Consider the following 72,089-nt stretch of genomic DNA (forward strand, 5'->3'; position numbering starts at 1 on the left):
GTTAGCCATATGAGTGCTTTCATATTGACCGTATTCATCTTTATCATAACTAGTTCAAATGACTCATAAGAACTAGTTCAAGAGTTGTTCGATTGCTTAGGTATTTATACATAGACACAATTGAAACAAAATCGGTTTGATTCATTTGAATCAATTCATGAACAATAAACCCACGATTTGCAAAGATTGCATTCCTTATAATTTATTATTTTAAGTCCATGAACTACCGATTTGAGAAATAACTAGCTTGGGTATGCGTACGGGTATGCGTACCTTAGCTACCGGATTTTGAGTTGGTTTTAGTTTCCAAACTCAGCAGACTTTTTCGGGTGAACTTCAAACTCAACAGAATTTCACGGACGTGAATTTCCGCCAGTACACGTACGAGTACACGTACCCAACCTGTCTCCTTCACCAATACCGCATGCACACGTATGCACGCACTTGGTTTCCGTCATATGGATTTATACACTAATGTTCGGACACACTATATGCTTACATCCATAGGTGGTTACATATTCTCAACACTACATTTCAATCGTTGAAACATTCTTCTATAATGTTATAAAAGTCGTTAGACATAAAGAATCGACTATCGTCATCAAAGCTATTTTCAAGATTGAAACGTCATCATGACTTTCGTCACGGGTAAAGATGAAGATGGTTAAAGAAAAAGCTTACCAACACGTATTTCGAGAAAAAGATAGAAGAGTAAAATCGACTCGAAATAGCAAATGTGTATGTATGAAAACTATCATACTTATACGACTTTTGTCTCAAGAGTAGGAGATAGAGTAGATAGACTTTTGAGTGACAAGATGAGTTCACGTCTCCACATACCTTTTGGTCGGATGAAGTTCCACTGGTTCCTTGAGTAGTTCTTCGTCTTTGCAAGATAATCTCCATGGAGCTAGTCTGGAGCTCAATTATTCCTAACTATCCTAGACCGAGACTTAGTCATAAGTATACTAGAAATCAAGACATATAGTTTTGATCACTAATATTGACAAACATGCTTGAGATAACAACGCATGCGAGTTCGACCGAGCAATGCTCTAACACATTCGCAAGCAATAAATCCAACTGGTACTCTTCTTTAAGAACAAGCTCATAAAGAGTAATAGTATCAACTTAGAATTCATAAGCAGCGTCGAAATAAAAATACCTTACCATCAGTTCGATATCTCTCCCACGATCAAATACTCCATCATTAAAGTTGAAACAAGGGTAAAAATATTTCCCACTAGCCAATTGGTGACTTCTAACACCCTTGTTTTTTAAATACCTAATATCCCATTGAAGAATTTTAACAAACATATTGCCTACATCGGAAGTATCCCCTTTCTTAAGTAATACCGATGCAATTGAATCCATAAAAAACCAATTGAATCAATACCCGACCTTTAAACCTAACTCATAAACAAACTTCCTTTTGTAATCATCAATGAAAACTGACCAATTAAACAACTTCCCACGATCAAATATGGAACGGGGAAAATCAAGATAGAGATAAAGATAGTTCTTACAATTCAGCTCGAGGTGGGTAATCAAATCCTTCGAGTGCTCGTAATGCCTCTCATACGATGTATCGGGATTCAAGTTTTCAAAGCTCCTTACCTTCTTGCTGGGAACAATTTCAATTTGGGAATCCATATTACCAATTAATTGACTGAAATAAGGGATGGGTTTTCCTTCTTCTACTGACTCCTCATTTTCATCAAAGAAAAACAACGGAATCAACTCTAAGTCAAAAGAATCATCCCCTTCTTCTTTTAATGGTAGCGATAGAATACAGCTGAAATCAATGACCAACTCTGAGTTAGTTGAGTCTTCTTCCACCAATTCTTCGTTGTTCATTTCCTCCTCCATCTCCGTTGTTTCTATAACCTCAGCAACTCTGAAATTGGAGTAATAAGCAGACTCCAACTTCTTTTCTGCTTCATTGATGAGAACCAACCACTTCAGGAGATTTTGGTCCCGATATGGATAATTACCAAGTTCTTCAATACTGTACTTCAATCGAGTATTACTTAAATCCTCATATGAATAAAATAGTTCCCAATCCACCACCACGGATCGTGACTGCTCTGATACCAATTGTTATGTACTGGGATATACAATAACAAGATTTGATCGAGACTTACGCTGATAAACAAATTGTTGATATAAGAACCCTAACAATAAATCAAAAACTATCTCATTCCCGAGAGAACAATCACTGCCTCATTCCTGAGAGAGCAGGTCTTTTCTTAACTTTCTTTTTCATGCCTTCTTAATATAGAACACTCGGCTTATAAAGCCATCATTTCCTAATCTAGCATCTAACGGCTAATAAGGCTCCAGGTGGTTACATCCCAGCCCACCATTAAAATTGTAATTAACAGACTAATTACATAATTAAGCTATAATTAACTAAATCTTCTACTAATAATAATACCCAATACTAAATACCGACAGAAGACACGATAAGGGACACCCTCATTTTAGCTAGGTACATGACATTAAGTTTATCATATACTCGCGGAAAATGAGGCAAGGGGTTTTCCAGGTAGTCTTGATAGCATGCATTTTCAATGGACATGATACCATGGTCTTCATTGTCATATCTGGTTCAACATTCTTATCAACTCTGCGCATCGTTTTAAAGTACACCCCATATAACAGGATTAGATTTCATGAACCGCCTGTGCAATCACTCATGCACGGCTCAGAAAATGGTACACTCTGGAGAGTAGTAGGTAATGGCCTATCTTCTTGAGGTACGAAAATTTAAGCAACATGATGGAAACTCTCAAAGAAAACTCTATTGGGAGTATTAACAAATAATAAAGAAATGGATCTTCACAACTGCTAATGATAAAATGGCAAGAAGAAATCGCCAATACCAAAAAGTGGAGTTTTTACTAGGGTGTCAACGGGTCCGGGTCCTCCCAGGTATCACTAGATCCTATTTATAAAGGTCGGATCCAGGTCCTAACGGTACCGGGTCCGGTTCCTACACTTGTGGACCGAGAACCGGACCCGTTTAAATACCCGGGTACCCGCCGGTCCCGGGTATCCATTGGGTCTTAAGAAAACTATTAAAAAAACCTCAAAAACTTAATATTTGTCTCTTTTTGGCTTGGATTTAAATAACTTTTATAAAATTTATTATTATTTCTTATTAATGTACTGAATAAAGATTAAATGTAAGAAAAAAATTTAAAACGAGTAAAATATCAAAGCTAAAACTAGCAAAAACATGAATAAAAGTATGAATAAACGGGTACCCAATGGGTATTACCCGTTTGGACCCGTTTAGATTCAGGTCCAATCGGGTAATTACCCGTCGGGTGCTAAGTTGCTAATGGGTCCAACTTTAGGACCCGGAACCGGACCCAAGTCTACCGGATCCGGTTCCGGGTAATGGGTACACATTGACATCCCTAGTTTTTACCCCCTAAAGTCTAAAAGAATAAGTTTTACACTATCTAAGTTTGATGAATAATACAAACACTGTGACTTATAAAGTAACAGATTCAGATTCCCAGGTTTTAATCCAAACCGTAAAAACACAATTGCAAAATTTCTAAAAGTTAAAATTAAGAAATACAGATAGATCATCATGAAAAAAAGAAAATGCGAGTACCTCTAAGAATCTCCAAGCACCAATTCTCACTTCCTCGGTTGCAACAGACTGATGCAGTTTGATTAACAAATTAAAGAGTGTAATTTTGAAGGAACTTCACCGATTGTTAACAACTTGTAATAATTGGACCTAAACAGAATGATGATGCTTCATTAACTTCACAACAAGAGTATGCTCATGACCAAAGATCTTTAACTTCCCAACAAGAGTATTTCTGGAAAGCGTGTTAAGGTTATTTCCTTCAACAATGACATGTTTCTTAGAATTGTATTTGGCTGACAACGATCTGAGAATTTTCATCACAATGTCCTTTTCAGGAATAGTCTTACCCAGTGCAAAAGATGCATTAAAAATTTCAGACACCTTGTGATTAAACTCATCAAATGAATGTTCACCATCCATACGAAGGTTTTCCCAGCCAGAATTTAGGTTTTGAAGCCTAACTTCTTCTCATAGGAGTTTCATCTGAATACCATTTCTAAGATATCACATGCTTCTTTAGAATTAGCGCACATAGTCACATGGTACTGAAGATCTGGGTAATGGCATGAATGATAGCATTTAATATGCCAGAATTTTATTTTGCAGCGAGAGTCTCGGTAGGATCATATGTACCAATATCCATTGGAACAGTTACATCGCCTTTTGTAACAACCGGAGAATCATAGACATTAACTACACGAACACATGATTGAAAATCACGCGCTTGAAGAAAGGCACACATAATAATTTTCCACCATAAGTAATTCGAGCCATCGAAGACTAGTGGTACGTTTATAGAGATAACACTTCTGTCCATAAAGTCAGATTGCTACAAACACAGACTTATAAGGTCTTAAACGTGTTTGCGTGCTCTGATACCAATTGAAAAGGCGGGGGTCTCACAACCACACCCAATATTTCATTTCGGCAATCTGTATGGACAAACTCCAACATAATCCCGAGAGAATCAACTAGACAGTCAGACTCAATTAATGGAAATATATCCAAGAGTTATATTTTTGTTTCTCAATGTAATCAGCAAATCAAACAAATAGAAATCCACGAGCCTGATTATTATGAGAAACAACTTGAATGGTACCAAAGACCAATATTCAAGTGTTAATCAATTTATATGGACAACCAAAGGTTGGATTATCTAATTGATTGAACTACGCACAACATGTGATATTTCAATTATATAGAAAATATAATGCGAAAAAGAAATAACACAGACACCAGAAATTTTGTTAACGAGGAATCCGCAAATTCCAAAAAACCCCGGGACCTATTCCAGATATGAACACCACACTGTATTAAGACGCTACAGACTCTAGACTACGACAAGTTAACTTCAGACTGGAATGTAGTTGAGCCCTAACCAATCTCATGCTGATTAAGGTACATTCGCGTTTCTTACGCCTCTAAATCCCAAAAGGACTCTACGCACTTTATTCCCTTAGCTTATCTCACCCACAACTAAGAGTTGCTACGACCCAAAGTCGATGACTTGATAAACAAATTTTTTTCACACAGAAAAGTCTACTGAATAGATAAATCTATCTCCCACAGAAATACCTACGAGTTTTTATTCCGTCTTTTGATAAATCAAGGTGAACAAGAACTAATTGATACGCCAGACTTATATTCTCAAAGAACAGCCTAGTAATATCAATCACCTCACAATGATCTTAACTGTATGGTAGCGAAACAAAATATTGTGGAATCACAAACGATGAGACGAAGATGTTTGAGACTTTTTTTTATCTTATCTATCGGAGATTAAATCTCGAACAAATCTTAGAGAAGATAGTACCCAATACGCTTGAACAAAGTAAGATCAGAACACACAACTACAGAGAAAATAGTTAGGTCTGGCTTCAGAATCTCAATAAAGTCTTAAATTCTTTAACCTATAATGGTTTTAGAAAAACCTAGGTCAAAGGAGAATTGACTCTAGTCGCAAATAGTATCACACAGGAGGTGTGGGGATTAGGTTTCCCAGTTGCTAGAGTTATCCCTTATATAGTCTTCAAATCAGAGTTTGCAATCAATGTTACCGTGGTAACAAAGCATTCAATATTCACCGTTAGATGAAAACCTGATTAGATTCAAGCTAATATCTTTCAACCGTTTTACTTAGCTTGTTACACACAAATGAAATGTGTCTTCATTTAGTTATGGGTAACCGAACCTAAACGTGTGCACTTAATTGGCTCAACAATAGTTAACCGAAGTTGGCCATATGAACACTTTCATGTCAACCTTGTTCATCTTAATAACAACTATTCAAGTGACTCAAATGAAACTAGTTATAGAGTTGTTCAATTGATATTCTCATAGAAGTATACAAGACACAATTGAAGCAATATCGGATTTGATTCACTCGAATCAATTCATGAACATTATAGCCACGGTTTGCAAAATATTGCATTCCTTATTATATAAATGTATTTGTTCATGAAAAACGATTTTAGAACTTATCCCACTCAAGTACGCAAACGGGTACGCATACCTAAGTATTTAGACTTGGACAGTGTTCGCAAGTATGCAAACGAGTACGTATGTTGTCGTTCACGACCGAACTCAGTACGCATACGGGTATGCATACTAAGTTCTCGGACTTCAACTATTTAACCAGCACGCATACGAGTATGCATACTAAGTTTCCGGACTTGGAATATATTAGCAACAATTGCCGTACAAGTACTCATACTTCGCAATATCCAATCATGGTTAATTGTTTAAACTCTCGTTTCAGTCACTGAAACATCCTTAGAAGAAGCGAATAGTTGTCTCACACAAACTATTAGCTTCAAAGAAATTTTCAAGTGATCAAATAATCAATACGAAACATTCTGAATCTACATCAAATGACTGTCTCACACAAATCATATAAGATGTTACCAGATGATTTTCACATGATCATCTTTTGACTTTCGTCAAGAATATAAGATGAACTTGGTTAAAGCGAAAGCTTACCAACACATATTTCTCGAAATATGTAAGCAAAAGCTTACCAACACATATTTCGAGAAATATGTAAGCGAGTTAAACTCAACTCGAAATATCAAATGTGTATAAATTAAAGTCTATATAGCTATACGACTTTTGTCTCAATAAGAGATAAAATAGAAATAGAATTTTGAGTGATATATGAGTCCAAGTCTCCACATACCTTTTGTTGATGAAGTTCCACAAGCTCCCCTTAGTAGTTCTTCGTCTTCAATCAATGAACGTCGTGAAGTCTAAAGCCCAACTACACATTCTATCCTAATACGAGACATAACTATAAGTAGACTAGAAATCAAGACTTATAGTTTTGACAACTAAACTTGACAAACAAGCTTGAGATAGCAACCCTTGCGAGTTCGATTGAGCAGTGCTCTAAAAATTTATGCCCACCAATTACCAATCTTGGTACCCTTCCCCATGTTAATCACATTAATTGCTCCTTCAATACCCATAACCTAGTCAACCCCTATGGTAAGTTCACTAGACTATCTGGCAGTTCTTCGACTAAAAGTGATGTTTGCAATAAGTCTTCTCATGAGGCTGCCAACCTTTATCTCAATTGAGAGGAGATAAAGTCAATTCTCACCAGTCTGGTGGATCTAGCTCCTCTATTCGGGTAAATCAGTCCTTTCATTGTCCTCTAATAATATTTAATATTAATATTTCGTTTTTTACTTCCATTCATCCTGTCAATAATGTCAATATGTTGTGGTGGAATGTGCGTGGTCTGGGAAAGAAAATCGCTAATAAAGAATTGTTCATCCTCTTTAAAAATAACAATCATGACATTGTCTTCCTTTCTGAGACTAAGATGAAGAATGACCTTGTTGTTGAGAAATATGGGGTATTCAAACACTTCCAATGTGCCATGTATTGGTAGGAATGGTGGCTTAGTCTTGGCTTGGAAACAACTAATTGCTCTTAATATTTCATCCACTGATCTTTGAGGCATCTACGTCACTTCTTCTGATATTATCCATGCTAAAATATATCACATCTACTTCATCTATGGTGAACCTAACAGTATTCTTAGGCAAGCCTTTTGGGAAATTTAGTGTAACCTTCTCCCAGTACCTATAGATGAACCTGTTTTCTATGTAGGCGATTTTAATGCTCTCTTAGGTATTGAGGACAAAAATGGTGGTCTAGAAGTAGATGATTGTGATTTTAAAATATATGTAACTCGTTTAACTTGCATGATCCTGGATTCTCTGGTCCTAGATTCACTTGATCTAATATGCAACAGGGTACTGACCAATTTTTGGAAATTCCATTGATTGAGTCCGAAGTCTAGTTGATCCTCCTGGAATTATATTGGAGTTTGTCCATACAGATTGTCGAAACGAAATATTGGGTGTGGTTGTTACACCCCCGCTTTTTCATAAATGATTGTAGCCAGGTTCATGGAGTTGGTTGCTTTCAGGTGGAACAACAATAATACTAGCCAGAAACGGCGTAGTAAGTCTGCTTTTCTTCTTTAGATCATCTACATGATTGATCTTTCTTTTGAGATTCGAAACATGTTTGAGAATAACTAGAAGGCCATTCACCACTAGCGTAAGAGGATTATCAGACATAGGGATAAATCTTGGATCTTGGGAGCTTTTAATCGTTTGATGACCCATATTAAGCATCATTCTTAAGATTTCTTCTTCACCTTTCTTGGAGGAATTAGCCTTAACCACATCTTCCTTTACCATTGGAAACCGTATTAACACAAAAAATGATGGCATTTTCTTAAACTGGAAATTGGATGTGTGGAATTTTAATAAAATCCCCTTTTAATTTGTGCTTTTTGGTAGCTGTGACTCACGGTAAAGGTTTGAATTTGAATTTTCTGCAAATGTTTTATGTGGGGTTTTATATAGGTATGAAAAATGGTGCAATTAGTATCAAGGGGTTACTGGTATGATTACAAAAACTGTTTTCTATGAATGCAATTTTTTTTTAGTATTAAGAGCAGTTCCTATGGAATGAACAAACTCAGAGTTTGTTCATTTTGCTCCCACTATGGAATGAACAAACATGAAAAATGGATGTTCAAATCAACAAATCTGTTGATTTGAACATCGATATGGAACAACCAGCGCGCGAGATTTCTACCAACGTTAGCATCTGAAGAAATAATGCCAGTGTATGTACTTCAAACGCGCGTTTTAACTTATAACGCCTGCGTCCGTATCAAAAACGCCAGAGTCTGACCCAATGGCGCTAACGGTTCAATCTAAACGGCTGAAAAATCTTGTGATACAACGGCTACATTTTTTGAAATCTATAAATACTCTTCATTTCAACTCTAAATTCACACATTCTACACATTCTTCCCTCTCAAATCATCTACAAAAATGCCTCCCAGAGTTCGTTTTGTTAGATTCACTCAACAAGAGGATTTAGCTATTTGCAGAGCCTACGTTTTTCAAACACAAGATGTTGCCGCTGATGTTGCTACCGGTAGGAATGCATCACAATCGACGTTCTGGCAGAAAGTGTTTGAAATGTTCGCTGCTGAAACGACGAACATTAATAGGCGTGATTGTCACGGATTGGCGCTTCGTTTTAGTGTGATTAGTTGTAATGTCTCGGAGTTCATCTCTCAACTAATGGAGAATCACAAAAATAAGCTCAACGGTGAAGTCGAACACGAAGTGGAACCCAGAACTCTAGCGATGTGGACATCATCTCACCGCGGTCGTCCTTTCAACTTCCATGCTTGTTTCAACATTCTTAGGGTGCTCATCAAATACGATCCCTACATCCGCCTAGGAATTCCACCACCCACACCACCCCCCGAGAATTGACACCTATGTATTAGTTGTTTTAATTTAATGTATTTTTTTTATTCTCATGTATGATGTGGTTGTTCAATGCAGTATGTTTTTATTTATGAAATTGATGGTGCAATGTTTAATCGAGGAAAATTTTAAATTACTTGATACTGATGGTTTTAGATAATCGTAAATAACACAAAATAAACAACAAATTAAATAACATAATATCATAGTGAATCGATTTGTCCTACAACTTCAATCAGCCCACTCCACCAAAAAACACCTGGGACATTCCCAGAAATGCCTTCCATATGTGTCTTCTTCAGAAGAAGTCCGCAAATGCATAAAAGTCCTGCAACCGGGTTTGAGCATAAACTGATTCTCTGTGGACAATGTTTGTATTCGTGATCTTCATATCCATAATGCTTGGAGTGTAATAACTCCTTCGTCAATTTGGCTTTAAGTTTGAAGTTTTTTGCAGAGTGTTGCAATCTTTTCTTCTTCTTCTTTTTTAATCTTCATAGCATTATATAGCATATGTGGTTCCTCAGGACAATTGGGATCTTGACATTGCAAATACCTGAGCTTTTTCGGTTGTGATTCAATCACCATTCCGATGGGTGAACAACCTTCCCGCGGACACTTTGAATACATCCAAGGACATTGCATAAGACTGTGGTTATCCATGAAACATAATGGAAAAACCTCTTTTGCTTCGACACATAATATTTGCTTCGCTTTGCCTTTAGAAAAAATGGTGGATGATGAGAAATAAATCGGTTGGTTTGATTTCGAATAAAACCTAGTGATGTATTATGATAGAGAATAGGCGTTGGTAATTCAAACAGGCGCTCAAAGGAAAGTCGCGGGCGGTTTTACTACAAACGCCAACGGCTAAATTTCCATTTCCAACGGCAAACTTTTCTTTCTCGACCTATAAATTTCATTCCTCCCATCTCCAAAATCACATCTTCTTATTCTTCTTTTTTCTTAAATCTCTCCCCCTTTGCAGAAATGTCTGTTAGAAATCGTGGTCCCAAGTTTACTCAAGAAGAGGATATAACTCTATGCAAAACATATTTCTTTCATAGGGTAATTACTGGTGTTGTTATTTCTCATGACGGTTCTTTTTGGGAGAATGTTTTTTCAATGTTCGTCTCACTTACGAAAAATCCAGGAAACCGAGATGCTCGTCGATTGCGTGTTCGTTTTCAATTTATTAGGCTTGTTGTCCAGCCATTTGTTGTTCTGGTAATGGAAATTGATCGAGAAAAATTCAGCGATGTAACTGAAGATGAAGTGATCCAAACAGCTCTTGATAATTGGGAGGAAGCTCACGGTAAACCTTTTCGTTACGAAGCGTGTTTCAGAATTCTAAAAGATGGTCCATCTCAAGCACATCGTTACTGCACTCGAATGCCGCTGTCGGAATTTACAATGGAAGAAGATGTTGCTCTTGTTTGATATTGGTTACATCGTATGGTGAGACCAATGAACAATGACAATTTCTGGGAAAGAGTATTGGGACATTTTGTAGCATCGCGGAACGAAGCCATAAGAAACAGTAAGAGCCTAGAACTAAGAATTGCATTCATCACTAATGAAGTCAAACATTATACGGAAGTATTGTGGATAGTTCATCGTAGCAGTTCTGGATTATCCAACGAAGAACTGGAAACCATCGCTCAGACCAAGTTTACCGAAGAAAGCGGGAGAGAGTTTAGGCATTTTGAATGCTATGAACTTTACAGAGAGAATGTCGCTGGATTTGATGTAGTTTGATGTTTTTGTTGTGGTTTATTAAAATGTAGTTTCATGTTATTTGCAAATTTAAATTGTAATAAATTTCACTTAATCTGAAGTGGAAATCTATTTTAAAATATAAACATTTTCATTCATTGATATTACTGCCAATTCTTTTACAAGATATAAACTTAGACAATTATAAAAACTTCAATAAAAATCAAGTATAAGTTTTGGCCTCTTGATTATCTTTATTTGACGTATTTTTCATTCAACGCGCTCTTTGACAGTTTCACCTTTGTCTTTGAATTTTTTGTTGTTAACTTTCAAAACTGGAGCTCTTCTTTGCCTTTTAGCGGAACATTTTCTTGGTTACAACTTCTAAAACTTGCACTTCCCCTTTAAAATTTTCAATCTTTTTAAAACTCCCACATATATTAGAAACAACAGCTTCAAATTTTGCATCGCAAAAAAGTGTGATCGCCTTTTCAACCATTTTAGAAGAGAAAATTCAAGTGAATTTTGGTGTGAGTGAATTGTTTGAAGATGGTGGTAATTTATAGAGGTAAAAAGTGAAATTCGAATTTTAAAAAACTACCCGTTGGCGTTAGAAGCAAAAACGCCGGCGTTATATCTTAAGACGCGTTGGTTCTTCTGATGCAAGCGTTTTTCCTTCCAACGCCAGCGTTCAATCTACGAACACTAGCGTTTTTACCTGAATCGCACGTCTATTGATATAACGCTCAATGCTTTACCATAGTGGAAAATCTAATTTGGCCATCCACCTGACTCAACAAACGAACGGGTTAGTTCATTTCCATAGGAATTGCTCTAAGAGTAGTTTCTTCGAGAGGAGCGTTGAGTAAGCCCAAAATGATCTTTAAAATGATGGTTAGATAATTGATAATAGATATGAAATGTTGCTTAAACTGAGACAAATTGGAGATGCAAGGAGGAGGAACACTGAATTGCATCAAGAAAACGGAAGGAACAAAGCCGACGTCACGATGACGGTTACAGAGATTCTCTTTCCTACTTCGACACTGTACTCGGTTCCAGCAGTACCCCCGACCATTGTTTCTTTGTTCTTTGTCTTGACTCTTGAGGTAATTTTAACTGTTTTCCCATGACGAATTGTATAGATTTGAGAATAAACAGACAAATTACTGAAATAGGAATAGTGTATTGGTTCCAGAAAAAGACAAAGAAGAGCGAAAATTCATAGGAATAATTTTACAAGTTGAGAATTACCGATAAAATGCAAACCGAGTTCCAGTTTTACAGTTCAAATACTTGCTTAAATAAAAATAATCTACCACACACTCGTACACATTCATTCATTAGTTGTCATTCTAGAGACTAGTGTTCTGCACGTGCATACGCACGTGCAAGCTGGGTCCAAGTCTATCACTTTTGTCTGCAAAGTTAATTTTCAAATAAATTAGATTACTAATGTACCCTTATACTATTTATTTCCCATCACTTGTATGAGCATGGATTAAAGGCAAAATGGTCCAACAAAATTTGCAGCTTCATTGCTACAGTGTCTAAAGGGTCTTCCCTTTATATAATATATAAAATAAGTTTGAGCTGGCCGTTAAAGATTGTTGAAGGGGTATGAAGATACGAACTAAGAGCAACTTTAGTGTTGTTCTAAATTCCCAAATTGCTATCCCAAATATAGCTTTTTATTTGGAAATTTTATTGTGTGACGTAATGGGAGATCCATTTTTATCCAACAACGTAGTTTAAAACTATTTTTGTGTGTAAAAGTAATCTTTAACTACTTCTAACCGAAACTCATTTTATAACTACTTCTAACTGAAACGTAATTATTGATACCGTGTGAGGTTAGACGGTTTTTATAAATACGTTTTATTAAATGCTTTTTAAAATTATATTTGGAAATTTAAACTAGTTGCATCTTCAGGCATTTATAAAATGAGTCCAGTAGGAGAAGTAGTTTTTACAACCGTTTCCTTAAACGTAGTTTTATAAACCGTCCACACCAGACAGGTTTATAGATACCTTCTAATTTAGAAACGGAACTAAAAATAAGGTTTACTGATGGACGTTAATTAAAAATGCGTTTGAGGTGAGACGGTTTTTATTAGGGCCGCACATGGGTCGGTTTGGGTCGGTTTTGGCCTCACCCACCACCCAACCCACTGATGGCGGGTAACAGAAGTTGTCACCCGCAACCGACCCAACATCACAATGGGTCGGTTTTCACCCGACCCACATTACGACGGGTTTGGTCGGGTGGGTGGTGGGTTACCCACCATAAAATAAAATGACATTACATAATAAAGTTGATGCAAAGTTGCAAACTCCAAAATTGATAAAGCTAACAATAAAAAGGAACAGAGTTCAATTGTTCAAAGCTCAAAAGATAAAAGAGTGCATTACTATTGAGTATTATTGCCTACTATACTAAAGCCTAATATCATATAAAGCGACCAACAGCGACTCGCTGCAAGTTTGTGGATGTTTTACCTCCGAATGCGCTGAAAGCCTGAAATAAAACGAAGTCTGTAAATTAGTTACAGTAACAAAGATGAACTCAGAAAGATCAAGCTACTGACAATGACCCTTGGCGTCATTACCTTGTCTAAGCCAATAGGAATCAATCATCTATGACGATGGAAGAAGCAGCAAGGTCACCGAATAGCTCTGCAAGCGAAATGAACAATTAGAATGAATGAAAGGGTAGATGAATTTCTTGAAACAAGTAAAATAGCTCTGCAAGCGAAATGAACATTTTAGTTTATCCATCCACAACAGCAACAAGTACCAACACAAACTGCCCATCAGTACACCGAAAGGACAATCACTTTAATTAGATGAAATAGTACACGGTAGCTACGCGTGCTTTACAGTTTTATTTTACTTCTCTTACAGCAACGTTCTTAACCAATATTATTTCAAAACCTCAAAAAAACTGAGGGTGATTAAAATGATCATGTAACATAGCTTAAGAAGCAGATCCAGCATATATGATGACACTTAGATAATGTGAGAATAGGAATGCAAATATTACCAGATTCAGCGCTCTAAAACAAATTTACAGTAGCACTGTAATCAATCATCCCTGATTTACAAAGTTGGTAACTGTGCTCAGTTTCAAAGGTATTTTTAATATTTTTATTGGTCTTTTGGGATTTAATTGATTTGCTATTACAATTGTTCAATTTTTTTTTTGGCTTTTAATAACCTCTGGCTAAAACAAACTCCCACTGCAACGCACCGATAAACAAGGTTCCAATGGGTGCTTAGTTATTTCTTAATCAAATTCAGCAAGTCATTGGTTGCTTAGTTACCACATCTTTCAACAAGGGCATCCATAAACAACAGTTGAGCAGCAATTCCAAATAAAAATGTACAAGTACTACACCAATTTCGAAATGGATATATGATATTTAGTTAAGCAAGGGTTTATACATCTACAACAACAACATGTATTATCATGCAGGATCAAAACCTTTACAAATTCAACCACACATAAACCTCCACATCCATGGCAGTTTATACATCATCTGATATTTAGAATAATAAGATTCACATAACAAGGCAGTTTATACATCATTAAGTATGGATTATTCACATAACAGGGCAGCTAATCTATTCACATAGCATGCATTATGTTTAGTAAACAACCATGTACTTTTATGTAATAAACATGCTGCAGTAAAACTCACAGTGTCATGAACAACAATAGAGCCAAGGAAAATTTAGACATACCAGACTCAGCAATATCAATCTCCTCCTCCTCGACTCCAAGGGTAGATGAATCCATGTTTATTGGTGTTCGTAACCAATTTTGTAACAAAATTAAGGCCTCAAGTGTCTTGGGCTTTAAGGAGCTTCGAAAAGGATCCAAAATTCTTTTTCCAGTACTAAATGCTGATTCTGAAGCAACGGAAGAAACGGGAATAACAAATATATCTTTAGCCATAAGTGGCAAAATGTCAAACCTCGCAGCATTTACCTTCCACCATTGTAATATATCAAAAGTAGCATTTTCATTTGTGGGTGTGTAGATCGGTTCAGCCAAGTACCTTTCTACCTCAGATCTCCCATTGTCCTCCACATTACTCAATTGATGCTTTCATTTATTCCTTCCCGCCATATACTTGGCCTTGCTAGAAATAGTACTTTCAAAACTCGAAGAACTTTGAGTAGAAGTAGAATTAGTCTCGCCCACAGATTCTGATGAAGATACTGCACATCTAACATTTTCTTCTTTATAAGCTGCAAACAGCTCCACAAAATTTTTCAGAACTTCTTCAACCCATTTTTCTACAAGTTTTTTCTTCATTGCTGGGTCATAATGCACAATTAAATCTTCAACAGTCACAAATAATCCATGTTATTTCTCTCGTGGATCAAGAAGTACAGCCATAAACATCAACGAATTCATATTTCGGTATGTTCCCCAATATTTGTTGTACTTGAGCAACATTACAGCACCCATGTGGCTTAAGAAAGGTCCTCATGTGTATTTTTCCATTCTTCTAATTCTTGACGAACAATACCAAGTTCCAATAAGAAAGAATGAGAAGTAACATAAGTAGAAGCTGAAAATGCAACAGTTGCTTCATAAAATACGTGTAGAAACTTAATCAGAATTCTCGCGTTGCACCAATCGTATCGTTCAGGAGAATGCACTTTTGGCCTGTTTTTTTTCTTGGCTTTCCTGATAGCAGCAAAATCTTCTTCTTCAGTAGTATCAAGTTCTTCTTCATTGTCTGATTCCAGATCATAATCAGCATCAAGATCAACAGTGTCATCACCATCACCTATAATATTATCTGGTACTGGAATATCAAAGCAAAACTCTTCACAAAATGCCTTATCCAACTCACGTAGCCTTTCAAATGCCTTTTCATATCTTTCAGCAGCAACAAGCATTGAGTAAGTAGAATTCCACCGCGTTCTCACATATAATATCAGACCCTTTTTACAATCTATTTTTTCCGACTCAGCATCCTCCGTAAACCTTTTATATCTTGCGGGAGATTTCGTGACATATTTTACCACTGCCCTGATCCTGAGAAGTGATGTATGATACTTCTTCATACCGTCCTTCACAACAAGTGCAAGTGCGTGAGCCGCACATCGAACATGTAAATGTTTAGCTCCGAGTAATGCAGAACCCAAACTCTGAACTCTCTTCCTCAAATAGTCAACAACAACTTTATTTGCACACGCATTATCAAGCGTCACAGTAAAAACCTTTTCAAGTCCCCAGTCTAGCAAACATTTCTCCAAAGCCTCTCCAATTTTTGTACCTTCATGGCTATCAATCAAGCAAAATCAGATTATTCTTTTATGTAGTTTCCAGTGATGATCAATGAAATGCGCAATCACTACCATATAATTGTAATTCTGCGATGACGTCCAAGTGTCAGTAGTAAGGCACACTCTTACCTTGTTTGCTTTGAAATAACTTTTCAGATTAGCCTTCTCTGTCAAAAACAACTTGCACACATCACGGTATATTGGCATACGACTTGGAAGCTTAAATCGAGGCTCAAGATACTTACAAAAATCTATAAAACCTTCACCTTCAACAATTCTAAAAGCCATTTCATCGGTAACGATAAATCTAATCAGCGCTCTCCTGCACGCATCTTGAGAAAAAGACACCCCAACCAACTGTGGTTCCTCTCCAAGCTCGCAAGGCTGGAAGTCAAGTGTTTGTTGTCCGTCAGCTCTAGCCTCATTCATTTCATTCTTATACTTCTGACACTTATCCAAATTATGTTGGAGATTAGAAGTCCCATGTTTCTTACCATCCAAATTTTTCTTACCAATCTTGTAATTAGCCTTTTTGCAATATTTACATTTCGCTCTCTCACCATTTTCATAAATATCGTAGTGATCCCATACCTTTGATCTCTTCACACCAGCATTAGGATTATTAGCTAATGTTTCACCTGCGGCACAAGCATGTGAAGGTTCAGAAGCTGGTGTAGATGAGCCAGCGGTACTCCCTGTCCCTGCTGATGGTCCATGCACTTGTCCAGAACGCGGTGGACGTGGAGGGGGAGGTCCCATTTGTGATGCCACTCCATGTATAATTGGAAGATTAGAAGCAGAATCATCTTCTGAGATTTCAACCATGGTAACCTGCACAAAAGAAACAAGTTACATCGGTAAAACACATTACAATCAAACACCATACTAACACTATACTCAATTGAATATTTGCAACAATTGAAAGTACTAACACCATACTGAATTGAACACCATACTCATGACTTAGTTCAAATACCAAATAAATTAACTAGGTTGTACTAAAGAACTGAGATTGATTTAAAATTTAAAATCAAACTACTGGTTCTGAACATAAATGAGTAATTCCAAATACTCATTGTTGCAGCTTAGAAGAATAACACCTCTAAAAACACATAAACATTAACAACGAGGTCCACAGTAAGACTTCTCCCTGATATTATCATTTATACAAACAAGTTGTATTCGTCTCATCTAACTATCTCAATGAATCAGTAAAATAAGCAAAACCAATTTGGGTTTCTCAATAACCCAAATTTTGGTTTCTCAATAACCAATTTGGGCTTCTCAAGAATCCTTTGAATCTATTGTTTAAACTCTTCATTACTGAGTTCTAACATCATACCAATTCATTCCAAACTGAAATTAAAAAACAACACCCTAAACAGATAAACCCTAAATTGAAATTTTCAAGAAATCACATCATCAAAAAATTACAAGTTTACAACGGTTTCTAATCTTACCTTCCGTTATTGGTTTGCTTCTGGTGATGCCGATGATCCACAAAGCGAATCTGAGACTGAGCGAAGAAAAAAGAATGGAGTTGGAGTCTGTCTGAGAAGGAGAGAAGAGGCCGCGGAAGAGAAGGAAAATGCGATTAGGTTAGGTCTTTTATTCATCAATTCAACGGCTCTGATAATTCATCCTAGGTTAGAATTAGATAATCTAAGGGTCAGGAATCCTATGTTAGTTTTGGGAGGGTGGGTGGGTCGGTTCGGGTGACGGAAGTTTCTACACGCAACCGACCCAAGATAGGTGGGTTCTGGCGTGCCTCACCCATAGTCGACCTATGCCTAGGTGGGTTGAATCGGGTGCGGGTATTTTTGGTCGGGTACGGATAGGGTCGGCGGGTTGGATCGGGTATGTGCAGCCCTAGTTTTTACAACAACGTGATCCTATATTTAAGAATTGCCAAATTGAGTTCTCAAATATAAAAACTGAATTTGGGAATATAATATTTTGGCAACAAATTTAACTTTTGACAACCAACAGTACACCTCGTTTTGTTGCCATATATAATTTTTGGCAACAACGTTGCGATTGCTCTAAGTAGTGCACAAACGATTCTATGTTGTTATTCGGTGGTACAAAGACTGGAATCTCTAAATTTCGCGTTTCTTATTACTTTCCAGTGTCCACAAAGCCTAACTGATGGCGTTATTAAGAATTTCGGGTCATGCCACCTACTGTGCCAAAGATTAAAATTAGCTGTTATTTTCTCCTATTTGACTCTCAGTTTTTTTCCAAGTTGACACAAGGAACACTAGCTACTACCAACCAAGGACAAAGGAAAACATTTTTCAAACACTGACACCAGCTAATCAGAACAAACAAGGAGTCAGGCGACTCAGGCCATAAAGTATCAACAAAACATCCTTTTATACGAAAGCTGACTGATCATGTATTTTCGATGTGTAAATGCCAATGCCATCATCGTTAACAGATATGCATGAGTCTTTGAGGAAGAAAGACTAGTACCATACTGACAATTTTCTCCTTTTAAACAAGGCCGCTTGACCAAATAAATAACAGTCCCGTCCTATTTTATTATCCTACTACACAGATACTATTAGTCTATTATCATCAATCACACTATTGGTGAAAGCTATTTGTTTGTTTTGCCACGTCAATAAAAAATCCAAAGATACGAATCCTCGTTTGTTTGGTCCCACTAACTTTAACAAAAAGTCTGGTCCCATCTTTAATAAGGAAGAGATAGGACCCCGGTTCCTCTCCGGCAAGAATTTTTTCTTTGTCCTCTCATAGATCCTATTTATCATATCCAGATTATTGATTTCTTTTCTCACGCGAAATCTCTCACTCTCGGACATTTTTGTTGAGTCATTGATCGACACGCCTAATTACCGGAGAACAAGCTACCCATTCAAATTTGAGTTACTATTTTTAGCTTGCTGGTGTATGATACTATACTATGATTTTTTATTTTTATTTTTATTTTCTTTTCTTAATTTATCGAACACTTCTCGTCCATAAGCATCAGATTTATCATGAACACTCCTTGGTTGTTACTTTTAGCTTGTTGTACTTGTCATACCATGAAGTACCAACAATGCAACTTTGAGCAATGAGCCGATGAGGACTCAAATTTACTCGTATCATGACATTCTCTTCATTCACACAATAATTCAATCACACGTAGAAATGCCTTACCTCAGTTAAATGATATATATTACTTACAACACGTCCTATTATACAGGGACGGATCCAAGATCATTTATAAGATAGGGCTAGTGAATGGGCTGGATTCTCATAACATACAGATTACTCACCCTAAAAATAAAATTTATATCAATTTCCCCCGGGCTATAGTCCCCTTTAGCCCAGTGATGGGTCCGTCAGTGCTATTATATTATCCTACTACTCTACTACACATATTGTCATCAATCTCAACTTTTCGATTACTTAATACCGGACCCAGTTGAGTTCCCCAAAGGCTTAAACCTAGTTAGTAATTCTCTGAATTATTTCACGAACGTATTCGAACTATACTATTTGAACTCCGAATCTAGTTCGCGGATTATATGGATCAAAAGAATTATTCACGAACGTATCCGAACTGACCGAATCTGAATGATATTTCCGAACTAGAACTTCGAACCTAGTTCGCGCCCAACCTCACTCTCCCATAGGGTAACTCTCCGATCAGAGTTGATTGGTTTTTGTTTGATTTTGTATATACTTTATATTTAAATACAATTATTCGGTTAAAATTTTCTATTGGTAGTTGTTTAACCAGTGTTTTATGTGTTAATTTTTGTTTAAAAGTCTATAAACTCGTTTTATAATACATTTGTGCGATTAAATTATTTACTTCTTATTAAATAATCACGGCAAAATATTTTTTCCATCTTATAAATCATATACAAATAAAATTAGTCTCGTAATAAGGTCGTAATACTTATCGATTTATCATATATGTAAGCCGAATGTTAAGTGCCGAATTCACATATATAAAACGAATATGCACGTACGAATGCCGTTCCGAACTACTGTCCGAACAACAAACCGTTGACCGGATTTTTGACCGAATTCAACCTACCGAATCCGTATAATTCTCCTACGTATGCCGTCCCGAATTACTACCCGTATCCCGAATTGCTAACTAGGGGCTTAAACATCAAAGATGAATCGACGGTGGGAGAGAGTTCTAAGAATTTGTAATGCCACGTCAATGAAAAGCGAAAGATACGCACCACATCAGATTTCACGGTTGTATCCTCTGGTCCCACCTACCAGTTCATTAAAACTTCATTTGAAGAACACTGGAAGAAGAAAGAAATCACACCAAGTTCCCTCCGGCAAGCATTTTTTCTGTCTCTCTCATCCTCTATATAAAGGTCCCACTCTTCGATATTCATTTCCAGATTCTTCATTACTGGTTTCATGTTCTCTCTCTGGCTGTTTGTCTCAGCGAAGAATCTTCTCACCTACGCTCCTCTACCGGTGAGTGTTTCTCTGCGATTTCTTGACGATGATCATTGTGATTATCTGCATTTTTAACATGATAACACGTATTGATTCGTCGGTTCTCAGTGTTGTTCTAAGTGGTAGTATAATTTCTCTGTTTATATTTTCTAATTACGGATTCGATAGTATATTAATGTTGCTGTTGTTTGAATCTAAAGCTGTTTGGTAAAGTTTCATGGTATGGAAACTTAGGGTTTCTGGACCTTTGATTTGTTGTTTGAGCTGTTTCTCGAAGAATCTCTGCGTTTTTCGATGCTCATTGTAATATGTAACGATATTCTATTTTTCCATGTTTAGATTTTCAGTTCTCAGAATCTGTTTGTGATTCTAAGTTCTATGTACGCAGTTTAATTTCTGTTCTGTTCTGTTTTAATTCGATAGTATATTTAGGCTGATTAAGGTTGCTGCTGCTTCAATTTGAGGCGGTTTGCTACAGTTTCATGTAAATTTAGGGCTTCTAGACATTCAAATTCGTGGTTCAAGATGTTTCCCAAGTTTGTTTGATTTCGTATCTTTCAAGAATTTATGTTTGTGAAATGATTCAGCAGTATTAGGTTTCGTTTTGTTGTTGATCTTGGAAAACCTAACTTTCAGAGGAAATACTCTGATTTAGTAGTACTTAAGCTTTAGAAATTGATTTTGTGCTTATGTATTTTGTATGTATTCATGACAGATTTCAGGATGAAGAAAAACGATTCATCACAATCTGGTGACAGGAGTGGCATTACGAAATCATCGATAGACTATTATGCACCGAATTACACACAGAATCGCTATTCAGATGATAAATCATCATTATCAAGTGGTAGTACAAAGTTTCCGTCAGAATCATCGATCTCTAACTCAGGTTATCGCCCTCCTCCATCTTCTTCTTATAATAAAGAACACATCATCCAAGATTCGTCGCATATTTCAAGTCAAGGAAATGCTGCTCTACGATTGGTTAACAAGGATCTGAAAACTCGGTTAAATCTATCAACTGAGGTTTCTGTTCACCATCAGAAGAATCACCGCTCTGCTTACATTTCTTCTGGATTTCCAAATTTCTCGATCATCAATGGTTTTTGTACACTCAGCATTGAAGATAATGGAGGCAATATTACTGAGAATATCAACCGAGTTGCACCGATTTATACACAGGATTATTATTCAGCAGCATCACCAAATCATAAATCATCATCATCAAGTGACAGCACAAGATTTAGTTCTCAAAATTCTTCAAAATTACCGTCAGAATCATCAATTTGTGACTCAGTATATCGTACTTCATCTTCTTCTTCATCGAATGAAGAACACGTTATCCAAGATTCGTCACAACAAGTTGATATTTTAAGTCAAGAAAATGGTGCTCTTCTATTGGTTAGCACAGATCTGAAAAATCAATTGAATCTACCGACTGAAGTTTCTGTTAATCATCAGAATAATCACCGCCGATATGGATTTCCATCTCTTTCCATCATCCACGATTTTTTTCGAACTATCAGCATTGGAGATAATGGAGGCAGTACTGATGGGCATACTATCACGAAGAATGACAACCGATTTGTACCGAGTCGTGAAGCTCGAGTTACGAGTCCAACCAGTGTATTGGGACATAATAACAAGGGGTTTGATGAGAAACCAGTTCAAGTTCAAACAGATAGAGACATAGAGTTTCTTTGCCAAGGAACATCTCTATTCCTTCATGTGCTTAGTTGAAGATGACTAATCCTCCTGCTTGTGCCAATTCAATTGCTTCTTCTACTAGTAAAACCACTAACCGACTCAGTACACTATTCTTTCCCGGAGCTGCGGTGAGAAGAAGAGGGAATCCTGTGCAGGTTATAAGGTTGGGCCATGGGTCCACTGGGCTTGCTATTATAAACCCTGAAAATATTTTCCTAGGAATGATTTTTTGGGGACCATAATTTTTTTTTGGGGACCATGATTTTATTTTGGGTAAAGACATTAGAAGTAAATCTAGATCACCCCTTATCTAGATATTTATATTAATATCTAAATTACCCTCTGATTAATTTTGGGTGATGATTAACTAGTGTTAATAATAGTTAGTGTAATGATTAGTGAGATGATTAAATTAAAGATAATTAGTGAGATTAAAAAATCAGATGAGCTTTTTTTTTTAAGAAGTAGAATTATTGAGAGAGTAAAGTTAGAGAAGATGAAGAAGGAAAACATGAAAAACGATGGATTTTACCAACCACAACCGGAAAAAGGGTATTTGGGTATCCAGGTATGCTTCAAACTTAGATAATGTTGGTTGAATTGCTCCAAACTTTCAAAAAAATGAAAATTTTTATGTAAATTTGGGCCAGTTCGGTTAACCATATGTCAGCAACATGTAACTGAACACATCTGAAAGTGTAGTTCGGTTACCATATGTCAAGAACATGTAACCGAACACACCTGAAAGTGTAGTTCGGTTACGTTTTCCAAACACGCAGGTTACCGAACTCGCTCGTTAATGGAGGTTTTGGTCGTACAGTGCAATGTTCGGTTACCTAGGATAAAATGGTAGGTAACCGAACTTTGAACTTGACAATTTATTTGGGCACATCTTGTGTGTTCGGTTAGTTCACAAACTTCAACGCAACCAAATTCCCAACCGAACTCCGGGTTAAAAGTAACCTAGTGTTAGAAGTTCGGTTGGTTCGCAAACTTCAACATATTTTGCGAATCAACCGAACTGGGCTTATAGGTAGAGTTCGGTTACAAAGAAAACTTAATAATTTTGCGAACGAACCGAACTTATGGACTTGTATTGTTCTAATACAAGGAGTTCGGTTAAAAGTATTTTTTTGCGAACCAACCGAACTTTGAGTTCGGTTAAGAAAAAAATAATTTGTGATAACCGAACTTTTTACTGAAAAAAAAACTCCATTAAACCTCTCTGCAATTTCCATTTTCAACTCATTTTGATGATTAGTTCTCATTTATTCAACCAAAAACGAATGACAAATAATGGGCTTGTGAGAATATCTTTGTTAATGTTTTAAATTAAGCTATATATATAGTGGTGGTGGTGGTAATCAGAGGTGGTGGTGGTAATCGGTGGTTGTTGGTGGTGATAATTGGAGGTGGTGGTGGTGGTAATCGACGGTGTTGGGCGGTGGTGGTAATCGGTGGTTGGTGGTGGTGGTGGTAATCGGTGGTGGTGGTTGGTGGTGGTAATCGGTGGTTGGCGGTGGTGGTGGTAATCGGCGGTGGTTCGTGGTGGTGGTGAGAGGAGGTGGTGGTTATATATATATATAAAGAGATGTGATTATTGTGTTGGTTTTACATTAAATTAGGTTAAGGATAGGTTAGTCATTTCAATGTTTTAAAACACCCCTTATAACTACAGGGAAGGTGGCCTAGTCCCAAAAAAACCATGGTCACTAAAAAAATCATTCTTTCCCAGCCACTGATGGAAAAGAAATCGGACATGACTATTACTCGTCGCATTCAGAACCTTACATAGATACGGACAGTGTGAAGATGTTCTTAATAGGTGATAACATAGTTGCTGTTTGTGCCGGATTTACCTACTGGTGGAGGAGCATTATTGGCCGATTGCAAGAAATGGCACAGCAAGGTATTTATCTGACTCCGGAAACATGTGCACAATTTGCTTATTATTTTATGCGTGGAGGATATAGAGATCCAAATATATCATCTGAGGTCGATATTTCCAAAAACTATTGTGAGATAATATTTGGAGGCATTATTACCGAGAAAGGGGAAGTTAAACTTTCTTTACACTGGGCTAGCATCGCTGGGCCTCAAGAGATTTACTCATTTGATAGGGAATTTAGTGATGAACAATGGGAAGGAAAAAATCAAAGTTTTATCACTATTGTCTATTGGCTCTGGAGGTGATTTTGCAGGGAAGGTTTTGTGGAAGTATCAACATAATCTGGTTAAAGGAGACCTAAACTGGAGAAATCAGTTTGCAGTGATTCTGGCTTCTGTCAATTATGCCTTGAAAAAAGATGAAAATTCCGGTGGTATTATTACTTTAGTGCAGATAACCAAATCAGGTATTCTTCCGTTCAGACAATATGATTTTATCTTACCATTGGCAGTTCATATCAACCAATTCATATCAGAGGGAAGGAGACAAGGATCAATCAGAGTTAGACAACATGGACCACTCACTGTGAACTCTACAAAGATCAGAGAAATATTTCCAAGGAGAATCAAGAGATTCAGATTCTTCCCTAGAAAGACCAAGAGATATCTCAAATCTTCAAATTTCAAGAAATTTCCAATTAAAATCAAGAGACTTGGGCGGCCTGTGAAGATTATGAGATTCCTAGGAATGACCAAAGGTATTCCTTCAGACACCCTGGTTAGTAAAATTCATAAGCTAAAATTCAGATACAATTTACTTAAAAGAGGTTATTAGGTTTACTGTAACCAAAGTCAATTCTCTCTTTTCTTTGTTTTTTCTTCTTAGGTTTCTTGTAATTTCTGCATTAAGAGATGTCGTAGCTGGTATGTTGTTTGTTTTTACTTCTTAGGGTCTCTGGTAATTTCTGCATTAAGAAATGTCTGTAGCTGCTGGTATGTCCTCTTATAGAGATTTGAACTGAAAGTCTGGAAATCAATACCATCATTATATACTACCCATTATATCATTAACTTTTCTGTCTTCCAAATTACAAAGAAAGCAAGATTTGCGTTGCATCAATCTTTAAGTCCTCCTTATCTCTTCCACCTGAGTTATTTTCAGAATTTGAAAAAACTCTTTTCAAAATACATCAATAATCAGCTTTATACAAACCCCACAGACACAGCACCAAATCTACTCAAAACCAGACCAAATATCTGATACAAACTAAAAACTAGTAGCTCATCCAAGTTTAAACCCATCATTATTACATTTATCTCTTTAAATCAATCTCCTTACAGTTCTTTTTATTGGAACCCACCAAATGAGCTCTAAATGAACTAAAACAGAGAAAATGATGATAATAACATCAACAACAAGAGAGGAGAATATGTAAATCTTAAGTAATTATCACTCACCGGTAAGAAGGAGAATGCAGTACCTGATAATAACAAGGTCTAATAGCAAAAAGAATGAGAAGAATCCAGTACCGTCATAAATACAAAGAAACTATTGTGCCTCTTGGTGTGAGTTTGAGTAAACACTAAATAAGAAGAAACCTACTTCATTGCTATTGTGCATGCAGTATAATGAGCCTGATTCATTTTTTGGACTGAAAATCATTAGAGCTTGATATGGGTTCAGGTCTAAATCACTTTTTGGACTAAAACTCAGAGAATAATTGTAACAGTGAAGCTAATATGTGGGATTTTTCTTATTCTGTAGCTGCTCCTGCTTCTTCATATGGTCTACTCTTCCTAACAGGTTTGAATTTTCATCATAAAGATCCATTTTTTATTCTTGATTATTGTTTGTTCTTGAGATTCGATTTTGATTGTTGTAAAATTTTGGGTTCAGGTCTTTATCACGTAGACCTTTGCGTCAAGATATTGGGAGATGTACTTGAGTTATAGTTAAGGAAACAACACCATTAGAAGGACTTAGAGGAGGTTCTTTCTATAAGCTTTACACCAATGCAAGTCAATTAGTATAATGAATCGTATTATGAAATTGAGGGGTTTGAATTTTATGGTTTGTTGTAGCCCAAGAACGGATGTATGTGTATATTCAGGAAGGTCAAGGAAGACAAGATACGAAACTAGCTGTTGCTGATCATCGAAGTCGAAACAGAAAGACGGAGTTTATTATAGTTCAGAATGCTAAAGGGTTATTGTGTAGATCCGATGGTAGCTAGGAAATGTTAATGCAAATTTCATGGGCTCTAAATATCATATATGGATAAGGTTCATCTCAAACTATCAATTTGTTTGCCTGCATTTTGCTACTGAATTGGAATATCTGACTCATTTGCTGCTGGTTTGATTGCAGGGGAACTCATTAGATTCACTAAAGCAACAATCCAAGTTACTTCTGGCTGTCGTAGCATAAATCTATCAAATTTACATTTATCGTGTAGGCATACGAAGTTAAGTATGTTCGTAAGTTTAATCCCGACTTTTGTGTTTTCAATCTGTTATCTTGCAGGTTTGTCCCTACGATAACAACATGCACAGGAAGTTATTGAAGCTTGAGGGCATGGATACCTAAGCATCACTTGGCACAGTGGACAAATGCAACTCAGGTGAATTATGGAATTTAAGAGTAGAACATAATTCATGTTCAAGAGACTAGTCAGTAGTCAAGACGAATACTTCATTGCTTTTACGATGTATGTACCGTATAGAGGTGCTTTTATAGTTTCATGTTGATGCTCATGAATCACTGACACCATACTTGTGTTTTAGATTGAACATGTTAAAGGGCTTCCAAAGGACTGGGAGGGTAAAATGAGTAAATTACATCAGCTTTTCTCACAGATTCCACAGTACAACCGGGTATGCTTTAACATTTCACCCCAAATCCACTTCACAAACACTAATTTCGTTGGTTGCAAATTTTTTACGAACTTGTAGTTATTTGTTCACTTGTGATTTTTTGCTCATTTTCACTGTTCTTATCAGCCTTGTTTTATAATGTTACACCAAGTTTTTACTCTGAATCTAGTGGTGCCTTTCATGCGTATATTTTTTTTCTAATCAACGTGAAAAATGCAACACATGAAAGTCCATAATATTTGACATGGTTTCACCAAACTAAGTTTAACCTTTCGCCTTTGCATAGAAGTTAGGATTTTCATGAAGTAGTACTGCTAGAATGTGATTTTTGTACACTGTATAATGTTGAACACACCGAAATTTGTCTACACGTAAACCCTGTTGTTATTACAGCTATTCATGTGGATACTTAGGACATGTACATTTACTGATGCCCCAACTTAAGGATAGCATGTACCCAAAATTTTATCTGGTGCATGTAGCATAAAATGTATATAAACTTATAAAGAGGTTAGCAGTTGACTCCAGTTGTACAAGTTCCCCATATATAATACACGTTTGTCCTGAACTGTACAGTTTGTTCTCAAGGAAGGAGCAGTACTGAAAAATGTTTATTTTTCTTCTTTTGCAGATATCCACTGATGACTTACCAAGCTTTCTTTGCTTGCAAAATCCGCATGAAGGTTATGTAGAGCGCAAGACAGTTTATGGGGAAAATCTTTAAAGGCCAAGTACTTCCCTAATTCTTCTCCTCTCCATATAACTGGTACGAGCAACTCAACTTGGAGTTGGAAAAGATTTCATAAGAAACTATAGCTTTTGGTCTCTCGGGGATGGCAAGAATATTTCTTTTTGGCAGGACAAGTGGGTTCTTGGGTATTTCTAGGGTATCTGATCTCATAGATCTCAGTAATCGTAGTTGGAAGCAATATCTTGTACAATCTTTTTTTGATACAGATACAACACAAAAGATTGAGTATGAGAAAAACTGGCAAGATAAGCTTGTAAGGACAAGAACCAAGAATGGTAGCTTTACAGTCAAGTCAGCCTATCAAACTCTCTATAACATGAAATATCATCATGATGAAAATTTCCAATACCAAAGTAACAATCACTGGCAACGTATTTGGAAACTGCAAATTATTCCAAGAAAAAAACTGTTTATTTGGAAGTGCTTTAAAGACATTCTACCTACCAAGGAAAGGATTTGTAAACTGGAGACCTGCATTGTGATAGATGCAAGTGAGTCTGAATCACAAAAACATATTCTTCTAGATTGCACCATTGCAAGAGTAGTTTGGTTTAAAAATATAGGCATAAGAGCTTCTGAAGTAAATAATGTCTCTGAAGAATTGGTTGATACAGTTGATTGACAGTGATGCTCTAAGTGAAAAAGTTAAGGCTAAAATTGCAACTATTTCCTGGATGCTCTGGAAAGAAAGGCGTACAATGGTTTTCGAGAAAGAGATGGGTAATCCAGATAGTATTATCCGGAAGATTGACAGGTTTTTACACTCAACTGCTATTGCAGTTACTTCTAAACAGAATTCTCAAGCCACAAAAACTAATCATTGTAGCAACAGGAGTAATGTTTGGGAACCACCAGACTCTAGTCAAATTAAAATTACTCATGTTGCTTCTTTCTGAAAATCTACAGTACATTGTGGTATTGGACTACTATTTTTGCAATCTTGCAGGTGAGCATATTGGCTCCAGATGTATCAGCATCACGGCAGCAGATGATGCAGAACATGCAGAATACCTAGCAGCTGAGGAAGCAATCAAATGAGCCACTAGTCAGAGAGACAGAAAAGAGTAATATTAGAATCAGACTCCGACAACATGGTGCAAGCAATGAACAGCAAAACCTCATCAGTAGCTTGGAATAATAGAGGAATAATAGAAGACAACTTTTTCTTGGAAATATTTTGATTCCTGTTTTTTTAAGCACATAAGGGTAGGCAATAAACGTGCTGACATTATGGCTAAGTACGCCCGTCGAAATAGGGGTATTATTGAATGGTTAGATAGTTCACCAGATATTATCACGTCTGCTATCTCTAGAGACAATGTTTTATTCTACTCTTAATCAGTAATATTCTCTCTTTTGCAATAACAAAAAAAGATTCCAAGCTTTATTGTGCTGTAGTCGAAAGCTTGCAATTCTTTCCAAAATTTTAATCTCTGGGGTAAATGAAGGATTTAGTCTTGGCTTCCCAGCTTGGTTTATTTAGTCTGTCAAAAAGAAGGGAGCGGTTGTCTCACCTTTAGAGCAAATTTTATGGGCAGTGTCACTCTTTCAAATGAAGGAGTGCACTACCAATTAGACCAAATTAGAGGCTTTTATGGGTAGTGTTTAGCTCCTTTTTTAACCAGAACGAGTGGTTGGGAGTGAAACATTAGACGGGGGACTGTCTCCCGTCATACAAAATAACAACAAACGGGAAATAGTGTCCCGTTAGTAGAAGAAAATCTGAGTTGGACAAGAGAAAGTCCCCCGTTTATAACATTTTTCACTATCTCATGGGGAACAGTCCCTCGTGAATGTTTAAATTCTGTTTTTTGAATGCTAAGGTTTCCCTCCCATTCTTATGTTATTATTAAATTTTGATTTTTTTTTTTTTGTTAACGGTGGACTGTCCCCCGTTTTGCTTCAGATTTTTTTCCTCACGGGAGACCGTTTCGTGTGTAGTGCTCTTTTTTCTTTTGCCCATAATGAGTTCACTCTTTCATATGAACGAGGGATCCTTTGTATGGGCGAGTTAATCTCCAAACGAAGACTACCCATAGAATATGCTCTTAAGATGGCATGTTTTGCGAGTATTTTCCTTCTGTGTCACAGGCATAACAAAGATGTATACTTTGTTTTTTCCTAAACGGATTGATGCGCATTATGCACTGAGATGTTTTCAGTGTTGTTTGAAGCTTTCATGATGTGAACATTTTATATTGTTTTTTACATCAAAACTGGCACCTTAGACTACGTGGCCAGGTTACTAAGAACAGATAAAACCAATTTCAGTTTATACGTTTTCCATAGCAATTCAAATTTAAGACCACTGAAGAAAGAAAAAAGCTATGCAATGATTTTTCTGTCCTTTCTATATCTACATTTAGGGGTGAGCATTTGGCCCACAGATTTAACCGGACCAACCGTTCATTTGTGGATGGATGCCTGGATCGTTCGTTAATGGGTTGGATGCGAATGGAATTTTTGAAATCCAACGGATTATAGATTGGGTCCGGATGCAACTTTGAAAATCCGTTGGATATCCATATTTGTTAAATTAAGTGCATTTATATAGTTTTATAAAATATTATGGATCATTTAAGATTTCTTAAGGTGTTTGCTTGGGGGTGTTGTACATGACAATTTTATCTTCCTATACATATATTGGATATGTAGGTTCTATGAGGAGTCATTTATGTTGGCATTATTTTCATTATTATAAATTTTAACTAAAACAAATTCATTGGATTATCCGTATCCAATCCGTCCATCTGTGTATCTATTGGATGCAAATCCATTGACATGGATTGGATGCGGATGCCAAATTTTGAAATCCGTGATGTATTAGATTGGATGCGGATAGGGTGAAAACCGATCCATACCGGCACATGCTCACCCCTGTGACTACAATATTAAAAATCGTCTCTCTGGTTCTTTTTCTTTAACTAGGAGAATTGATCAAAGACGAGCTAAAGATAAACTAAAAGGAAAGATGAGAATTTATCTTTGCACGAATCAAATGACCCCTTATGCCTTCAAAAATCAAGGAAACTGGCACATCAACGGATATGTGCATGACCTGCGAAAGATGCATTTGGGTGGGTCAGATTCCGGTGGTGTTAACGGACATTCTTCTGTCGTCTCCAATGAAGCCCTATCGGTTTGAAGCATTTCCCTAAACTTCGACGACTGAAGTAATAGACCCAATGCCGATGATGACTTTGCCAAACTTGAACCATTTTGCCGAGGCTGATATGTTGCAGGCTTGGAGCAATTCACTTGGGCAGTGTTTCTATTATATAGCTGCCATGTCGTATGGAGTAGCTGCTTCTTCTTGAGAGACTTGAGGGTCGGTTTTTCTTTTTGTTGATTTCTTGGTTTGGGATTGTTGTTAGAAATTACTGATCAATTTCCGAACCAACTTTATTTTTAAAAAAGTAAGCGAATGATCACTGACACAGTAGATCTTCCTACTTCACCTTCATTAGTTAAATCCCGTAATTCCCATAGTCCTGGTTAAGTAGGACTGAGACCCATATATGCTATCACAAAAAAAGAGATGCAATTTTAAAATGAAATGAACAACGAGTATAAGACTTAATATGTTTTGGTGCAAAATTGCACCATAAGAATATAAACAAAATGTGAAAATCACGGTATTTTCATTTGTTTATTTTTTCCTTTTTCTTTGACCTTTAAAAGGTTAAAATTTTATTCGAAAGGAAAAAAAAAATATAAGATGAGGGGCGCCTAAGCGCGATAAGAGAAGGCAAAAAGCCAACTCAACATATAAGCTGCAAGAACAATAAAAAGCATAACAACTGTTTACGAACATAAGAGCAATCCTAACTGCAGACTAGTCGATCCCTAGAATTTCTTTTTGGGTATGAGGGTTCTTTTCCCTCTACCAAAATCCTCATTGCTAGGACCCAAATCCTTGATTGGTTTAGACGAACGGAAAGTATCTACAATACCTCCAAAGATTTTCTTAACTCGGCTTCTTTACCTCCACAAGGAAGACCAACCGATGAACTAAATGCTATAAGTTTCTCCATATTTTGTTTTTTAGTCATTGGTTTCCACCGAGAGACCTCCTCAAATGATTTTACCTTTGCGACCTTCATGACATTTTCATCTGTCTCATAATCAGACTCTTCATTAAAATCTTCACATGTATCTGCTCCAGGGTCTTCAATATCTTGTTCTCGAGGGTTACAAGTTTCGTGCCTGGTAATTGTAGCATTTCCACCATCAGTCTCTGACTTTAGGATGTTGAAAGGGTTCAAGAGACAAATAGGTGCATCATTAGGTCTTCCCCCCTTTCAACCAGAGTTATTTGATCTTCTTGTATACCATTTCTTAGATGAATTGGGAGATACCATTTCCAGTACCTCACCGCCCATTTCATTCTCATTTGGCAGCACAACGTAAGCACTAGTTGACCCAACGACCTCATGTTCAATTCTACATGTTATTGGCAATGTGTTGTTAGCATCTGCGCCATCACCTAAATCCACTCTCTCATGTTCAAGAATTTGTAACATAGAGTCTTTATCCACATGTGCAGTTTTTCCAATATCATCCTCAACTGCCTTTTTCATTTTAGTATGAGAGATTTCTGTAGAATCTTCTTCAGTCCTTGCACCTCTTTCTTGGTTTTCTTAAGTTCTTCAAGAAGATTTTGAAACCTTTTCAGATTGGAGTAATTCTCTCTAGGTTTCTTCTGATTCTTCCTTTTCCTCTTAAGAGATGAGACAAAAGGAAATGGTATCTCTTCTTCCTTTTTAGTTAGATAAGTATCAACAACCATTGGAGCACAGGTTTCACGAGAAGATGTTGTGCTTGGAGCCTCCATGATTCGTAAGAATAAAATGGATTTGTGAAACACAAATATATGGCTCAACAGGAAAAACTTCTTGTGAAAGAGATACGAGTCTTGAAGTAGAAGATATTTACCATGCAGAATTTTGGAACCATAAAAGTTCACGTATTAGAATACATAAAACTTAAAATAGAATGAAAAAGTCATTTTTATCCTTCTTTAGATTTCGCAGATCAAAATTTTCAATACCATTACTTGATACATAGATTAAGATGAACAGGTAAGAGATGGAGATCCAAGTAATAATATTCAATTTTGATCCAAAGCCCTGATGTGCACAGTTCTTATATCTTTTAAGGACACATGAGATAAGATGCACATTTCAACACTATTAAATTGTGTTGAGGTGAGCATTAGATTGCTCACCACTAGATTCCTGCACGGAATTGATAATATCCTTCAATACAGAACATTTAGCCCGGACTCTTCTCTTTATTTGAGATTTTACCTTATCCTTAGAATCAATCAATCTTTTAGAAGAAAAAGAGTTAACTTTGTGTACCTTAGGATTGTACTTTTGAACAAGTTAAGCATATTTGCCAAACAACTAGCCCTCCGTTGCAGTTTGTTGACATACCTTAGTTTATGTTTGTACCTGAAACATTGTGTGAGTTCGTGACCCTCACTGGAACAATAAGGACATGTTGGTTTTGGAGATTGATTCAGGAACAACATTAGCACCTAGACATAGGGTACCTGATTAACACAATTTTCATTAGTATATGAAATTTCCATTACATCCTCCAATGATTTTGATGAAGAGTCATCATTCAAATTGTCAAGATTGATATGAGTATTGCTACATTCATGAAAATTGACAATTTCTCCCAAGAGTACTAAAGTTGAACCATCATCCTCTTCAGAATCATAATGAACAAGTATTGCAGCAAGACTCTTTTTTCCGGTGTATTTCTTACGATTTGGACATTCATTAGCAAAGTGACCGAACCCTTTACACTTGAAGCACTGTGGCATATCCTTATCTTCAGTATCATTAGAATCTCTGGTTTTGACAGAAATACGATTATGTGGCTTAACTGACATTGTAGGTTTTTCTCTTGATACTCGTTTATTTCTCTTCTTTATAAGTTCTCTAAACTGTCTTGTGATCAATAGTACCGAGTTATCAAGATCTTCATCCGAAGACAGTTTAGAGAACTTCTTATTACAAGACAGTTTAGACTTCGAATTAGATGTGAGATAAAATATACCTTCCAAGTTATTGATTGACACTTGGATATTGGTATTTGGTACCATCCAAGTTATTCTTTGTATTTGATTAGTACTCGCAGTTTCTGTTTGAGGAAATCAAATCAAGAGAGAGATATAAACTCGTTGATATACTTTTAATTGATTGATTCTTGTTGATTCTCTTAAAAGTATATTCGAGTTTGTCCATACAGATTGCTAAGCGAAATATTGGGTGGTGTTGTTAGACGCCCGCTTTTTCAAATTATATTATGATGATCAAACAAAGATTAACAGATTCAAAACTATCAAGATGATAGTTCAATGTACATCACGACCCCCAAGTGAAATCTTGCAAAGTCTTACCCTTGTTTCAATCTTAAGAACCTCGGGTTGGAAGACGATCTATAATACAACATATACACATCGTATAAGGAATGAAGATGCATGTTACAACACGTTCTCTATTTATAATGAAGAATTAGAGCTAGTTTGCTTGAGATCAAAGAGAAGAGTTTCTTACTATTCAAGCGACCACCGCTGCTTACACAATATTTTTTTTCCTTAGATACAAAACTAGTTTTTTTTTCCGACTTAACTTGCATTTAAGTTCTTTCCTAAGTTTAGAAGAATGTAGAATTACGCGTCAAGTAATTACCATAAATAATTACTTCCATAGATCGATTATAACTTGCTATAGTTAAGTTTATCCATCAAGTTGCTACTAACTAAGTTAGGATACAAACTTGTTTCTCAATTTTAATTTATTCAAAGTAGGAATATTATGCTTTTACTGCATATAATCACACCAAATATGATAGTTAAAAATGTGTAAAAAGTTTGACTTGAAACAAAGAAGGAATGTGCAATAATTTCAAAAAAAAGAGCCTTGGTCGAATCGTACTTTAGCTTCGCGAACTCATCTTGTTAGTGAATTATGAGGGTACGAAAAAAAACCATAATATTTTCGTATCAACCTATATAAGACACAACTTGCGTGATATACTATAGACAGAGACTATCAAGAAGATAGCAACCGCAAGATATACACTTGGTATATGGTATAAGTTCAGACTGAACCAATTATGGGATCATACCAAGTGTTTAATTAACTTATAATGCATTTAAGAATTAAGTTGTTATACAAAGACTACTTCCACTTTCGTGCAGTTGAGACCAAGTAAACTAACTCCAAGTTACTCAGTTCCTTCAGTACCCTGTGCCTACAACCAATCTGGTAAATGCACGTGAATTCTAAGATAGAGTCCACTACCTTAAGTCACTTCACCCGTTGTAAAGACTGATAGCACTCAACTCATTTGGATTGTATTCCGAAATAGTAAAGGACTAATCCATTTCGGTAATCACTCGAGTGAATCAAACCGATTTTGCTTCAATTGTGTTCTTGTATAAATCCATGAGAATTGTTAGAGCATAGCTCGGTCAACCTCGCATGCGTTGCTATATCAAGCATGTTTGTCAATGTTAGTGATCAAAACTATGAGTCTTGATTTCTAGTCTATTATAGCTAAGTCTTGCACTAGGATATAAAAGTGTAGATGAGCTCAAGGACTTCATGGCGATTCATCATACAACGACGAAGATCTACTCAAGGAACCGTGGAACTTCATCAACAAAAAGGTATGTGGAGACTTGAACTTATCTATCACTCAAAAGTCTATCTATTCTATCTCCTACTTCTTATGAGACAAAAAGTCGTATGCTATATAGAATGGATCATACACATTTAACATTTCGAGCAAAGTATTCACTACTTATCTTTTTCTCGAAATCGTGTATTGGTAAAGCGTTTCGCTTTGATCAAGTTTATCTTCACCTAGTGACGAAAGTCATGAAAAGTTTCAATTACTTAGAGAATTGCTCTGACGTTAAACGGTCTGTGAATAACAGCTATATAACGTCCTCTGAGAATGGCTCAATGATTGGAATGAGAGTTTATATTACATAACCATGTATTCCTTAATCCGAAGTTTTCGAACTTTGTTGATTGAGAGAAACCGGAGGAATTGGCTTTGCCAAATCCGCGAACCCAGTCCGCGAACTGACGGAAGTTCTCTTACCGAGAATTTTTGCTGGGATTTTCTAAAAACTCGTTTGCATGTTTAGTCCGCGAACTGGCGGAAGTCTCTTTGCCGAGATTTTCTGCTGAGTTTGGAAAACTCTGCCGGTTGCTTTAAGTCCGCGAACTTGTTTGTGATATTAAGTGGTTATGATCTAAAGATGTGCTCTGAACATGAAACTTAAATTACTAAGAATGCTTTATGCAAACCGTGGCTATAAAGTTCATGAGCCGATTCATCGAATCGAATCATCTTTGTTTCAATTGTGTCTTGTGTAGTTACATAAGATCTCATAGCAATTGAACAACTCTCTAACTAGTTCATTTGAGTCAATTGAACTAGTTATGGTGAAGAAGACTAGGTTAATATGAAATGCTCATATGGTTAACCTTTTGGGTTACTATGTTGAACCAACATACAAGTACACGTTTGGGCATGGTTTTCACAAACCCAGTAAACGTCTACCCAAGTGTGTGTGACAAGCTACGTTTTCGATCTAACGATTGAGAAATATTAGCTTTAATCTAAATCAGGTTTTCATCTAACGGTGAATTGGGATTGCTTTGTAACTAAGGCTAAACCCTGATTTGAAGGCTATATATAAGAGACATTTAGCATTGGGCAAAACTAATCCCCACACGTCTGTGTGATACTAGTGCGCTCGCTAGAGTCGATTCTCCTTTAACCTTTGGTTTTCTTCTCTAAAACCATATTAACGACTTAAAGACTTCATTGAGATTGTGAAGCCAGACCGATACTTTTTTATCGTAGTTGTGTGATCTAATCTTGCATCTTCTATCGTACGAGTACAATCTTTGATTGGCTTGAGATCGTGAGTGTTCTCCGATAGGCAAGATAAAAAAGTCACAAACATCTTCGTCTCACTTTTTGTGATTCCTCGACAAACCGCTTGTGTAGTCAAGAAGGATTGTTGAGAGGTGATTGATTAATCTAGGCTGTTCTTCGGGAATATAAGACCGGATTATCAATTGGTTCCTGTTCACCTTGATTTTATATCTTAAGACGGAACAAAACCTAGGGTTTTTCTGTGGGAGACAGATTTATCCTTTGATAGACTTTTCTGTGTGAGACAGATTTGTTTATTATCAAGTCTGCGATTTTGGGTTGCAGCAACTCTTAGTTGTGGGTGAGATCAGCTAAGGGAATCAAGTGCGCAGTATCCTGCTGGGATCAGAGGCGTAGGAGTACAACTGTACCTTGATCGGTGGGAGACTGATTGGGGTTCAACTATAGTCCAGTCCGAAGTTAGCTTGGAGTAGGCTAGTGTCTGTAGCGGCTTAATACATGTGTATTCAATCTGGACTAGGTCCCGGGGTTTTTCTGCATTTGCGGTTTCCTCGTTAACAAAACTTCTGGTGTGTGTTATTTCTTTTCCGCATTATATTTTTTATATAATTGAAATAATACAGGTTGTGCGTTAAGATCATCAATTGGAAATCCAACCTTTGGTTGTTGATTGATATTGATTGATCCTTGGACATTGGTCTTTGGTACCGTCCAAGTTATCCTCTTTGATAAAGACTCGCAGATTTCCATTGCTTGAGTAAAATCAAATCGAGAGTGAGATATAAACTCTTGAGATATCTTTTATTGATTGAGTCTAACTGTCTAGTTGATTCTCATAAAAGTATTGGAGTTTGTCCATACAGATTGCTAAGCGAAATATTGGGTGGTGTTAGACCCCCGCTTTTTCAATTGGTATCAGAGCAGGCAAACACGTTTAAGACCTAACAAGTCCGTGTTTGTAGCGATCTGACTCTATGGACAGAGGTGCTATCTCTATTAACGTACCACCAGTCTTCGATGGCTCCAATTACTTATGGTGGAAAATTGCTATGCGAGCTTTTCTTCAATCGCGTGATTTTCAATCATGGGTATATGTGGTTAATGGCTATGATGCTCCCGTTGTGGCAGTTGGTGATGTAAACGTTCCCAAACCTATTGGTGAATACACCTGTTGAGATAACTGCTGCAAAAAAATTCCGACGGTTTGAATGCTATCATACATGCCATTACCCCAAATCTTCAGCATCATGTGACAAACTGCACTAGATCTAAAGATGCTTGGGATATCTTAGAAACCGTATTTGAAGGCAACTCCAGTGAAAAGGATGCTAGGCTTCAAAACCTTAATTCCGATTGGGAGAACCTTCGTATGGCAGATGAAGAAACATTTGATGAGTTTAATCACAAAGTGTCTGAAATTGTTAATGCATCTTTTGCATTGGGTAAGACTATTCCTGAAAAGGACATTGTGATGAAAATTCTCAGATCGCTGCCATCTAGATACGAGTCTAAGAAGCATGCCATCGTTGAGGGGAATAACCTCGATAATCTTTCCAGAAACACCTTGGTTGGAAAGCTTAAGATTTGACCATGAGCATACATCCAAAGTCGGTAAGGATGTTGCCTTTAAAGCACAAAAGAACACTAAATTACTTGTCAAAGGTAAGAGTGTTCATGTCTCTGAGGATGATCAGTCTGAGGATGATTTTTCGGATGAAGATCTTGACAAATCAGTCTCCTTGATCACAAGACAGTTTAGGGATCTTCTGTTGAAGAGAAGTAAACGGTTTTCAAGAGACAAACCTAAGTCATCAGACAAACCTCACGGTCGCGTACCTCCTAAAAACAGGGATGCTGACGAGGCTGATGACGAGGACATGCCTCAGTGCTTTAAGTGTAAGGGTTTTGGCCATTTTGCTAACGAATGCCCAAATCGTAGAAAATACACTGGGAACAAAGGTCTAGCTGTAACACTTGATGAAATGTCTGAAACCTATGATTCCGATGAAGATAGGAAATCAAGTGTAGGGCTTCTTTGTGAAAACATCGATTTTGATACTTGTAGCAATACATATATCAACCTCAATGGGTTCGGAGAAGAGGGAAACCCAATCAAGCTGGAAGATTCACTGAATCCGATAACTGGAAACCCTATCAGTGATGTTTCAGGATCAACTGTATGTCTAGCTGCTTGCACATCTCAGATGCCTGAATACTATCCAAGATTGACGTGCTCGTTTTGTTCGATGAAGGGACACGAACTATCAAGGTGTTACAAATACAAGCACCAAATAAGGCACGCCAGCAAACTTCAACGAAGAGCAGATCGATTAGCAAGGAAGCTGAAACTTGCTCAGAAGACCGCCGAGGTATGTAGGATCTTATCTTCGTCTAAGAAGTTGGTTTCCAAGGATAGAATAAGACCATTTGAAAAGAAAATATGGTCAAATCGTTTTGATAGACAGAGATCAGAGGATTCCTCCCATGAGGAAAAAGATGGACAAATCGTTGTTCATCGCAACACAACTTGATTGGTTGTTGGGAAAATCTTGTCTCATGTGCCTGTTCGAAAAGAGACAAGATTGAGTGCTGATCCAGGCTTCAGAAAAGTTTTTCCTTTTTTCTTAGATTTGTTATTTTTGTCTATCAAATAAAAGAAAGGGTTATTATCGACAATTCTACTCTTTATAGGGTTTTAGAGTTGGGCGTATACGAACCTGTCAATAGGTTTCGAACCCTACATTCCTTTTTCCTTTGACATCCTTTATAAGACTTTGTTGAGTTAAGTGATTCCATCACACAAATCCAGTTGTTCATAACTGTTCTCAAAGCACTATGTCGTCAGATGGAAAGGATGTCAACATGATTGTTAAGTCTTCAATCAAGGAAAAAGAGAAATCTCCTGTTTCTAAGTCCCTGAAAAGAAAAAGAAGGAATACAAGAAAACCCAGGGTTGTTCCTTCTAACTCTCAGAAGTTTTCCGATGTTCTTGATGAGTTAAAGGAAATAAGAAGGGAGATTTATGAAATAAAGACGTTCGTGTCTAAATCTTTGGAAATTCAGAGGACCCTAATTCGACCTCTTCAGCCAAGACAGTTCGTGGGTATTGACACTTATCTCCGTGAACCTTATGTCCCGATGTTGTCGATAACAAGGAGTTCGGGAATGATAAAGAATTTCTCAAAGGAATTGTTGCCTAGTATGTCTTCTTTTTGGATTAGTTGGAAGAATAACTAGTGCTTTGAATAGCGAAGATTGTGACTACACATACTATTTTGTTTTCATCTTCTTATGTTATTTTTAGGTTTATTGGTTTTTAAATTCTAAAAATATTTGGAGGATGATTATTGCAGTATTAATCTGTTTTGAAGTATTGCAATTTTTATGGGATATGTATTGTTTGCGTCCGTGAACTTGAAGGTCCCATATTGTGTCAAAAGTAAAGTCGTTCATAAATTGATATTCGTATTGATGAAAGGACGAATGGACTTTTGACAATTACAAAAGTTATGCCTATGCAGTCATTTATTTGATGGAAAATAGGATGAAATCTTTTGTTTGACAAGGATAAAGTCTATTATGTCGTTATGCAAATAGTGATGGAAAATAGAATAGATCCTTGTATGTTATCCACGGTATTGATCTTCATTGATCCATTTTGTTATGTTTTACCGTGAAGGCTCCATTGTGTATCTTATGTTGAGCACCTTACAACTATGTCGATTAATATTGGCCTTGTTGGTTGTTCCATGAGATGCTATATGTTGAGCATTCTTGAACTAAATTAATCATTTTGATTGGTTATTTAGTTATTTGCTCCGAAAGTCTTCTTTTGTCGAGCAAAATCTTTTGACAATTAAATTGATTGCTTCGGTGATTAGTTTGGTTGTGTATTCCAATTAGATTAATTATAGATTCTCTTGTAATTAATCTAGTTGAGTTTGACATATATTCCACAAGTTCTTGTGTTGAGTATATGAACGGCTATACTAATCATGTTCTATTGGTTGATGTAGTCGTATATTCCGTAAGGTTTTCCTTATGTTGAGTATTTGAACGATTAAGGTAGTCATCTCCGTGTGGTTATCTTATTCGTAGCTCCGTGAGTTTTCTTATGTTGAGCACAATCAATTAAATTGATCACTTTTGTGGTTTGATTTAGTTGCGTATTCCGATTAAATTAATCATGGGTTTACTTGTGATTAATTTGGTTGAGTTTTGGATATAGAAAATCATTTCCATGGTTTTTGGTGTCCGATTAAAAATCCTTCTTTTCTTTCGAAATTAAGGTCGCTCTTGTTGTTCTTTCGGGAATGACATCAAATGGGGGAGAGTTCTTTTGAACTTGTGCTTAATGGTAATATCTTGCGGGGTATGCGGCTGTGGAATTTTATAGGGGTTATCTTGTATCTTAAAACTCCTTGATGAATGCATTTAGCTACGGCTTTATGATTGCATCTAAATTAAGTTGGTATGTATTTTTTTCTTTTAGTCTATGAAATGTCTCTTGTGGAAATTTCATTATGATCCCGTTCTTTTACCTTTGCCAATTTTATTGACAAAAAGGGGGAGAAATAATGTAGTTCACACTACAAATACATATGGTTTTCGGATCAGTGTACAAGGGGGAGTGGTTTCCATGATCGAGATGGAGTATTGACTAAAGGGGAGTGATACATATCACCGTAGTATTGTTGTTAAAGTCGTGATGCAATTGGACTTTGATGTTACATAATGATACTATGACACTGTATAATAATGATCGAGAATCTCGATTTCTCTCATTGTTATAGCTACGGATCTTCAACAACGGTGGTGCTAAACTTACAACCTTTGGGATCATTGGAGTACTTGGAAGGACGAAGATTTCAAGGAACGTTGAAGATTAGATTATGGAATAGGAGCCACTAAATTTTATCTTTTTTGTATTCCATATGTATTAATAGTTTTGTCACTAAAATTGACAAATGGGGAGATTGTTAGAGCATAGCTCGGTCAACCTCGCATGCGTTGCTGATGTAGATATTAGATAACCAAAATTAATGATTAAATGAAACTCAGTTATATCTGCAAGCGCACAGGTCAATAGTAATATAGATAGAAAATGCGGTTCGTTCCCACAGGGAGTGTGAAATGCTCTACCAACTAATACCAAAAACTAAGTAATCGTAACATGATGTTTTTGAGAGTTTTCAGAAATTCAGACAAAATGGAATAATAAATAACAAAGACGTAACAAAAATGAGAAAGGGTTGTTAGGGTTTTCGATTTCCACCAATTCAATCATATAAAACTCTACTAATCTCTATTTATCACTCAAGACAAATTTCGAAATCAATCTCATGTCCCGGAAGATGTTATATTAAATTCTAAAATATAGTTTCTCCGCTGTAACTTCCTTCGCTTCGTATATAGCGATCCTAAAGCATTACCTATCTATCCTTGCATACCTCGTCTAGGGATTTAACCGAAGCACGAAATATCAATTCAAAAGCATAAATAATCTAAAAAATCACATGAGCGATAAAACACCAAGCTATATGAAGATAAATCACTAATCAATGAATCATTATTAGAAATATCATCGTAGAGTTTATAAAACTAAATTGGCTTCTATCTAAACCCTAATATGGATTAGCTAGCCATGGCTTTCTCCAAAAACCATAAACAAATTGAAATCAAAATTAGCTAAACCAAAATAATTAAAAAAATGAGCGATGAAACTTCTCAAACCCTAGCTCCTGTTCACGGCTCTCGGCCGCGCCTCCTCCTGGTTATTTTGCTTGTTGCCGCAACCTCCCCTCTTTGAAGCTTTTCGGATCTTCTTTATCTCCTTCTTTCTCACGTCACAAATGTATGATGAACGAATGAGAGCATGCCACATCATCCCTTCCAACACCGCTTTTTACTAAAAACAGATGTGATCTATGCTTTAAATGTCGTCATCCAATTATAACTCCCCCGATACATGGTAAGAAATTACTCCCTGCATATGTACGCATGAAAATATACTCTTTATTTGTAGGATAAGGTAGGTGCAAAACATTCTTTCCAAATCCGATTCCATTCCGTACTCGGGCCATCCAATCTCTTTTCGAAGCTTTCCAGTTCGACCACAACTCTCCAGTCAACTCCCATAAATTTTCTCTCGATGGAAGTCTAGCCATCTGAACAATTAGCCTATAGCTGCACCTCAACTCGAACCAACATCCAACTTCCATTAAGCCACAGCACCAGTTCCACCTTGGCAGTAGAAAGCCAATCCAGCAAACACCTTCTCGAGCTCGTCATCTGTAATTCCATTCAAAACTTTCCTGCCTTGTGCTGATAACAGAAGCTCAATCATCTCTCTTGAAATCGCTGAACCATCACCACCATTAGTTTTGTAGCTCAAACTCGAGCACAACACCAGTTAGTCTTCTCACTTGAGAACTTTCGGATCTCGTCTGCACTCGTTATACTAGGTCCGGCAAACCCTTACCAGAAACTGAATGACTCTGCTCAGAGCCCCATACAAAACCCATCTCCCTGTATTTCAGTTCACATCCATCACTTGGCTTCTCTGCTCCATCGACTGCAATTTACTACCAGGCTGCAGATGGACCCATCTCAGTCGAGCCAAAACCTCACATCACAAGCATCTAGTCTAGCTGCCATGGCAGCAACAACAACTCTTTCTTCTTCCATCACAATCGATGCCTTGAATCCCACATCACCAGCTCAGTTACGTCCAAGCTTTTGTTGTCGATCACCGTTCAGTCAACCCAGCACTGCCATCGTCAGCCAACACCGTTCTTCTTAGCTTCTTCCTTCCATCTCGGCCACAACACCAATACAGAGTCCACCTTAGGTGAGCAAAACCACACATACAATCAATATCGAACAGAGCCTCGAGCTACCAACTTCTTCCACCGATCAGAACCAGCTCAACCACTCGTATCTCCAAGACCCAGTCTGTCACCGGCTTCGAAATCCAGGCCACGTCCAAGCTCTTTCCAGAACACCTTGCTTCACCGAAAACAGCAGCTAGTCCCAACTCACCTCGATCAACAGCATAGTACACTAACTTGTTGACTGCCGAATCATTCTCCCATTCTCCATTCGATTCTCCATCTCCATTCTCTACCATAACCCGACCACAGCTCAGTTCATCCATCTAGCTTCAACTCCTTCCTAACTCAACTGCAATTTGGTTCCTTCTTAATCTCGACACCTACAGACCGCCAACGATTGCCAATAACTCTGCCTATTCATCTTCTTCGCAGCTGTTCACTTCTACCACCATCTGTTCGAGAATACAAAGCTCACTAGTCTTCTAGTAATCAGCCATTTGAACACGCGACACCTTGAATACAACGGCAGCTTCACTTGGTCACAAACCCCATCAAACTCCAATTCTTACTCAGGCAATTGCGCGGATAGTTTGCAGGCTACTTCAGGCGCAACCAACCACAGAAAGCGTCGCCAGCAACACCAGTTCATCTCCAACCAAAACAGCCATCACAATCCATTCTACCACTTCCTCAATCCATGCAATCATAATCCACCGTAACCACCAACCACTAGTTAAACCTTCACTGTATCAAGAACAACAACCACACTGTCGACATCTCTTCACAATGCAAACCACCAATTACTGCCAGAACTCCATCGACATTATGATGAAGAAGACACCGAGATCGTCTCGCTGTAGTGGTGAACGTCTCCATTCTCTCCCTCAAAACCTTACTTCTCTGATATCTCGATCTCCCACTGCTTCTTGCCCTGATTTCGGCTGAAAATGTTCACCAACAGTTGTGAAACGGCAGCTGCTTGAAACTCCAGTACTCCTCTTTTGTTTTGAGGTGATACTCGATATGGGGTGGGAGAATAAACCACGTCCCACTATTCTTTGTAATCCATCATCCTCTCTGTCCGTGAAATGATGTAGCCAAGCAGGTGGCTTGGGTGGTGAGCAACATGGGCATGCAAGGTAGACCATCGTAGGCCCGGTCTATTTTGGTACCTTGAGCTACGTTGTTGTTGCTAACACCATTTGGCTCCTTGTTTAGCCATTTATTCTCCAAGTGATCCAATTCACCGGTACTTTCTACAAAAGCACTAAAATAGTGTTGTTAGCCAACTAACGAGTCTTAGTTAGTATAAATATGGGTATAATTATGTCGCACTTGCGTGCTTATCAGTTGCTATATCAAGCATGTTTGTCAATGTTAGTGATCAAAAGTATGAGTCTTGATTTCTAGTCTATTATAGCTAAGTCTCGGACTAGGATAGAAAAGTGTAGTTGAGCTCAAGGACTTCATGGAAATTCTTCATACAACGACGAAGATCTACTCAAGGAACCGTGGAACTTCATCAACAAAAAGGTATGTGGAGACTTAAACTTATCTATCACTCAAAAGTCTATCTATTCTATCTCCCACTTCTTATAAGACAACAAGTCATATGTTATATAGACTGGATCATACACATTTGACATTTCGAGCTGAGTATTCACTACTTATATTTTTCGCGAAATCGTGTGTTGGTGAACGTTTCGCTTTGATCAAGTTTATCTTCACCTAGTAACGAAAGTCATGAAAAGTTTCAATTACTTTGAGAATTGCTCTGACGTGAAACGGTCTGTGAATAACGGATATATAACATCCTCTGAGAATGTCTCAATGATTGGAATGAGAGTTTAGATTACATAACCATGTATTCCTTAATCCGAAGTTTTCGAACTTTGTTGATTGAGAGAAACCGAAGGAATTGGCTTCTCCAAGTCCGCGAACTGACGGAAGTTCTCTTACCGAGAATTTCTGCTGGGATTTTCCAAAAACTTGTTTGCTTGTTTAGTCCGCGAACTCAGTCCACGAACCTAGTCCTCGAACTCAGTCCGCGAACCTAGTCCTCGAACTGGCGGAAGTCTCTTTGCCGAGATTTTCTGCTGAGTTTGGAAAACTCTGCAGGTTGCCTTAAGTCCGCGAAATTGTTTGTGAGCTTAAGTGGTTATGATCTAAAGATGTGCTCTGAACATGAAACTTAAATTACTAAGGAATGCTTTATGCGAACCGTGGCTATAAAGTTCATGAGTCGATTCATCGAATCGAATCATCTTTGTTTCAATTGTGTCTTGTGTAGTTACATAAGATCTCATAGCAATTGAACAACTCTCTAACTAGTTCATTTGAGTCAATTGAACTAGTTATGGTGAAGAAGGACTAGGTTAATATGAAATGCTCATATGGTTAACCTTTTGGGTTACTATGTTGAACCAACATACATGTACACGTTTGGGCATGGTTTTCACAAACCCAGTAAACGTCTACCCAAGTGTGTGTGACAAGCTAAGTTTTCGATCTAATGATTGAGAAATATTAGCTTGAATCTAAATCAGGTTTTCATCTAACGGTGAATATGGATTGCTTTGTAACTAATTAAGGCCAAACCCTGATTTGAAGGCTATATATAGGAGACATCTAGCATTGGGCAAAAGTAATCCTCACGCGTCTGTGTGATACTAGTGCGCTCGCTGGAGTCGATTCTCCTTTAACCTTTGGTTTTCTTCTCTAAAACCAGGTTAACGACTTAAAGACTTCATTGGGATTGTGAAGCCATACCGATACTACTTTTATCGTAGTTGTGTGATCTGATCTTGCATCTTCTATCGTACGAGTACAATCTTTGATTGGATTGAGATCGTGAGAGTTCTCCGATAGGCAAGATAAAAAAGTCACAAACATATTCGTGTCACTGTTTGTGATTCCTCGACAAACCGCTTGTATAGTCAAGAAGGATTGTTAAGAGGTGATTGATTAATCTAGGCTATTCTTCGGGAATATAAGACCGAATTATCAATTGGTTCCTGTTCACCTTGATTTTATATCTTAAGACGGAACAAAACCTAGGTTTTTTCTGTGGGAGAAAGATTTATACTTTGATAGACTTTTCTGTGTGAGACAGATTTTTTTATTATCAAGTCTGCGATTTTGGGTTGCAGCAACTCTTAGTGGTAGGTGAGATCAGCTAAGGGAATCAAGTGCGCAGTATCCTTCTAGGTTCAGAGGCGTAGGAGTACAACTGTACCTTGTATTGGTGGGAGACTGATTGGGGTTAAACTATAGTCCAGTCCGAAGTTATCTTGGAGTAGGCTAGTGTCTATAGCGGCTTAATACAGTGTGTATTCAATCTGGACTAGGTCCCGGGGTTTTTCTGCATTTGCGGTTTCCTCGTTAACAAAACTTCTGGTGTCTGTGTTATTTCTTTTCCGCATTATATTTTTTATATAATTGAAATAATACAGGTTGTGCGTTAAAGATCATCAATTGGAAATCCAACCTTTGGTTGTTTATTGATATTGATTGATCCTTGGACATTGGTCTTTGGTACCGTCCAAGTTATCTCTCTTTGATAAAGACTCGCAGATTTCCATTTGCTTGAGTAAAAATCAAATCGAGAGATTGAGATATAAACTCTTTGATATATCTTTTTATTGATTGAGTCTAACTGTCTAGTTGATTCTCATAAAAAGTATATTGGAGTTTGTCCATACAGATTGCTAAGAGAAATATTGAGTGGTGTTGTTAAACCCCCACTTTTTCAAGAATATAGCAATTGAACAACTCTTTAACTAGTTTCATTTGACTCATTTGAACTAGTTATGGTTAAGATGAATAAGGTTGATACGAGAGTAATCATATGACTGACATCGATTAATTATTTGTGAACCAACATGGTGTACACGTTTGGGTACGATTACATAAACCTAAATGAGGGTACATTTCATTTGTGTGTAACAAGCTAAGTTCGATCTAACGATTGAAAGATATTAGCTTGGTTGAATCAGGTTTTTCATCTAACGGTGATTATTGAATGATTTGTTACCAAGGTAGCTTGGATTGCAAATCCTGATTTGAAAACTATATAAAAGAGAACTCTAACAACTGGGAAACCTAATCCCCACACCTCTTGTGTGTTACTAGTTGCATAAATACAGTCGATTCTCCTTTAATCTTAGGTTTCTTCTCGAGACCCTGCAGGTTAACGACTTGAAGACTTCATTGGGATTGTGAAGCCAGATCCAACTATTCTCTTTGTAGTTGCGTGATCTGATCTTGTTGTTTCTATCGTGATTGAGTGCAATAGTAAAATTGTCTTGAGATTTATATCTTCGATAGGCAAGATAGAAAAGTAATCACAAACACCTTTGTATCCTCGTTTGTGATTCCATAATAACTTGTTTCGCTAGTCGATTAAGTTTATTGTGAGGTGATTGATAATACTAGGCTGTTCTTCGGGAATATAAGTCTGGTTTATCAATTGGTTCATGTTCACCTTGATTTATCAAAAGATGGAAAAAAAACTCTTGGGTATTTCTGTGGGAGACAGATTTATTCAATCCTATAGACTTTTCTGTGTGAGACAGATTTGTTTATCAAGTCTTCGACTTTGGGTCGTAGCAACTATTGTTTGTTGTGGGTGAGATCAGCTAAGGGAATCAAGTGCGTAGTATCCTGTTGGGATCAGAGACGTAAGGAGCACAACTGAACCTTGAATCAGTGTGAGATTGATTAGGGTTCAACTACAGTCCAGTCCGAAGTTAATTGGTAGTAGGCTAGTGTATGTAGCGGCTTAATACAGTGCGGTGTTCAAAATGGACTAGGTATCGGGGTTTTTATGCATTTGCGGTTTCCTCGTTAACAAAATTCTGGTGTCTGTGTTATTTCTTTTCCGCATTATATTTTGTCATATAATTGAAATATCACAGGTTGTGCGTTAAGATCAATCAATTAGAATATCCAACCTTTGGTTGTTGATTTACATCAATTGACACTTGAAAATTGGTCTTTGGTACCGTGCAAGTAATTCATCTTATATTCAATCGGGATCGCAGATTTCTATTTGTTGATTGCGGACTGAATTAAGAATTAGAGATATTAAACTCTTTGATATACTTTATTCTAGATTGAGTCTGACTGTCTAGTTGATTCTCTAGAAAGTGTATTGGATTAAGTCCTCTCAGATTGCCAAGCGAATTATTGGTATGGTTGTTAGATCCCCACATTTTCAATTGGCATCAGAGCAGGCAAACACATTAAAGACTTCATAAGTCTATGTTCGTAGCGATCTGATATGTACATAAGTGTTATCTCAATAAATGCACCACCAGATCCAGGGATTTTAGAATTCTCTTCCATGACTGATTTAATAAAATCTGTAGAGGAAATTCTGTTTAAACCTCCACCAAGTTTAAAATCTCTTTAAGTGTTTTCAGGGCTTGAAAAGAAACTTGAAAGGTTATCTGTTGATGTTGAGTTATATCTCCAGAAAGAACAAGAATCTCTTGACAAGCTAAATCAAGTTATGATGAATAATACTCATGTCGAGGTTGATATTGATTTACTAATTAGTGAGAGCAATGCTCCTCCTATGTGCAATCCACTTGGTTGTAGTAAACTAAACGTATTACACGAGGAGTTTAAATCTCAGTCATCTGACGGTGTCACCTCAAAGCATGAATCAGTTCATTGGTCAATTCATGATACACTATGTCATGATAATTGTTTTGTTTGCTGTTGTAACCATGTCAGGATGTCTTCTTACACCAAAATAGTTTCCCTGCGCAGTACTAAACATTATCTGCAAACACAGTTTTTATTAAGTTTTAAAATGAACATCAGGGACTCAAATTTTTGTGTATCTCTCTAATGTCTTTTGCAAAACTTGTAAAAACAGATTCTTGGATGTTTCTCAACTTTGTTGAATGCCAAAGTAGTTGGAAAGAAACTCCTTCTTGGTGCCATGGTGAGCAAGACATTGTTCACCTCAACATAACTTGATTGTGTTGAAAGTACATCCTCACCAAGAAATGTCATGTTATGTATACGGTGAGGGAAGCACGAGAATTGGGGCACACATATTATGTTGGGTATGATTTTGAATGTTTGGTAACGTTGTAGAATTCGATCGGATTCTTCTAAAAAGGTATGTCTCTAAACTTGAGCAAGTTTTATGATGATCTATGTACCTTGTGTATCGTTCATGTCTACCTAACTTGATTTGTGTTTAAGGTTCTTAAATGTTCCGGTTTGAAAATAGTTGTTCGGGATGTTTTGGCCTTGATAGTACTCTTCAGATATACATATCAGTTTGCATACCAGTTTAAAAATGAGGTTTTGTAATAAAATACAGGGAAGATCGTTTGCATACCCGTTTGCATACTGAAAATCCGTTTGCATACCCGTATGCATACTTTCCTGCAGACGTCGATATTCGGTAAACTTGTTTTGGCCGTATCTTCTTCGTCCGAACTCGTAATGACCTCATTCTTTTTTCATTCTCTTCCTCTTTGAATTTTTTTTGAAATGGAGATGAAAATTCTTGAATTTGGATGAGTTAAGATTGGTATTTTTCCGTCCTCTTGTTTTGAGTGCTTTGATCCGTTTCGTCGCACTTGTTCCACTTCTCTTGGACTTTAGCACTTGGATTCTTGGAGTAATACTCTTATAAACTCATTTGTAGATTTTACAAGAATGTTGTTGGTGAATCACAAAGAAGGAAGTTCAAGAATGGACAGTAGTACGCATTGCTATGGGATTCTTGAATGTTCACAATCACCTTATGTGAACTATGGTGCATGGTCATTAATGACTTTATATGTTCTTCTTTGTTAAAAAAATCTTTTTATACGCCTTTGGTAGCTATTATTGGTGTAAATCCATGCGAAAAAGATTGATTCTACCCTCCAAGGACAAATCATCTTATATGTGCATTACGAGTTTGTCTTGATGTCTAGGAAACTTCTTATGAGAATTTATTTATTGTGTTGTTAGAAGGATTACTAGGTTTTGGAATAGCCATTATTGTGAGTACACATAGATATTTCCAACATTTTCATCTTCAATGTTTTTATATTTATTTATTTAAATTCTAAGTTTTTTGGAAGATGATTTTTGCAATTTTAATCTTTATGATTTTAAATATTGCAAATTGTTATGGAATATGTTGCTACATAAGTTTTCTTATGTTCGAGCATGACCAATTGAGTTGATCATTCTCTTGTGGTCAGTTTAGTTGTTGCTCCGTAAGTTCTCTTATGACGAGCACGACCGATTGAATTAATCATGGGTTTTTTTGTGGTTAATTTAGTTGTGCATTCCGATTGGATTAATCATGGATTCTCTCGTAGATAATTCAATTGAATATTTTGGATACAAATTCATGTTTTCATGTGAATTGGTTTTATCCAAAAGAAATCCTTATTTTCTTGTAAAAACAAGGTCGCCTTTGTTGTTCTTTCGGGAATGACATTTTATGGGGGAGAGTTCTTTTTGAACTTGTGGTTAATTGCCAAATCTTTGTGGGGAGTGCGGCTGTGGAATATTATAAGGGTTATCTTGTATCTTTATAAACTCCTTGATGGATGCATTTAGATTCGGCTTTATGATGACATCTAAATAAGTTGATATGGTATTCTTTTTTAGTCATGAAGTATCTCAATGAAAATTTCATGAGGATCCCACTAGTTTTCGTACCTTTGCCAATTTATATTGACAAAAAGGGGGGGAATTAATGTGTACTGTGATACTACAAATACATATGGTTTACGGATCATTATGTAAGGGGGAGTGGTTTTCATGTCGAGATGAAGTATTGACTAAGTGGGAGTGATACATATAACCGTAGTATTGTTGTAGTTGTGATACAATTGAACTTTGATGTTGTGTAATAATACTATGACACTGTATAATAATGATTGAGAGCATTGTTTTCTCATTGTTATCGCTACGGATCTTCAACAACTATGATGCTGAACTTACAACCTTTAGTATCATGGAGTACTTGGAAGTGATGAAGATTTCGAGTCGCGTTGAAGATGCCAAGGAGATAAAGCATTTGGATGAGAAGCTACAATTTTTATTTATTTTGTAATCCATATGTATTGATAGTTTTGTCACTAAAATTGACAAAGGGGGAGATTGTTAGAGCACTGCTTGGTCGAACTCGCATGCGTTGCTATCTCAAGCATGTTTGTCAATGTTAGTGATCAAAACAATAAATCTTGATTTCTAGCGTATTTGTAGATGTCTTGGACTAGGACATAGTTTGTGTAGTTGAGCTTAGACTTCTAAGGAGAGCTTGTGGAACTTGTAGAAGAAGAACTATTAAGGAGAGCTTATGGAACTTCATCGACAAACGGTATGCGGAGACTTAAACTCATCTATCACTTGGAAAGTATATTTCTACTCTATCTCCTATATTGAGACATAAGTCGTGTTACGATATAATTTTCTCTATACACATTTGAGATCTCGAGCCGAGTATATCTCGCTTACATATTTCTCGAAATATGTGTTGGTAAGCTTTTGCTTCGACCAAGTTCATCTTATATAATGAGAAAATTTCCGAGTAACATCTTACATGGTTTGTGTGATACAATCATTTGGTGTAAGACTTGGAATGTTTCGATAATGATTATTTCAATATCTTGAAAATTGCTTTGATGCTAATAGTGTGTGAAAATGACTATTGTCATTATAGAAGAATGTTTCAATAATTGAAATAAAGAGTTTAGAATCTTGTAAGCATCTTTGGATATAAGCATAGTGTGTTCGCACATTAGTGTATAAGTCCAAAACCGGGAGCCTAAAGTATGCATACTTGTGTGTATACAAAAAGGTTGTAGGAGACTGGGTAAGTATGCGTACCCGTACGCATACTGGTGGAAGTTCACGTCTGTGAATTTCTGGTAAGTTTGAAAACCAAAACCAAAACCAAACTCATATGGTTACCTAAAGTACGCGTACCCGTACGCATACTGGCGGAAAGTTCACGTCCGTGAATTTCTACTGAATTTGAAAACTAAAACAAACTCAAATCCGGTTACTTAAGTACACATACTCGTACGCATACTTAAGTGGTTACTTTCTAAGATCGGTTGTACATGAACCTAAAACATTTATCAATAAGGAACACAATCTTTGCAAACCGTGGCTATATATAATATTCATGTATTGATTCGAATGAATCAAACCGATTTTTCTTCAATTGTGTTCTTGTATAAATCCATGAGAATATAGCAATTGAAAAACTCTTTAACTAGTTTCATTTGAGTCATTTGAACTAGTTATGGTTAATATGAATAAGGTTGATTAAGAGTAATCATATGGCTAACATCGGTTAACTATTTTTGAAGTAACATGGTGTACACGTTTGCCTACGATTACATAAACCTAAATGAGGGTACGTTTCATTTGTGTGTAACAAGCTAAGTTCGTCTAACAGTTGAAAGATATTAGCTTGGTTCAGGTTTTTCATCTAACAGTGATTATTGAATGCTTTGTTACCAAGGTAACTTGGATTGCAAACCCTGATTTGAAAACTATATAAAGGAGAACTCTAGGAACTGGGAAACCTAATCCCCACACCTCTTGTGTGTTACTAGTTGCATAACTAGAGTCGATTCTCCTTTAACCTTAGGTTTCTTCTCGAGACCCTGTAGGTTAACGACTTGAAGACTTCATTGGGATTGTGAAGCCAGACCCAACTATTCTCTTTATAGTTGCGTGATCTGATCTTGCTGTTTCTATCATATTGAGTACAATTGAAATAATTGGCTCAAGATTTTATATCTCTGATAGGCAAGATAGAAAAGTAATCACAAACACCTTCGTCTCATCGTTTGTGATTCCACAATAACTTGTTTCGCTAGTTGATTAAGTTTATTGTGAGGTGATTGATAATACTAGGCTGTTCTTCGGGAATATAAGTCAGGTTTATCAATTGGTTCATGTTCACCTTGATTTATCAAAAGACGGAACAAAAACTCTTGGGTATTTCTGTGGGAGACAGATTTATTCAATCCTATAGACTTTTCTGTGTGAAACATATTTGTTTATCAAGTCTTCGAATTTGGGTCGTAGCAACTCTTACTTGTGGGTGAGATCAGCTAAGGGAATCAAGTGCGTAGTATTTTGCTGGGATCAGAGACATAAGGAGCGCAACTGTACCTTGAATCAGTGTGAGATTGATTTGGGTTCAACTACAGCCCAGTCCGAAGTTAATTGGTAGTAGGCTAGTGTCTGTAGCAGCTTAATGCAGTGTGGTATTCAAACTGGACAGGTACCGGGGGTTTTCCGCATTTGCGGTTTCCTCGTTAACAAAATTCTAGTGTCTGTGTTATTTCTTTTCCACATTATATTTTGTTACATAATTGAAATATCACAGGATGTGTGTTAAGATCAATCAATTAGAATATCCAACCTTTGGTTGTTGATTTACATTGATTGACACTTGAACATTGGTCTTTGGTACCGTTCAAGTAATTCCTCTTATATTCAATCGGGGTCGCATATTTCTATTTGTTGATTGCGGATTGAATTAAGAGTTAGAGATATTAAACTCTTTGATATACTTTATTCTAGATTGAGTCTGACTGTCTAGTTGATTCTCTAGAAAGTGTATTGGAGTAAGTCCTCTCAGATTTCCAAACGAACTTTTGGGTGTGGTTGTTAGACCCCCGCATTTTCAATTGGCATCAGAGCAGGCAAACACATTAAAGACTTCATAAGTCTGTGTTTGTAGCGATCTGATATGGACAGAAGTGCTATCTCAATAAATGCACCAACAGATCCAGGGATTTTAGAATTCTCTTCCATGACTGATTTAATAAAATATGTAGAGGAAATTCTATCTAAACCTCCATCAGGCTTAAAATCTCTTGAAGTGTTTTCAGGACTTGAAAATAAACTTGAAATCTTATCTCTTGATGTTGAGTTATACCTCCAGAAAGAACAAGAATCTCTTGACAAGCTAAATCAAGTTATGATGAATAATACTCATGTCGAGGTTGATATTGATTTACTAATTAGTGAGAGCAATGCTCCTCTTCTGTGGAATCCACTTGGTTGTAGTAAACTAAACGTATTACACGAGGAGTTTAAATCTCAGTTATCTGACGGTGTCACCTCAAAGCATGAATCAGTTCATTGGTCAATTCATGATACACTATGTCATGATAATTGTTTTGTTTGCTGTTGTAACCATGTCAGGATGTCTTCTTACACCAAAATAGTTTGCCTGCGCAGTACTAAACATTATCTGCAAACACTGTTTTTATTAAGTTTTAAAATGAACATCAGGGACTCAAATTTTTGTGTATCTCTCTAATGTCTTTTGCAAAACTTGTAAAAACAGATTCTTGGATGTTTCTCAACTTTGTTGAATGCCAAAGTAGTTGGAAAGAAACTCTTTTTTGGTGCCATGATGAGCAAGACATTGCTAACCTCAACATACACAAGACATTGATTTTCTTGAAAGTGCATCCTCACCAAGAAATGCCCTGTTATGTATACGGTGAGGGAAGCCCGAGAATTGGGGCACACATATTATGTTGGGTATGATTTTGAATGTTTGGTAACGTTGTAGAATTTGATCGGATTCTTCTAAAAAGGTATGTCTCTAAACTTGAGAAAGTTTTATGATGATCTATGTACCTTGTGTATCGTTCATGTCTACCTAACTTGATTTGTGTTTAAGGTTCTTAAATGTTCCGGTTTGAAAATAGTTGTTCGGGATGTTTTGGCCTTGATAGTACTCTTCAGGTATGCATATCAATTTTCATACCAGTTTACAAATGAGTTTTTGTAATAAAATACAGGGAAGATCGTTTGCATACCCGTATGTATACTTTCCTGTAGACGTCGATATTCGGTAAACTTGTTTTGGCCGTATCTTCTTCGCCCGAACTCGGAATGAGCTCATTCTTTTTGCATCTTCTTCCTCTTTGAATTCTCTTCGAAATGGAGATGAAAATTCTTGAATTTGGATGAGTTAAGATTGGTATTTTTCCTGCCTCTTTTTTTTGAGTGTTTTGCTCCGTTTCGTCGCACTTGTTCCACTTCTCTTGGACTTTGGTACTTGGATTCTTGGAGTAATACTCTTACAAACTCATTTATAGATTTTACAAGAATGTTGTTGGTGAATCACAAAGAAGGAAGTTTAAGAGTGGACAATAGTACGCATTGCTATGGGATTCTTGAATGTTCACAATCACCTTATGTGAACTATGGTACATGGTCATTAATGACTTTATATGTTCTTCTTTGTTAAAAAAATCTTTTTGTACACCTTTGGTAGATATTATTGGTGTAAATCCATGCGAAAAAGATTGATTCTACCCTCCAAGGACAAATCATCTTATATGTGCATTACGAGTTTGTCTTGATGTCTAGGAAACTTCTTATGAGAATTTTTTTCTTGTGTTGTTAGAAGGATTACTAGGGTTTGGAATAGCCATTATTGTGAGTACACATAGCTATTTCCAACGTTTTCCTCTTCAATGTTTTTAGATTTATTTATTTAAATTCTAAGTTTTTTGGAAGATGATTTTTGCAATTTTAATCTTTATGATTTTAAATATTGCAAATTGTTATGGAATATGTTGTTTACGTCCGTGAACCTGTTAATGAGTGCCAAATATTGCATAATCTTATATCTGTTTATTGGCATTTATCTCATCTTTTGTGCTTTAATTTTCCATTTTATCTCAAATTCTGTATTTTTGTTGTTTTCGAGAATAATTATTTTTGCTAATTTATTTTATGTTTTTAGGTAGTAAATAAAGCTTGGATGCTTAGAGAAGCAAAAGGAGCAGAGAATTGGGGGTCAGAGGCAAAAAGCAAGAGCTTCGCGGAATGGCTGTGAGAAGTGTAGAAGATGGTTGCATTCCGCCAATTCCTCTTGCAATCTGTTTGCATAGTGCTTAAAAGAAGAAGTGGGCTTGATAGAAGAAGTTTCAAACAAACCCAGGGCCTGACCCGTTTCTGTACCCGTTTTTGTACCCGTTTCATCGAATTTGGTGTTCTTGCTCAACACCAGATCGCCTCCCCCTTTTTCTCCCAAAATATCTTCACGACCAGAAGCTTCAAGTTTTCTCCCAATTCACTCCATGCTCTCTACTGTGTACTCCAACCACCACGACCTCACCCCTCTCCATCTACTCCACCTCTCCCAAACCTCTATCCACTTGATTTCCCTTATAAAACACTTATTCATCCATTCATTTAGCCAGTAACTCAATTTCTCAAATTTCTTTTGCTAACTTATATGATTCTAGGGTTAGCCGTACGCATTCAGTGAAAGAGGAATGGGTATTGATGGAGCTTGAGTGTCGAGGAAATCAATGTATTCACCACAGCACCATACTGAAGACAGTGAGCAATCATGAGTCAAGTGGTTCAATTGATGTCAGACAACTAGTAAGCATCACAACTATTATACCTAATTTCATAGTTGTTTATTGTTGACATTTGGTGAAAATTGTGTATAAATTTGGAGTGGGTTTGTGATGAAAAAGGCATGCCCAGAGTAGCCGGTGCACCAAGCAGTAGTTCATGTCTGATTTTATTATCTCCATGATGTTCTAATTTCACAGTTAGGGTTTAGATGAGACCATTAATCCATTGCTCAGTTTAATTCAAGTATTGATTTTATTCTTGTTGTGTTGTAATGTTTTGGATAAATATAATCCGAGCCTTCATCATTTTGCTTTCACAATGTATGCCATGTATCCATTGTAGTTAGAACATCACTATGTTGATTGTGCTGCAACTCATGTTTAAATGATTATTGTTCGATCCTTTGACTAGTTGTTCTTTAATAATACAATTAGTACTTTGGAGGGACACCTTAGTTGTGATTAGAATATCCATATCAGGATTGTTTACTCATCTAAGTGATTGATCTGCGGTTAGTTGTTTTGTGAGAGGACAACTAATACTAGGATTAGATAATTATCTTAGTGATACTAAACCTTCCTACTGAAGCCACCCTTTGATGTGCAGCAGACTAGAATCTTCACTGCCATCTAGATAGTCGGCAGAACCTAGAAGTTCACCATTTCTATACAAGGGACAAGAACATTATTGAGACTGATTGACTTAGTGTAGGTTAGGAGGTGGATTCGACAGCCCTAGCACCCTTTTTATCTGCTTGTAGATTACTCTTTGCATTTTGTTTTACTATTTAAGTCACTACCATCATCTGGCCGTATCGGCAAACAAAACCCCAATTTTTCGGTTACTCTTTGTTCTGAAATCAGTAGTAGAAAGACCATAGCTTCAACTTCACACCCTCCAAGTCCCTGAGGATCGACCTGTATTTGCACTATGCACAATAAAGCACTGTGCACTTGCAGTTTATTGTAGGCTTGTTTAAAGTCCTACCAACGGGGAGTTGGCAAACGGTGTAGTTTGATTTTTGGTTTTGCTTTTACTAGTTTGTAGCTAGGAAATGTACATATTCTTTGTTTCTTATAAAAAGTAGTTTGTTGTATCGTTCTTGTTTTATCCATTTTTTTCATTTATTTTTTTCATTCCTGTAATGTGTAATATCACACTTCTGTCTTTGTTGGTAGTATTGCTTTAATTTTTTAGGTGCACCATTGTAGATATTGTTGGTAGCATTCCTGTAGTGTGTCGTCATAGAATTTTGCATTTAGTTGTTTTGATGGTTCTTTAGTTTCCATCTTGCTTGTATAGCTGAACGTAGGTACTGATCTTCTTTTCTTAGTTCAAGGTTTATTTTGTCCTGTAGCTTTTATACTTTGCATTGCAGTTAGAAATTTTTCTTGGTAACCTGTTTATATTTATTCAATTGCCTCTGTCCTCTGTATTTCAATTCATAGAGTCAAGTTTAGTTATCTGTAGGTTTAGTGTTGTTTTAACATTTTATTATTTCATTTTCTTTGTTTTTACCTTTGGTGTTGATACTTTTTAGTTTTAGTATTAGTTAGTGGCAGTTTTAACTTTCATTAGTATTTATGTTAGTTAGAGTCAGTAAGTTAAATTTGAATCTGTAAGTATTGATATGCATCCGTTTTTGTCACTATAGTTCAAATAGTCCTCATACTGTAGTTGGTGGTCTTTTGATTTTGCACTTTAGTTAGATTTCATGTAGGTATTGTTTGTTATTTCTTTTGTCATTTTGGCTGCATTGTAAGATTTTGCATTGTTTTGATTTTTGTTGTAGCTTACCTGAGCACTAGTTGTTTTTAGTGCTGATTTGTTCTCTTGAGTTCATCAGGTGCTCACCCACCTCTTGCACACGCCAAAGGAAAAGAAGAAAATCGATTTAGATCAGCTGCTCTCTTTCTCTAGTCGCATACCGGAGTTGCACAGCAGACTGCTTTTAGGTGATCGTGCAATCACCAATTGAGCCAAGGAAAAATCAAGGAGGAAAAGAAACGGATTAGACCTGTTCTGCTTACTCCAGCCTGCTGTTGCCGGAGGTAAGTTCCTTGAAAATCCACTTTGAGCCAAATATTGCCTTTGATAACAATTGCTTGAATGTGTTTGAAGTCTGAAGTAGTACTGTTCTACATTTTTGTTAACAAACACGAGGTGGCATCTTGTTAGTAGCCTCTCCTTGTACTGCTAAATAAATTCAAACCCATTTTGGGCTAGTCATCAGTGATTACAGCAAGCCTAGTACCAACGATATACATGTTTTGTGGAAAATCCAAACTAGTCGAAGGTAGCTTCATTTCAAAAAGGACTGAAAGCATCAGCTGTAATTTTCTTTGTTTATTCTCGTTTTCATTTTTTTTAATGAGCATATTTGAGTAGGATTGTTTGTTATTTCTATGTTCGTGTATATATCATTCTGTTTAGGATTTGGTAGAAGCATTTAGAATAGATTAATTTCATTTTCTTTGGAAAAAAAAAAGAATATTACATGTCAGGATTTTGGTCAGCTGCTAGGGATGAAAAATCATCGCACAAATCCATTAGAGAACTTGCACAAGATCATGCTTCACGTTATAAGTGTCCAGTAGACCATGATGTTAATAGTTATAGGGATCATGACGGACCTTTTCAAGGTCCTGAGCTACAATATACGGACCCTAATGATTATTTACACATGTATCATTCACCACAGGGTGAAAATGAACATTGTCATAGTGCCCCGCCCACTCATTCAGTATCATTGGATCAGATAGAGGATCGAATTAAGACATTGGAGGTGCGCGAATATGAGAAATTGGTTTCATCTAGATCATCTAAGCAAATTTCTGCTTGTGTCTTGTGTAACAACAAACAACATTTAACCAAGCACTGCCCTGAATTGCTTGATTTTAGGCAGTCTAGAGAAAACCATGCTAATTCAAGGTATGAAAGGCCCACAGATTATGATGTTGGTAGTCATTGGAATTGTTATTAACCTTTCGAAGGTTGCGATCATCATTTTATAGATTCTAATGACCATGCACACAGGTTCCAATCACCACAATCGGAAGTAGAAAAATTTTGTACTCCCATGATCATTTGTATGCAATCTGTGATGGAAAATCTCAAACTCATTGAAAAAAATAATGCTAGATTTGAATTGCAAGAATTGCATGATCATCCATATAGCAACACGTCTGAATTTCCCTTCGATAGTGGACCTCATGCACAACCATGTACTGAATATCCATATGAATCGAGGATACCCACTATTGAAGACTCTCCTTCCATAGAACAACTTAATATGATTCTGAAACCTTATTCATTTACAAAATGGGGGAAGGAAGGAATTTCAAGATGAAGTGTTTGTTAGTCCTAATGAATTAAATTCTGAAAACAGTGTACCTATTCCTATTCATGCAACTAATATTGAATGTGAAACTAAGATAGAGGTAAATGAATGGACTAGAGACACTATGGTTTTGAATAGGACATTACAACCTTGTCATGATGATGATGTTGTGTTAGAGGAGCATGTTTTTTCTGAAAATGTTCTTATGGAATCTTCTGTTTCTGAGACATTAGACCCTGTTGCTGCTTCTTCTGATTTTCTTATTCATAACAATGAATTTTTGGATAATGTGACTACTGATTTAGGGCTTGTACAATTGTTCTGTGAAGGTGAGCATGTTGCACCACTTGTATGTGACTTAGGGAAGGTTGAGTTTTCTGTTGACGCCAATGGTCTTATGTATGAATATATATTTGATGTGTCTGATTCCCTAGCTAGGTCAGAATATGATGTTTCTGCTAATATTCCTATGCATGAGATGAAAATTTTGGATGATCATGATTCTGAATTGGGGATTGTCAATTTGTTCACTGACTTTGAGCATGATACTTCGTTACTTGTTTCCGACTGGGAAGATACTAGGTTGTGCAGTGACACTTTTGAACTTAAAAATGAATGTAACTTAGACGTTCTAGCTCCCTGCCCATGTCACAGTCTGATGGCCTTGCACTCAGCCTAGATTTGGTTTGTAACAAGATTTTGAAACCAACTTTTTTGAGAATTCCTAATCTAGGCCTGGAACTGTGTGCTTCTCAAGTCCTTTTGGACTATTTTTCTGCTAAATATAGTACCCTTGAAGAGTCACAGTTGGAATGCGTTGATGTTTCTCTGCCCGTCCCTAACAAAATCCAATTTGAACTAGACCTTGTGCATGCAGCACCCCTAAAATTGCAAGATTTTGTGCTCAAAAACACACCTGTTGACAACTTTTGGTTTGGGGGTAACTCATTTACATATGCAGTTTTACTTGCACTTTCTTGTTACATTTGTGTAAGACTGTTGATTTTTATCCATGTCATTCTATGGGTTGATCCTCAACTCTTTAGGTTGTATATTTATGGTGAAACATCTTTGTGTATAATCCAGTAGATGTAATATCTTTATTTTGAGTCAGTTTGACTTGATTTTTCTATTTCTGTATATAAATGTGCTAATCCAATGTGATCTCAGCTGAAGAATGTTGGGTTTTAGCCTTGAATAATGAAGTTCTAAATTTGCTTTTTGCCGACATCTGGTAATCTCTATCCTTTTCTCTACTCAGCATGGTCCTTATGGTATGTTGTTGTTATAATTCTGATCATCTTTAGAACATCGAGGACAATGTTTAGTTTAGGTTTGGGGGTGAAGAGTAGATACTATGTGACTATCATCGTGCTATAATTGAAACTGAACTCTTCCATGTTAAAAAAATAAAATAAATTGTTGAGCTCATCCTCCTTGATTTGTATTATCTGCATGTATAATAATTTAAGGATTCTCGATCTAGATGATGAGATACAAGTTTGATATCTTTCTGATTCTAGCACTACAACATGTGAGTTCGATTTACATTTTTTTGAAACTTTTTGAGAATGTAATATGAAACTTGCACTTGCACGGTCTATCAAGCATGTATAGCGTCTGATTTGCGTAATCCAGTAGACTGCCAATCATCTAGAATACCGATGAGACTTGACTAGCTTGTTCTTTGGTCGGCTGGGATAGTAGTTGGTGTATACGTTATGAAAAACGACCATTGAATGTTACTTTGTGCATCGAAAAGGGTTGCCTCTTGCTATAATGTTAATTCAATGTATCTGTTTGTTTTATGTAAAGTAGTTGTATCATCTTGTCTTCGTGACTCTTTCATCTAAGAAAGAAAAAAAAAGTTAGAAAAATTCAGAAAAAAAAAAATCAAAAGAATATGATAAGAGAGTTTGTTCTTCATCTTGTGCTCTCTTAAGTCAGTATTTCTGTACTTTAAGTTTCAAAGTAGTCAAAGTAAATAGTTAGTCAATGCATATGTTGTAATTAGTCTTTGTATATCTCATGTAAATAGTCTTGCAATAAGCAATGGAGGGTGTATGCCATCGATATACAAAACGGGTAAGCTGAAATATCACCAACACTTCAGGTGAACATTCACATCTCCCATAAATCTAGTTTGTCTTTGAATCGTCCCAACTATCTCTTAGTATTGGCAGTCATGACTTAGGTTGATAAATCAGTTTCTATGCATGCTCATGATAGAATTACACTTTACACTCTTATCACATGTTAACTATTCGAACTCTTGGATTTCAAAACATTTTTTTGTGCTGGAATCAGTGTGTGTCGCCTGTACCTTTGAAAGCTAGATTGACATATCCATTTTGCCGTGAGATTAAACTGAAATGCAGGTGTTACACATCATAGAAGGTGAGATCTCTTTCGACCTAGAACTTTGTGGGTATGTTCTAAGCAAACCCTCACGAGACTTCAACTCGTCCACTAGGGACACTTAGTGGTTTAAAAGGCTTATTGCATTCGCTAAATGCAATCGAGAAACCAGCGACAGTGGTATAGGTAGGATTTCCTTAGTTTTTGTTGTACTTGAGGACAAGTAAAATTCAGGTTTGGGGGTATTTGATGAGTGCCAAATATTGCATAATCCTATCTCTGTTTATTGGCATTTATCTCATCTTTTGTGCTTTAATTTTCCATTTTATCCCAAATTTTGTATTTTTGTTGTTTTCGAGAATAATTATTTTTGCTAATTTATTTTATGTTTTTAGGTAGTAAATAAAGCTTGGATGCTTAGAGAAGCAAAAGGAGCAGAGAATTGGGGGTCAGAGGCAAAAAGCAAGAGCTTCACGGAATGGCTGTGAGAAGTGTAGAAGATGGTTGCATTCCGCCAATTCCTCTTGCAATCTGTTTGCATAGTGCTTAAAAGAAGAAGTGGGCTTGATAGAAGAAGTTTCAAACAAACCCAGGGCCTGACCCGTTTCTGTACCCGTTTTTGTACCCGTTTCATCGAATTTGGTGTTCTTGCTCAACACCAGATCGCCTCCCCCCTTTTTCTCCCAAAATATCTTCACGACCAGAAGCTTCAAGTTTTCTCCCAATTCACTCCATACTCTCTACTGTGTACTCCAACCACCACGACCTCACCCCTCTCCATCTACTCCACCTCTCCCAAACCTCTATCCACTTGATTTCCCTTATAAAACACTTATTCATCCATTCATTCAGCCAACAACTCAATTTCTCAAATTTCTTTTGCTAACTTATATGATTCTAGGGTTAGCCGTACGCATTCAATGAAAGAGGAATGGGTATTGATGGAGCTTGAGTGTCGAGGAAATCAATGTATTCACCACAGCACCATACTGAAGACGGTGAGAAATCAAGAGTCAAGTGGTTCAATTGATGTCATACAACTAGTAAGCATCACAACTATTATACCTAATTTCATAGTTGTTTATTGTTGACATTTGGTGAAAATTGTGTATAAATTTGGAGTGGGTTTGTGATGAAAAAGGCATGCCCAGAGTAGCCGGTGCACCAAGCAGTAGTTCATGTCTGATTTTATTATCTCCATGATGTTCTAATTTCACAGTTAGGGTTTAGATGAGACCATTAATCCATTGCTCAGTTTAATTCAAGTATTGATTTTATTCTTGTTGTGTTGTAATGTTTTGGATAAATATAATCCGAGCCTTCATCATTTTGCTTTCACAATGTATGCCATGTATCCATTGTAGTTAGAACATCACTATGTTGATTGTGCTGCAACTCATGTTTAAATGATTATTATTCGATCCTTTGACTAGTTGTTCTTTAATAATACAGTTAGTACTTTGGAGGGACACCTTAGTTGTGATTAGAATATCCATATCAGGATTGTTTACTCATCTAAGTGATTGATCTGCGGTTAGTTGTTTTGTGAGAGGACAACTAATACTAGTATTAGATAATTATCTTAGTGATACTAAACCTTCCTACTGAAGCCACCCTTTGATGTGCAGCAGACTAGAATCTTCACTGCCATCTAGATAGTCGGCAGAACCTAGAAGTTCACCATTTCTATACAAGGGACAAGAACATTATTGAGACTGATTGACTTAGTGTAGGTTAGGAGGTGGATTCGACATCCCTAGCACCCTTTTTATCTGCTTGTAGATTACTCTTTGCATTTTGTTTTACTATTTAAGTCACTACCATCATCTGGCCGTATCGGCAAACAAAACCCCAATTTTTCGGTTACTCTTTGTTCTGAAATCAGTAGTAGAAAGACCATAGCTTCAACTTCACACCCTCCAAGTCCCTGAGGATCGACCTGTATTTGCACTATACACAATAAGGCAATGTGCACTTGCAGTTTATTGTAGGCTTGTTTAAAGTCCTACAACCTGTGATTGTCCCATACTTGTTCAAAAATTATCTTTATTATGTCGGTATGAAAGTATTGATAGAAGATAGAATGAACTTCTGACATTACAAAAGTGAAAGCCTTTTATGTCATTATTTTGATGGAAGAAAGGATAAAGCTTTTGTTTACAAGGATTAAGTCTATTATATGTCATTGTGCAAATAGTGATGAAAAATAGAATGAATCCTTGTCTATTCCGAAGTATTGGTCAATCTTCAGTCCACATTTTTGTGCATATACTGTGTTGCTACATAAGTTTTCTTATGTTCGAGCATGACCAATTGAGTTGATCATTATCTTGTGGTCAGTTTAGTTGTTGCTCCGTAAGTTCTCTTATGACGAGCACGACCGATTGAATTAATCATGGGTTTTTTTGTGGTTAATTTAGTTGTGCATTTCGATTGGATTAATCATGGATTCTCTCGTAGATAATTCAATTGAATATTTTGGATACAAATTCATGTTTTCATGTGATTTGGCTTTATCCAAGAGAAATCCTTCTTTTCTTGTAAAAACAAGGTCGCCTTTGTTGTTCTTTCAGGAATGACATTTTATGGGGGAGAGTTCTTTTTGAACTTGTGGTTAATTGCCAAATCTTTGTGGGGAGTGCGACTGTGGAATACTATAGAGGTTATCTTGTATCTTTATAAACTCCTTGATGAATGCATTTAAATTCGGCTTTATGATGGCATCTAAATAAGTTGATATGGTATTCTTTTTTGGTCATGAAGTATTTTAATGAAAATTTCATGAAGATCCCACTAGTTTTCGTACCTTTGCCAATTTATATTGACAAAAAGGGAGGGAATTAATGTGTAGTGTGATACTACAAATACATATGGTTTACGGATCATTATGTAAGGGAGAGTGGTTTTCATGTCGAGATGAAGTATTGACTAAGGGGGAGTGATACATATCACCGTAGTATTGTTGTAGTTGTGATACAATTGAACTTTGATGTTGTGTGATAATACTATGACACTATATAACAATGATTGCGAGCATTTGTTTTCTCATTGTTATCTCTACGGATCTTCAACAACTATGATGCTGAACTTACAACCTTTAGTATCATGGAGTACTTGGAAGTGACGAAGATTTCGAGTCGCGTTGAAGATGCCAAAGAGATCAACCATTTGGATGAGAAGCTACAATTTTTATTTATTTTGTAATCCATATGTATGGATAGTTTTGTCACTAAAATTGACAAAGGGGGAGATTTTTAGAGCACTGCTCGGTCGAACTCGCATGTGTTTCTATGTCAAATATGTTTGTCAATGTTAGTGATCAAAACGATAAGTCTTGATTTCTATCCCATTTGTAGATGTCTCGGACTAGGACATAGTTTGTGTAGTTGAGCTTAGACTTCACGGCGCTTATCACTTGAAGACGAAGAACTACTAAGGATAGCTTGTGGAACTTCATCGACAAAAGGTATGTGGAGACTTAAACTCATCTATCACTTGGAAAGTCTATTTTTACTCTATCTCCTATATTGAGACATAAGTCGTGTCACGATATAGTTTTCTCTATACACATTTGAGATTTCGAGTTGAGTATATCTCGCTTACATATTTCTCGAAATATGTGTTGGTAAGATTTTACTTCGACCAAGTTCATCTTATATCATGAGAAAATTGTCGAGTAACATCTTACATGGGTTGTGTGATACAATCATTTGGTGTAAGACTTGGAATATTTCGATAATGATTATTTCAATATCTTGAAAATTGCTTTGATGCTAATAATGTGAGAAAACGGCTATTGTCATTATAGAAGAATGTTTCAATGATTGAAACAAAGAGTTTAGAATCTTGTAACCATCTTTGGATTTAAGCATAGTGTGTTCGCACATTAGTGTATAAGTCCAAAACCGGGAGCCTAAAGTATGCATACTTGTGTGTATACAAAAAGGTTGTAGGAGACTGGGTAAGTATGCGTACCTGTACGCATACTAGCGGAAGTTCACGTCCGTGAATTTCTGCTGAGTTTGAAAACCAAAACCAAACTCATCCGATTACCTAAAGTACGCGTACCCGTACGCATACTGGCGGAAAGTTCACGTCTGTAAATTTCTGCTGAGTTTGAAAACTAAAACAAACTCAAATACGGTTACTTAAGTACGCCTACCCGTACACATGCTTAAGTGGTTACTTTCTAAGATCGGTTGTACATGAACCTAAAACATTTATCAATAAGTAATGCAATATTTGCAAACCGTGGCTATAATGTTCATGTATCGATTCGAGTGAATCAAACCGATTTTGCTTCAATTGTGTTCTTGTATAAATCCAAGAGAATATAGCAATTGAACAACTCTTTAACTAGTTTCATTTGAGTTATTTGAACTAGTTATGGTTAAGATGAATAAGGTTGATATGAGAGTTATCATATGGCTAACATCGATTAACTATTTCTGAACCAACATGGTGTACACGTTTGGGTACGGTTACATAAACCTAAATGAGGGTACATTTCATTTGTGTGTAATAAGCTAAGTTCGATCTAACGATTGAAAGATATTAGCTTGGTTGAATCAAGGTTTTCATCTAACGATGATTATTGAATGATTTGTTACCAAGGTAACTTGGATTGCAAACCCTGATTTGAAAACTATATAAAGGAGAACTCTAGAAACTAGGAAACCTAATCCCCACACCTCTTGTGTGTTATTAGTTGCATAAATACAGTCGATTCTCCTTTAACCTTAGGTTTCTTCTCAAGACCCTGTAGGTTAACGACTTGAAGACTTCATTGGGATTGTGAAGCCAGATCCAACTATTCTCTTTGTAGTTGCGTGATATGATCTTGCTGTTTCTATCGTGATTGAGTGCAATTGTAAAATTGGCTTGAGATTTATATCTCCGATAGGAAAGATAAAAAAAAGTAATCACAAATACCTTTGTCTCATCGTTTGTGATTCCACAATAACTTGTTTCGCTAGTCGATTAAGTTTATTGTGAGGTGATTGATAATACTAGGCTGTTCTTCGGGAATATAAGTCTGGTTTATCAATTGGTTCCTGTTCACCTTGATTTATCAAAAGACGGAACAAAAACTCTTGGGTATTTCTGTGGGAGACAAATTTATTCAATCTTCTAGACTTTTCTGTGTGAGACAGATTTGTTTATCAATTCTTCGACTTTGGGTCGCAGCAACTCTTAGTTGTGGGTGAGATCATTTAAGGGAATCAAGTGCGTAGTATCCTGCTGGGATCAGAGACGTAAGGAGCGCAACTGTACCTTGAATCAGTGTGAGATTGATTAGGGTTCAACTACAGTCCAGTCCGAACTTAATTGGTAGTAGGCTAGTGTCGGTAGCGGCTTAATACAGTGTGGTGTTCAAATTGGACTAGGTCCCTGGGTTTTCTGCATTTGCGGTTTCCTCGTTAACAAAATTCTGGTGTCTGTGTTATTTCTTTTCTTCATTATATTTTGTTATATAATTGAAATATCACTGGTTGTGCGTTAAGATCAATCAATTAGAATATCCAACCTTTGGTTGTTGATTTACATTGATTGACACTTAAACATTGGTCTTTGGTACCGTTCAAGTAATTCCTCTTATATTCAATCGGGCTCGCAGATTTCTATTTGCTGATTGTGGATTGAATTAAGAGTTAGAGATATTAAACTCTTTGATATACTTTATTCTAGATTGAGTCTGACTGTCAAGTTGTTTCTCTAGAAGATTGAGTTTGACTGTCAAGTTGATTCTCTAGAAAGTGTATTGGAGTAAATCCTCTCAGATTACCAAACGAATTGTTGGGTGTGGTTGTTAGACCCCCGCATTTTCATTAAGTAATGCGATCTTTTACAAATCGTGGCTATAATGTTCATGAATTGATTTAGCTTCAATTGTGTCTTGTATACTTCTATGAGACTATAAACAATTGGACAACTCTAGAACTAGTTTCATTTGAGTCATTTGAACTAGTTATGGTTAAGATGAATAAGGTTGATATGAAAGTGCTCATATGGCTAACTTCGGTTAACTATTGTTGAGTGGTGGGTTTTATAAACAACCTACAAATTGACCTGCAAGTGCACAGGGTCAGTTGTAGCTAGTGATGGGAAGAAAGGGTTTGTCCACAGGGACTTGGAGGGAGCTATTGTTGTTTTCTAAGTAAAATCTAACCTAAACAGGGAATTGGGGAAAACTAGGATATTGAATCCACCTAAATCCTCAGCTATATCATGTCCAGTGCAAGTCTTGTTTTTGGCCTTAGTAAATAAGGTGAAGGTTCAGGCCTGCCTTGTGTTCTGGGCTTTCATCTAGGATAAGCTATTCACCTAGTTCACTAATGCATCCCTAGCATTGATGGTCTTCTTACATCACCATCAATCACAGATGGACTTGATCACTAATTGACTAACTATCCTATATCTAAAGAAAATTGCTCACCTAGTTAATCCTGTTCACCCCTAGCATTGGTGGTCTTCTTACAGCACCACCAATCACAGGTTACTATCATCACTGAGTAATCAATTCTCCATGGTTCTAATTCAAGCTCATCAAGAACAAAACTAAATCATTTACTTCACTGTGGCATAGAGGCTTCATCTGCTTCCTAGTGATGAACTAAAACATGGTAAACAGAAAGAGTAATTGAAATTGAAATAGAAATTGAAACTGAAATTAAAATTAAACCTACTCAGACCCAAATTGGGGGTTAACTTGGCTATCCCAAGAACGAGTTCTAACACACACCCATATCATCTATTTATACAAACAATCAAAAACCCCAAAACAGTGAAATTAGGGTTTGGTGAAAATTAAAATTAGGTTTTACCTAATCACTGATAGCAATTATAACTCTTCACCCATGCTTCCTATTCGTATTCTCCTGCTCCCCACACCAACTGTGATTTCTGCTTCGACCCATGCTCGTCCTTCCTCTTCTGCTCTGCTGGTCTGTGTTGTTGCTCTAGCTCGACCTATCTTATTGTTTTCTCATCTAGGGTTTCAGAGAGTTGAGAAAACTATAAAATAGATAGCTAGAGGAATAGGGGGAGTGATGGGTGTTGGGGTTTGGTTGATTTGAGAGGAGATGGTGGTGGTTGAGCGGGGCAGTGGAGTTGGTGGCGCTGGACATCGAGTTGCAGAAGAGAAGAAGGGGGAAGAAGAAAGAGAAGGTCGATGGAAAATGGATTGGGGTGCGTTTGTTTTGGGTATAGGGTATTTGGTACTCGGGTGTTGAGCAGGTTTAGCAATTGTTGATGAACAGCGAGGATGAGACGTTGGATGCGAAGATGATGGATCGATCTAACGGCGAGACAGAAGGAAGCGAGGAGCGACCGTTGGATGAGGAAGTACAACGAAACTGACGGCTCAAGATGGAGTTAGGTGCTGTAGTGTTTGACAGGAGCTTCAGACTTCGATGCACGACGATGAAGCGACCGTAGGATGCATCTGTGGATCCAATCTGACGGCTACGAGCTTAGGCAGGCTTTGGGCTTGGTCTTGGACTTAGGTTAGAGTTTGGGCTTAGACAATTCTGAGCCCACTTCTTCTTTAAGAACAAATTCTTTCTTCCAAGCCCACTTCTAGCCTTCTGGTCTTGCGCACAACATTCTTCGCGGCTTCCTTGTATGATTCCTCTTGGCTTCCACCACTTTTCTGCTCTTTTTGCTCCGTAATTCATCCAAGCTTTATTTAGTAACTAAAAATACAAAATCAATTAATAAAAATATTTATTCTTGAAAACAATGAAAATACAGAATATGGGATAAAATGTAGAATTAATGCACAAAAGATGAGTTAAATGCCAAGAAAAATATATAGAAATATGCACTTTTTAGCACTCATCATTGAGCCAACAAAGGTATACACGTTTAGGTACGATTACTCATATCTAAATGAAGTCACTTTTCATTTGTGTGTAACAATCTAAGTTCGATCTAACGGTTGAAAGATATTAGCTTGAGTCTAATCAGGTTTTCATCTAACGATGAATATTTAATGCTTTGTTACCAGGTAGCATTGATTGCAAAGCTTAATTTGAAGACTATATAAATGAGAACTCTAGCAACTGGGAAACCTAATCCCCACACCTCTTGTGTGATACTAGTTGTGACTATAGTCGATTCTCCTTTAACCTTAGGTTATTTCTAAAACCCTATAGGTTAACGACTTGAAGACCTCATTGGGATTGTGAAGCCAAGCCCAACTATTTTCTCTGTAGTTACCTGTTCTGATCTTGTTGTTTTCTATCGTGATTGAGTACTATCATATCTAAGATTTGCTCGAGATTAATCTCCGATAGGCAAGATAAAAAGTAGTCACAAGCATCTTCGTCTCATCGTTTGTGATTCCACAATATCTTGTTTCGCTACCATACGATTAAGATTATTGTGAGGTGATTGATATTTCTAGGCTTTTCTTCGGGAATATAAGTTTGGTATATCAATTGGTTCATGTTCACCTTTATCTATCAAAAGACGGAACAAAACTCATAGGTTTATCTGTGGGAGACAGATTTATATATTCAATAGACTTTTATGTGTGAGACAGATTGGTTTATCAAGTCTTTGACTTTGGGTCGTAGAAACTCTTAGTTGTGGGTGAGATCAGCTAAGGGAATCAAGTGCGCAGAGGACTGCTGGGATTCAGAGACGTAAGGAGCGCAACTGTACCTTGATCAGTGTGAGATTGGTTAATGCTCAACTACATTCCAGTCCGAAGTTAACTTGGAATAGGCTAGTGTCTGTAGCGGCTTAATAAAATGTGGTGTTCAAATCTGGACTAGGTCCCGAGGTTTTTCTGCATTTGCGGTTTCCTAGTTCTGGTGTCTGTGTTATTTCTTTTCCGCATTATATTTTTTTTTATATAATTGAAATATCACAGGTTGTGCGTAAGTTCAATCAATTGTGAATCCAACCTTTGGTTGTTGATTGAATTGATTGACACTTGGATATTGGTTTTTGATACCTTCCAAGTTGTTTCTTATATTAATCAGGCTCAAGATTTTTATCTGTTTGATTTGCTGATTACATTAAGAAACAAAGATATAACTCTTTGATATAATTTTCTTAAGATTGAGTCTGACTGTCTAGTTAATTCTCTTGAAAGTATATTGGAGTTAGTCCATACAGATTGCTAAGCAAA

At 36.7% G+C, this 72,089-nt stretch overlaps 1 protein-coding gene and 1 long non-coding RNA gene across 5 annotated transcripts; both read left to right on the forward strand.

Moving 5' to 3' along the window:
- The first annotated feature begins 20,762 nt into the window (after positions 1–20,762).
- LOC113277788 lies at positions 20,763–22,877 on the forward strand. The gene is made up of 2 exons (XM_026526781.1): positions 20,763–20,895; positions 21,593–22,877. The coding sequence occupies exon 2, from the start codon at positions 21,601–21,603 to the stop codon at positions 22,615–22,617; it is 1,017 nt and encodes a 338-aa protein (XP_026382566.1). The 5' UTR covers positions 20,763–20,895; positions 21,593–21,600; the 3' UTR covers positions 22,618–22,877.
- A 1,843-nt stretch (positions 22,878–24,720) lies between these two features.
- LOC113282654 lies at positions 24,721–29,483 on the forward strand. 4 transcript variants are annotated; one of them, XR_003327090.1, is made up of 8 exons: positions 24,724–24,938; positions 25,008–25,229; positions 26,237–26,275; positions 26,369–26,460; positions 26,554–26,754; positions 26,840–27,092; positions 27,256–27,345; positions 27,977–29,483. It is a non-coding gene; the product is annotated as an uncharacterized LOC113282654 (long non-coding RNA). The 4 variants fall into 4 exon arrangements; XR_003327088.1 differs by having other exon boundaries at positions 24,721–25,229; positions 26,840–27,179; XR_003327089.1 differs by having other exon boundaries at positions 24,724–25,249.
- The last annotated feature ends 42,606 nt before the right edge of the window (positions 29,484–72,089 follow it).

Source organism: Papaver somniferum, chromosome 5 (assembly GCF_003573695.1).
Source record: "Papaver somniferum cultivar HN1 chromosome 5, ASM357369v1, whole genome shotgun sequence".
In the NCBI taxonomy this organism is placed as follows: Eukaryota; Viridiplantae; Streptophyta; class Magnoliopsida; order Ranunculales; family Papaveraceae; genus Papaver; species Papaver somniferum.

Coding starts and splice junctions, on each gene's coding strand:
- LOC113277788 (XM_026526781.1), top strand. CDS start 21,601: ATGAAGAAAAACGATTCATCACAATCTGGTGACAGGAGTGGCATTACG.